The 72089-nt window shown below is 42.2% G+C and overlaps 4 protein-coding genes across 4 annotated transcripts in view; 3 read left to right on the forward strand and 1 right to left on the reverse strand.

Moving 5' to 3' along the window:
- Positions 1-6250: 6250 nt before the first annotated feature.
- On the forward strand, positions 6251-40633 carry dlgap4b (discs, large homolog-associated protein 4b; the record flags this gene model as incomplete). Its single annotated transcript, XM_084063121.1, has 12 exons — positions 6251-6315; positions 7524-8843; positions 9194-9414; positions 13817-13967; positions 15727-16009; positions 16554-16706; positions 26175-26620; positions 29183-29271; positions 31912-32402; positions 34688-34779; positions 37138-37308; positions 40391-40633. Exons 2-12 carry the CDS (start codon positions 7599-7601, stop codon positions 40631-40633), a joined length of 3585 nt encoding a protein of 1194 aa, XP_083919247.1. The 5' UTR covers positions 6251-6315; positions 7524-7598.
- A 7652-nt stretch (positions 40634-48285) lies between these two features.
- tgif2 (TGFB-induced factor homeobox 2) lies at positions 48286-58877 on the forward strand. The gene is made up of 4 exons (XM_084062253.1): positions 48286-48621; positions 51097-51338; positions 53215-53523; positions 54776-58877. The coding sequence occupies exons 1-4, from the start codon at positions 48603-48605 to the stop codon at positions 56003-56005; spliced, it is 1800 nt and encodes a 599-aa protein (XP_083918379.1). The 5' UTR covers positions 48286-48602; the 3' UTR covers positions 56006-58877.
- A 635-nt stretch (positions 58878-59512) lies between these two features.
- myl9b (myosin, light chain 9b, regulatory) lies at positions 59513-65928 on the reverse strand. The gene is made up of 4 exons (XM_084062916.1): positions 65802-65928; positions 61578-61781; positions 61291-61452; positions 59513-60737 (listed from the first exon to the last, which is right to left on the reverse strand). The coding sequence occupies exons 2-4, from the start codon at positions 61759-61761 to the stop codon at positions 60562-60564; spliced, it is 522 nt and encodes a 173-aa protein (XP_083919042.1). The 5' UTR covers positions 61762-61781; positions 65802-65928; the 3' UTR covers positions 59513-60561.
- A 5171-nt stretch (positions 65929-71099) lies between these two features.
- Positions 71100-72089, forward strand: part of LOC311048208 (phosphatidate phosphatase LPIN2) — a 25433-nt gene continuing 24443 nt past the window's right edge. The window contains exon 1 of the mRNA XM_084061323.1: positions 71100-71170. The gene's annotated coding sequence lies outside the window, so the exon portion shown is untranslated. The remainder of the gene's footprint in view (positions 71171-72089) is intronic.

Raw genomic sequence — 72089 nt, forward strand, 5'->3', positions numbered from 1 at the left:
ATTCCATCCTGATTGGCTAAGGTTGGCTTCCAAAGTTTGCAGGATTGGTCCATTTTGAACAAAATGTCTCAAATCATGAATGCAGCGTGTGCTTTCTGTGAAAATGTGCACGCACATTCCCAATAGGCCGAGGAAGAAATGCCACCCTTTTCACCTTACCCTGTTATAGCGCCACCAGCAGGTAAAAACACATTTTTGCAACAAAATGCCTCAAATCATGAATGCACGCACATTCCCAGTAGGCCGAGGAAGAAATGCCACCCTTTTCACATTGGTCTATTATAGCGCCACCAGGAGGCCACAATAACCTACCTGACCTGGCGGAGACCTGTGCTCCGAGGAGCACTTTTTCTAGTTCTAAATGACTTGGGGGGGGGGGGGGTGCAATCTGAAGCTAGGGGGGGACAACTGATTTTTTTTCCCCCATCCTCCCCAGCAAATCCAACTCTGCTCCCACAGACTTGCACGCTGACAAGCACATGAGGGCACTTCCTTTCGAGGCAACACTGTAAGCCTGTGTGGAGCAGATGGTCTGCGATCTGACTGACTGACTGACTGACTGACTGACTGACTGACTGACTGACTGACTGACTGACTGACTGGCTGACTGACTGAGGGTGGCTGAGCTGTGCTCTGACAAACTGCCCTGTCTGCACACCACTGCTCAGAAGACGCCTTACGTTGGGATGATGCCCTGCATGCCTCACTGCCTCTCTCATTTCAACCTGGCAACCAAGAGGCTTTCCTATATCAAATCTGGCAACTCTTGAGGTTTCCGGTCTATAGACTCTGGCAAGTCATCATCGGTTTGTGGTCAGTTTTGGACACGACTTGGACTAAGGCTATGTTCAGACTGGCAGCCCATGATATTTGGCCTATCCAGATTGGAATCAGATTTGTTTTAGCAAGTCTGAACAGCAGAAAACAGCAGAAACTGACCAATCCAACCTGGATAGGATTTCAGATTTGGACTGGATTTGGTTTGCAGCTGCTTCTTTTCTCTTTTCTTTTACTTTATGCCTTCTTGACCACAGGGCAAAAAGAAAAGCAGCAGCTGCTCATAGTCACTAATTAAATTATGATGAATCTTTGTGCTTGGAAACATTATCAAAAATTGATTGAATTCAATTTTAAAATGATGCACCGCAGTGGGGGGAAGAGGTGTGAAGAGAAGTGTGTTCATTTAAAAAATGTCCTGTGCCTTTCCCAGTGCCTTTTTTCATTTCTGGTGTTTTGTTGTTGTTGTTGTTGTTGTTGTTGTTGTTGTTGTTGACAACGACACATCAGTTCTAAGCACAAATTATTCTGCTTTATTGTTCCGCAGTGGCTGCAGAATCAACAACTGTTCATGTAATTCAGAAATTGTAAAAATTGGCCGTGTCCATATCAATTAATGTTCAGTTAATGTTTTATTAAGCATCCACTTATTTCAATACATTTCCTCGTAGTTTTTCATTGATGAAGAGAACTAAAGCTGAAAGTAAATAGAACACAATGACAATGAATAACTCTTACTGGACTACCAGGCCCATATACTGTAACTGTCTGTGTGTAGCTGCTGTTTGTGTCCACATGTGTTTCTGGACAGATGTGCACTGATTGGTATCCGAAATTGAGCCCACATTTCTGCTTCTGCTACTGGATATGATCGCCCTCTTCTGGTGAGAGGAGTGAACTCTCTCACTGTGGAGTAACCTTATGGGTGAAAATGGGGGGACACTGCCAAATGTCCCTTTCCCCACTGGAAGAGCAGATGGCTGCTCCCCAGTACGCAAAGCAGGGATATGCTACCACCAGAAGCTTCTAGCAGGAGATAAGCACAGACACACACACACACACACACACACACACACACACACACACACACACACACACACACACACACACACACACACACACACACACACACACACACACACAGGACACACAGGACACACAGACACGCACACTGTACAGAGAGGCAAACATACCTCTCTGTCTTGCAGGTAGCTAGCTTAATTCTCCAAAAAATAATGTCAGAATGTCTGGTCCTGGTATCTCTTTCTCTTACCAGATGTTTGCCATGCTTATAAGTGATGGCACGTACGTGGTTCTAATCAATACTGGCCTTGATCTTTACATAATACTGTTTGTCCAGGAGGATGTAAAGTGAATTAACATGGCACTTCTTTGCACATGCATGCCACGTGCGCTGAAAATAGCAGATCTACAAGTTCACAACACCACCACCATAACAAATTGTTTCAAAATGTCAGATGTCTCACCTGAAATGTTTTCTGATAACATTTTAGGTGAGAAATGGTCCATGCAGTTGCTCAATATTGATTCATCACATGCACTGGCTAGTTTGAGTCCGTCTGAATGTAAATCTTGCATAGCAGCTTTCTTGTTTATGTCAAGGTAATAAAAATGAAGGTACGGTCATCTACATCATTTTCGCTATCCAGCAATTCCAGCTGGCAGAATCGTCGCAATGGGTGTCAAACTGCAGCCGTGGAATACATTGGAGTCAATGAGAGGCAGGTGGACCAACTTATGAACAAACACTATATTTCTAAACCGACAATGCCCCTTAGCTGTTCTAAAATCACTGTGAACCACGGCCTCTTAAAGCTTACAGCTTCTTTAAACCATCACTCACTGAGGCAAATCCAGGCCTCAATATTTTCATTGACAGAGAAACGTTTGCATCAATTTTGCAGAAGACATGCTGGCCAAAGGGATTTCTGTCTGTTTTGTGTGTTTATCTTTCAAGAGTCTACACACACTCAATAATAAAGTTCTAAACATTGTGTGCGTGCGTGCGTGCGTGCGTGCGTGCGTGCGTGCGTGCGTGCGTGCGTGTATCCATGAGGGAAAGACCGTGTGTATCCAGGAGGGAAGACACATTCCAATAACTGTAATTGTATTTCTGTAATTGACAGTGAAGCCAAGTCTTCTAACCTTGCTTCCATCAGATATAGCTCTCTACTTTGTCTCTATTAATAACAAGTCCTGGTTATCACTAGCAGTTTAAGCCATACTTGCTTGCCGACACAGTGAGGTGGCTGTGATGAGCCGAGTGTCATCATGGCATGGCTGCGAATGAGACAGCGAGCTAATGTGGTGGAAAGGGATTTAGAGGATTTGACCCTATCAGAGGAACGACACTCTGAGAGGCCCTGTTAATGATACTAAATGAGTCTGCACTCGCAGACTGCTAATAGTGGTGACATGAAATGTGAGGCTTGTAATTAAGGGGGAGCAATTTAGCGAAAAACTAATTTCTGCATGTAGGCCTATGTGCTTGTGTGGTGTGTGCTCTAACACTACGCCTCATCTACTCCTGGTTACACCTTCATTTTGGATTTTGGATCATAATCTGCTCACATTAAATCCGATGTGATTTAGTACGCGATTATTGTTCTCTGTTCTGTGATTTGACTCGATGGTTTTTAGCAGTGCATGGGGGCCTGCAATTATCCTATTTTAATTTCTGTATGGGTCGATAGCTCTCACCTCTCTGAAGGTGAGCACAGTGGTGTATTTAGCTCACGTCTTTTTCTCCTCAAGACAATTTACCATTTTAAGAATTGTGCAGCCAGATTCATGATGACACGTGGAAGCTGCGGGGGGAAATAGAGATTGTATAATAGATGGTGAAACTCAAAAAGAGAAAGCGGTTGTGTAGGTGCGCTCTATAGCGGCCCCTCAACATGCTATTTCAATTTGGCTGTATGTTTGGATGTCACGTTCATGATTTATGGCTTCTTTGTCTTTTCTATTTTTTAAAGAAATAAGCCCTGCCCACACATTTTGAAGGCAATAAGAGGCAAACTGTATGGAGTATCAAAATCCTGTTTGACGGTCATTGTCACATGTGATCTGCGTTGTCAATCGTTTTTGGATCTGCGTTGTCAATGTGAGATTCAAATTGGGGTAGCTTGGATTATTTTTTCTTTTCTTTTTTTGTACCACCTATGGTTCAAGAGTAGGCAAAAACAGGCCAAAACATGAAGCCAATACTGGAAGTATTCTTGGTAAAGTTTCACGGTGATCATTCCAGCAGTGTCCGAGATCAACTGTTCACAGACATGCAGACACACATGGACAGGGACTAAAACATAACCTCCCACCTGTTTCGGTCTGGCGGAGATAACTAGGATACCAGGTAAACATCAAACCTATAGCATCTGTCTAAACATCATGCTATCTAAATAACATACTTACATTTGTGGACATGCCAACAGTACTGTACAACATACTGTAGATAGAATATGTGAACAATTAATCAACATGCATCTGCATAGTATAACTAGCATCGATTGAAATAGGAAACAAGAAGTGATGCAAGGAATAAGCACCGGTAGGAGGTGAGGTAGAGTCTGAAGAGTTGAGTTTTCAGACTGCAGTGGAAAATGGGGCGTGAGTCTGCAGCATAGAGTTGAAAATAATAGAGACTAGAGAGGGCACCGGAAATCCCCGCCCATCCACTCGTATGGAGTTGCTAACCCAGCGCATACGCCCTTTTCACCCCTTCTTCAGGGTTGGGAAATGTGACGGGCGGGACTATTTGGGGCCTACAGTATGTGAGGTCACTCTGCGCGTCGTCTCGCATGCGCAGTAGTGTCACCTCCGTGCGCCACCCCGTGCGCAAGCTCGTGAGTCGAGCCCATTGGTCGACACCGTTTTCGCTCCTTTATGTGTCTGGTCCCAACCGTAATAAGCTTTAGTACCTATGAACGACCAACATGTCCAGTGCGCTTCACTGCTCCCTCTCGGTTCTGGGGGCTTGGTCTGCAGTCATGACTGAGGGGGGAAGGTCATTCCACAGCTTGGAAGCCAGGAGAGAGAAGAGTTTATGCTTGGAGCGTTGGCCAGGATGTCATAAGGAAGGGAGGAACAGACTATAATGAATGCATTATCCGTGTTACAACATTGTGGGATTCCTGCTGTTCATTGGCTGTTAAATAGGATCGGAGGACCGACTATAGCTACAAATATCATTGACTGATGCCATTTGGAGTTGCCGAGCTGTGACGATGTACCTAACAACACCGTCGTAGTCTGTTTTCCAATTGCACTTTGAATCAATGCATGCACAGAAGATTGGACAGCTTGATAGCTCTCTGAGCTTGTCGCACCATATGACACACCCCTTGTTTAACTCACATCACAATCACAAGCTTAATAAATCAGATACATAGACATACAGAAGCCATTACATTAGAGCCTTGTTATCCTCGCCGGGAGGCCGGAACGGCTGTGAACAGCTAATCTCCGGAGCCGTTGGACCGATCCGACTTTCCTAGCATTGTATGTACTCATGCATGTACACTATACTGACATTTATTACGCTTGAAAGGACAAGAATTTAATGTCATTTATTTTCATTCACCAGAAGTCACAAGGCATTTAATTAGCCAATAAAATAGAATAATTTACTTAGAAACTCACCTTACTGGCACTACTGTTCAACAGCTACACACACACACGCACACACACACGCACGCAAGCACGTGCGCACGCACGCGTGCGCACGCACACAAACACGTGCACGTGCACGCACACGCACGCACACACGCACGCACACACGCACGCACGCACACACACACACACACACACACACACACACACACACACACACACACACACACACACACACACACACACACACACACACACACACACACACACACACACACACACACACACAATTCCCTGTCTCTATCATAGCTAAATAGCTGTCGACCATGTTACACTTCATCTTGTATCTCCTCTCCCCTCCCAATGCAATAATAACGTACCCTCCTCGCCACCTTGCCAGCCGGGGCACTGACACAGCATGTGTAGGAAAACGGAAGGGGGCGTCCGCCAACACTTTCCTCCCACTGATCCAATCCTCTTTAGTGGTATCACAATGACTGTCTCTGCCTGTCATTCTTGGCCATAGCGATGGCTCCGACAGCATAGGGGCTTGGAGTTCAGTGCCAGGGATACCCACTGGAGGTGAACAGGGTGAGAGAGAGAGAGAGAGAGAGAGAGAGAGAGAGAGAGAGAGAGAGAGAGAGAGAGAGAGAGAGAGAGAGAGAGAGAGAGAGAGAGAGAGAGAGAGAGAGAGAGAGAGAGAGAGAGAGAGAGAGAGAGAGAGAGAGAGAGAGAGGGTGGGAGGAGGAGAGACAGATGGAATGCTGAGGAGAGAGAGAGGGTTGCCAGCTGGAGGTAAGGGCTCTCCCGGAGATTAGGCTGTTCCGTACCACAGCTAACCTGTGGGGTGTAGCGAGAGGCCGTCGTCCACAGCAGCAGGCAGCGCTATCAAAGCTGAGCAGAATCAAGGTGGAAGGTTTGATCTTTATAAGCCTGAGAAAAGAGACCACACGCTGAATTCCATGCATCCCTTTTCACCACTAGGTGATGTAATGATGTAATATTATTGCTCATACTCTACTTGCTCATAGATCTCACCCAGTATTCAATAATTTGATATATTTGTCTTTGTTTCTGCAGCTTCATTTTGAGTTTCAAATTAATTTGTTTTAAAGCTGTGTGTGTGTGCGCGTGCGTGTGTGTGTGTGTGTGTGTGTGTGTGTGTGTGTGTGTGTGTGTGTGTGTGTGTGTGTGTGTGTGTGTGTGTGTAAAGTAATGTGAAAGAGAATAGATTAGAACAGAAGTAGGATACTAAGGGTAGAGTGGCAGAGTCAATAATCACTCAATCTGGGAACCCAATTGTTTTTGCCTCTGGAGGCACCACCTCCTTTTTGGTGTAGAAACAGGAAGTTGGTTTGGCTCCTCCCCTTTCTTAGTCCACTTTCTCCCGGGTGCTTCTGTGTTTATTCCTACTAACAACAGCATTACATGTTTAGCCTAAAGCAGTGGTTCTGACAGATTCTGCTGTTAGCAACAGGAGATTCTGCTGTTTGCTGTTAGCAGAATCTGCCTTGAGTGCTGCCACTTATTTCAGTAATGCACATATGTTCTCTAAATGTTTGTGACATTAATTCATCAAAGCACATCTGTGGGGCATGTGCGTGTATTGCTATGACATGTAAGGATGATTTATTTATGGCTATAGAGTAACATCGCCAAGTGAAACAAGCTCTACAGAGCTGTCTGTTGCTGTGGATGATTGCCAGCCATTGTTCATTTTCCCACAATGCAGTTCCTGACCTGCTAGCTAGCTACAGCGCAACATTGTTCCAGACGTTGTTGTTGTTCCTCGGACCAGCATTTCAACACATGTTCACCGTGGGAGTCAGTGGAAAGCTGGCATTTCCTTCTCAGTCTTGTTCTGTTCATAAGTGGGTTTGTTTGTGTGGATGAACTGACGGGCATTGTTTGTGTGTGTGTGTGTGTGTGTGTGTGTGTGTGTGTGTGTGTGTGTGTGTGTGTGTGTGTGTGTGTGTGTGTGTGTGTGTGTGTGTGTGTGTGTGTGTGTGTGTGTGTGTGTGTGTGTGTGCACATACACACACAGTTTTCACGGTTGTTCACAGTCTAAGCCTCTTGGTTTATTTGTCCTTGCTCTCTCTTGCCCCCTGTCTCTCCAGGAGTCACCCTCAAAGCGGCCATTCATCTCTCCCTGGCCAGGGAATCTTCTAGAGGGCTGGGCCCTCTTGGCCACCATGAAGGGGTTAGGGGCCAACCGCAGCCGGCACCTGTCTGAATCTTGTGATCCAAACTTGGGCCCAGCGGAGGCCCTCTACCCTCACCAGACCAGCACCCTGCCACGCAACTCCTACATGCTGAGCCACGCAGCTCCCCCGATGGACCACTATGGCACCATGGAACAACATCACCACTACCAGTCGGCCAACCCCGGCTCAATGCCACAGGAGTATGCGCTGCCTCTTAACCAGATGTCTAACAGCAGCACCTTCCCCAGGATCAACTACAACTCCTACGACCAGTCTGACTTCTCCCCACCAGATGACAACATCGGGGGGATATCTACGGGGACCATGGGGACGTCTATGTCCATGGGGATGGGCATGGGGATGAGCATGCAAGGTATGAGCGGACGGACACAGATGATCACGAGTGGCTCGGCGACCATATCTCACCACACGTCTAAGAACCAGGTGCCACCCAATCTTTTGGAACAGCTCGACCGGCAGATACCCAGCGGGCGAGACGGCTTCAGCACGTTGCAGTTCCAGAGAACATCCGCGGAGGCCGCCGGCAAACAGCAGCGCACGGACAGCCCGGGACGCATTCGTTACATGCTGCACTCTGTGCAGAAGCTCTTCGCCAAGTCCCAGTCGATGGAGAGCCACAACATGAAGGGAAACGTCAACGGACGCTCCACCGGAAGTGGCGGAGGCTCGTCCGGCACCGACGACGGAGGGAAGCAGAATCGCCGAGCTAAGAGTAAAGATCGGGGTACAAAGTCGGAGGGGGTGGCCAAACGACGGCCACGCTCCAACATGTCGGGCTACTGGAGCTCGGATGACTTGGATAGCGCCGATTTGAGCAACTACCGCAATCCTATGGCCATGATGACTCTAGGGCATCCAGGCAGCCTTGACAATCAGGGCGTACAGAGCAGATACCAGCACATTCAGAGTGGCTACAACACCATCAGTTCCTCCAAAAGCGACATGAAATATCAAACTCTGTCTGGACCTGGTGGTGGCGGAGGAGGAGGGGGTGGAGGTGGAGGTGGAGGTGGAGGTGGAGGTGGTGCAGGAGGCATGAGTATGATGATGAATGACAATGAATCTATGAAGGGAAGCTCCTGGTCCACGATGACCATGGGTCATCCAAGGCAGGTGATCTCGAGGGGCTCGGCGACCCTCGACAGGCCCATGCTCAAGTCCAAGTCCGTCCAGCAGGAACTGACCTGCAACTACCTGCAGGTCGGGCGAAGGGTGAGTACAACTCATGTGGTTGTAGACCTTGAGATACCATACACACCCACTAACTTGCACTCACATAAAGTCCTTTTAGGCTCTCTTATTTATTTAATGACCCAGCAGCAGCGGACTTTTCGAACGGAACCTTCCTCAGGCTCCGTTCGAAACGTCCATGAACCAAACTTACGTGTCCATTTGGTTCCATTTCTACACTCTCTCAGTGTTAAATTAACACTGAGAATTTTACAGTGTAGATTGGGGTCCCAAAGAATTAAAGACCTGTAAGGGTCCATTCGGACTCCTGGTGGGCCCGGGACCAGACGTTGAGAACCAATATTTGACTGGACCCACACGGCTGTTTCTAGGGGGACTGGAGCGGCACGTTGGGCCGCGGCAGCGGGGGACCCAGTGAGATCCCCTGTCGGCGGATGCGCAGTGGCAGCTACGTGAAGGCCATGGCCGACCTGGAGGACAGTGACGACTCGGACGGGAGCCCCAAACCCTCGCCAAAAAGTGCTGCTCGTCGCCAGAGCTACCTCAGGGCTACCCAGCAGTCTCTGCAGAGCGACCAGCAACCCACACGCAAGTAAGAGACCACATGATGCTGAGCTGAGAGACAATGTACACTGTAAATTATTATGCAGTATATGCTGAAGTATTTAAAAGCAAGGACATGAACCAGATATTAACATTTGAGCGTCCTTCTGTGCTGGTTTCACTGACACACACAAAGTTAGGAATTTGTTATTGAGGTGGCTTGGCACAAGCGTTCACCAATCAAGGAAACAAGAATGACTAAGCCAACGGATTCAAGTGACTTCCTTCTTCTTTATGCAAGCGAGCGCGCACTCACGCACACGCACGCACGTGCACACGCACACACAGACACGCACATGCACATGCACAAGCACACGCACACGCACACGCACACGCACACGCACACGCACACGCACACGCACACGCACACGCACACGCACGCACGCACGCACGCACGCACGCACGCACGCACGCACGCACGCACGCACGCACACACACACACACACACACACACACACACACACACACACACACCATGCATGCCCAAGTGCACATTTGGTGGCTCGCACACACACACACACACACACACACACACACACACACACACACACACACACACACACACACACACACACACACACACACAAACACACACACAAACACATGCATGCATGCCCACGTGCACATTTGGTGGCTCACACACACACACACACACACACACACACACACACACACACACACACACACACACACACACACACACACACACACACACACAAATGCCCAAGTGCACATTAAGGTGGCACACACACACACACACACACACACACACACACACACACACACACACACACACACACACACACACACACACACACACACACACACAGTCGGACACACAGTCGGGCACACACATTGACTCAGTCACCCAAGCTGTGCTTACTCACGTGTAGAATGAAGTGGCGTCAGATTCCCCACAGTCAACCACATGCCAGTGTCAATACCGCCATCTCCTCAGCAACATGATGGTCCAACAATATGAGAGTCTGGCCATAAAGATGCCAACTCACCGCAAACCAGTCACATCTTCCTTTCTCTTATTAACTGGACGTGTGCCTCATTGTTAAAATATTTGGTAGCTTTGTGTTTCAATGGACCATTTGCCCCATACACAGTGGACCATCTAGGGTAGTGGTTCTAAAAGTGGTGTCCAGGGTCGGACCCCCAAAAGTATATGTATTTGGCCGCCCACCCACATCTCAAAATATGTTGTTCCAGGGACCCCCCAGAAGCAAATATTTGAGTTAAAAACGCTTGCTTTAAAAATATATATAATCACAGATTTGCACACATTTTCATGATTTAAAAGAAATAGCAGATCTACAAGCTCATAGCACGGCACTCGGTGCCGCACTATGAGCTTGTATATCTGCTATTTTTGAATAGCCAAAGGTTAAAATAATGCTTTTTTAGCTCAAATCAAAAAATGACACAGATTCGTTCCAGGTCTCAATGGGTTAATGTAGCATCAAAACCATCTACAAGATCTAAAAGCTTACAACACGTCGCAATGTGATGCGTTGTGAGCTTGTAGATCTATTTTCAAAACATTTTAACAACACAAATCATGTAGGGTGGTCCCTGCCACTAAGATATTTTCAGATGGGGGTCCGCAGCCAAATACATCTAAATGGATTTAGGGGCCCTTCATATAAAAAGGTTTGAGAAGTCTGCTTTAGGAGCATCACATTGTGGTAGCAGCTAGAGTAGCTATCTGTTGCTCTCTGAGATCAAAAATATATTCCTGTCTTGAAATGAGTTTGATCATGTGTCATGGTACGTTCAGGTAAATTATGTGTCATTCACGTCTTCCATGGATTTCCATGCAATGAAGCCAACTACCGTATAATCACTCATAGAATAAAGCAAAGCGCTGGCATCTATTTTGGATATGTTTCAGTATGAAGGCTTTTTAACCACTGCTTTTTCAAGAATTATACAAGCTCACTAAATGTGTTGCCTTGCAATGTGTTGTGAGCTTGTAGATCTACGTCTTTTATTATCTGACATTTTTGGCTACAATGACATGCCCAAAATAGTGACACCAGAGATAAAGTTGTTTATATGTGGTCATGAACTCAGAATTAACTAGAAAAAGTACTCATCGGAGCAAAATTTCACTGAAATCGCACCCTGTGTTCATGATTTGAGGCATTTTGTTCAAAACGGAGCACTCCTGCAAACTTTGGAAGCCAATCTTAGCCAATCAGGATGGAATATGAACAATCTGAAAGACCTGTTTCGTTTAATGACTATAGAGATACTGTGTACCGCCGCGTGATGTTTGGACAAAATAGTACTGTCAAAAAATGTGTTTTGCAAAAGTCGGCCTCCTGGTGGCACTATAACAGGGAAACAGGCCCATGTGAAGAATTTGGGGCAGATCCAGGGAGTGTGTGTGCACAGTTTCGCTGCGATCAAGCCAACGGTGCCGGAGATTAGCTGTTCACAGACGGAAGGACGGACAGACACACAGACACACAGACACAAGGACGGACGGACGGACGGACAGACGGACAGGGTGCAAAACATAATCTCGGCCATGCCTTTCGGCCTGGCGGAGACAACAAAAGCAATGCAATCACACTAACAGAAATAGGCTTTCCAATAAATCAGTATGCCATGCATGTAATGAAATGCTTCCTTGGTTGAAATCAAAGTTTGCACTTTTCAACTGCACAGTATTTCTGCTTGAAGCTTTTAGTTCATAATCTCAAAATGGAAAATATTTTAACGCAAAACGTAGAATGGTTTTGACTTAATCAGACTGATGAGTATTGGTATGGAAAAAGCCAATTATGGTAAATGAACACAAGAGGGCAACATCATTATCCCCTTAAAAACATGAGATAGTTTTGATTTACCTTTGAGATTTCTGTTCAGAATCACAAAGATTTAAACTCCCGTCAAAGCATGCTTGGATGACTAACCCTGCTCCCACTGCAATCCCTGACCGCCCCACCCCGCTACCCCTTCGTGGTCTGATCACCACCCTGACTGAACATGAGCAGCAGAGCCCTGGATTACACCTTGTTCCAAATGGAGATGGACGGCCTGTGGTCTCCGCTCCACAGTATGTCCACTCTGCACCAGCTGGGCAGGTCAATGAGCAGGTCAGTGATAGGCTTGCCAGTTACTACCTGGAGGTGTGGTGCAAGCAATGGCTTGTTCCTGATTGGACAACATCCAATGCGTCGCCTTGCACCGACCCTCTCAGACGCTTTAAAAAATTCCGCCGTGGCAACTTCAAATGCCGACTCCATGCTCCTGCCAGACGTCAACGTGTCTCAAGCTCGTTTGAGCCCATCCGCCCTGTTGCTTTTAGGTAAACGGTACCCCATGCCCAGTTTGTGAATCCATGCCAGGAAGATGCCCATGTGTGTGTGTGTGAGTGTTCAGGAACATCACATGGCAGTGCACTGTCATGTTTCTATCACTGTGTGCCAACAAAGATAACAGAAGAAAGTAGACGTGTTTCTATTCATTAAAGCTGGTATTCACATGTATATTTCTAATGTTCTTTGGCATTGGCACCATGATGGTTTAGAGACAGTTGTGCATTCACGTGGCCTCATATCATTGGCTTTGCATGCTCAGAGGCTACAATGATGAATGTTCAAACTAGATCACATTGGAGATTTGTGTTTATGGTAACTAAACTGTTAATGAATGTGAATATTAAAGGAATGACTTAAAGGTGTTATAGACAACATTCAGCCGCTGAATGTCTTGATTATGCTACACATCACAACAACTATGTTGCATAAGGTGTCTTTGTCTATAGGGCAGCTCTCATGCAGTTTGCATAATTGTAAGGTTGTGCCTGCCTCTAAGCGTCTCTTTAGGGAAATAAGTACCTTCCCCAATGAAAATGGAAATAACATGGATAAACAAAACAATCATTTTGGATCCCACCAAATGATTTAAATAATTATTTCACAATTTTAAAAGCTATGTAGATTTGTTAACTTATTTTAAAAATATTATTATTATTCATCTACATAAAAGTGTTCAATCAATATCACCTTTTAGACCTGGAAAGCCTATACGTTGTTGTTATAACCTTTCAATGCAGGAAAGCATCTGTGTCATTTTAGTTTTTGCTATAGATATAGCTACATGATTTTATTTCTATGTTTTGACTACAAAGTTTGAGTTTTTCAGAAAACTTCTCCCTTTCTGTTTTTAACATTCCATTCTCTCTCTCTCTCCCTCTCTCTCTCTCTCTCTCTCTCTCTCTCTCTCTCTCTCTCTCTCTCTCTCGTTATGTCTTGAACCTTCCTAACATTCGTGCACTATTATGCTTTAAATGTTTACACCTCTAACACGTTGTTGTTTTTCTTTTTCTTTCTTCCCTCTCATCCTCCTCCTCTGCTTGCTGTTGTTCCCAGCTGTCTTCCATCTCTCAGAGAACTCTCTACCAACCGTAGCTTAGACAACCTGGACTGCATCACCGGGTCAGGGTCGTCCTTCCCACACTGGGACGATGACGACCTCAGTCAGGCCTGCAGCACCTTGGGCAGGAGAAGCTGCATGGAACAGGTCAGAGCCTATGTACTGTGTCAAATGTTGTGACGCTGCAATGTCCTGTGTGGGATTTGAATCCCGCAAGAGAGACCACATATATACCACTTTTTCAAGATGGAATCCCCACTTGGCCAGGGAAAATATTTTGCTTTTGAGATTGAGGCAGTACTATTTGTCAACCAGTACCGTATCCGAACCTGACACCAGAGTCAAAACTTCTCAGTGGAAGAGTAGGGAGACCACTTCTAACCACTGCAGAATGATGTATTAGTTACATACAGATCGGTTAAAATAATGTTTTATTCTTTAAAATAAGTTCCTGAATGCAGCTGTAACCAGAATGGACCACATGAGTCAATGTTGTTACATTTGTAAACTCTCCGATTTGCAAATGGATAAATGAACACTGAGGATTTTACTGTGTATTTATTTGTGGCTTGATTATATCCCAAAATGTAATCTGGCTGAACTCTTGTGCTCGTCTGTCTCTCTCACTTATAATTAACAAGTTAGGATTGTTAGGATTGTGTTTGACATCACTTAGCTCCAAGAAGACTTTCCACTTCTAAATTATTCCAAGTCGTTTCCAAGAACTCTTTCCTCTGCCTTGAGCTGCCAAGCCCTGTTCCTCCTGTAAGAAGTAGCATTTCACAGATACCGCAGCAGCAGCTCAACTGAAATGAATGAAAATTATCTCCCATTGAAAAAGAAAAAAAGTAGAAAATTCCATTTTCCATTTGCCATACCTCGTTAATATCCTGGGCCTGGGAGTGTAATACTAAATGACAGTGCTTCTTTCAGGTCCAATTCATCCACTGACATAAGAGCTTTTACCTCTCCACTGACAAGGTCACTGTCTCAAATGATGAGCAATGTGCTGCACTGACTCCCATCTCTTTAAGCACGCTTGTCAAATGAAGCATCGAAAGCTATTAGCGTAGGATTTGTACTCAATCTCTGGTAGTTTATTACATTCTAAGAATTCTGAGTGGAAGGTCTATTTGAAGAGATATGATTATGTGGTTACCCACTGGCATCCCTACTTTGGCCATGTCATAGAGTACAGAGATCCTGACGTCACTCGTTCATCCCCTGGTTCGTAAAGTAATTTCTCTATGGAGAATAACATTGGGTCATCTTAGAATCGTCTCATATAAGAATTGTGGTCCAAAAATAAACAAACTGTCTCGGCGATATTGTCAGGGAGGAGGCTCTGTATCGTTTTTATGATAGTCAGTCCCTCATATTTGATACAGTCTGTTTCTGGCGAAAGTTTAACTAATTCGGCGGAAGTAACATTAGCGTTTTCTCACCGTCAGTTGATGCTTCATATCCATAAGAGTCAAACCGCTGGGATCATTTCTTTATTTTTGGAACACAGTTCTTTTTTGACGCGATATTAAAGACGTCTATGGGAATTCAGAATGGGGTGGAAAACCGCGAACCAGGTAGGATGTGTAAATTACGTCAGACTTCGGTGCTCTATTGTAGTTAAAAATAGCAGATCTACAAGCTCTGAGGCTTTGTAGATTGGATTTTTTTTTTTTAAACAATTTTAATAGGGTAAGTGTTGAATACAGGACATTACCAACAACAGAGGCTATATCAAGTACTATACTTCTGTTATACCTTTGTGACATGACTTGTGTAATACTCGACTTGATTATTAATCAATTGATAATTCAATCAAAGTCATTCTTGCTTTGATGTGTTCATTTTTAAACTGTGTTAAGCCTTTGTGTTTACTAACTACCTGTCCCCCCCCCCCCCCCAGCTGAGGGACCTAGAGATGAGCCATCACCAGCTGAGAGAAATGGAGATGAGCCATCAATTTGAGGACCGCAGCTCAGAGTCCACGTTCAGAGACTCCCGCTCGCAGTCCCAGGACAACCCGGAGCCTCCGGACCTGCCCATGCCGACGTGCTTCCGCTCCCGCAGCCACAGCTACCTGCGGGCCATTCAAGCCGGCTGCTCACAGGACGACGACACGGCGTCCATGGACTCCGAGTCGCCTCCGCCGACTGCCACTACCGTCCGCACCTACAGCGCCAGCACCGGTGAGTGACTGGAAAATACATGTACAGTCAGTCAGAGCATGTTGTTGTGGGACAAATCCCAGCTTTCACATGCTCAGCAACTACTGCACAGTCAGCCATGTGTCCTGAAGACAGGAAATCGATTAAATAGGTAGGAAAATAAAGGTGGCTAATTCTTGAATGTGAAACGAGACGCAACCGTGATGGTGCACAAATTACCTTAATATTAAAGCCATTCTCTAAACATGATCTGTGTACAAAATTCTAAATATGAATAAAAAACAAAAGTTCAACTACAGTAGCAAAAGCTTTTTTCCACAGTGGGAGTACAAGCTAGATCTAATGTGGATAAAAGTGATTACTATTACTATTTCATTATTCATTAAACATCCATAACTTGTAATTCTTATACCCGTCACGTGGGTCAAGTTGTTTTTATTTCATTTTACTATCATATTTTGATAGAAACCCACGCTCACTTAGACTTAAGTCCGACTCCTCCTGGGTGGGACACAAGTCCTCTAGAATGCACACACCAGCATTTTGGCTCTTTTGCCCACACTAGACAACCTTTCTGCCCCATGGAAGACTTGGAAAGAACAGTTCAGCTCTTACCTGATAACCACTGGCTTGGACAAAGCCCCGAAGGAGCAACAACTTGCAATTTGTCTTCAGCGTTTGGTGACAGACAAACTACTCATCTTCCCCCCGCTCCCAGGTAACAACATTGTTCTGGGCTAACATGCTTTTAGGGGAAGAAATAACTTCAGGGACTGAACCATAGCAAAAACTACTGTTGTGCAAACCCTTTAAAACTTTGCTCTGCTCAAGTGCACTTAAGTTATTAAAACATTTTTCCAGTTTTTTTTTTTTTGTAAACTACTCAGTTTCTTAAAAACAAAAAATAGGCCTAATATCAGTGGGTCTAAAGATCCTTTCACAAAATAATATCGTATGATTTGATATGCAAGATGTGTATTTCTCCTTGGGAATTTGACACAGTAAAATGTTATGAATTGAGCCTTTAAAGTTACAGAACAAAGGCCGTATTTACCCTGTTTACCTGTCTGTAGGTCCTTCTCTACACCCTAAAATTCATTAAATAGATTATTGAAATTAACAACAAAAAATATAGGCAAGATATAGCCAACATCATTGTATAAAGGCACCTAAGGAACGACCTATCCCATGCCATCCACCACGGCTTATAAACTCAGATGGAGCGCTTGCTGTGCCTGACTTGTTTTCCATTAGTGTGTGTGTGTGTGTGTGTGTGTGTGTGTGTGTGTGTGTGTGTGTGTGTGTGTGTGTGTGTGTGTGTGTGTGTGTGTGTGTGTGTGTGTGTGTGTGTGTGTGTGTGTGTGTGTGTGTGTGTGTGTGTGTGTGTGTGTGTGTGCGTGCGTGCGTGCGTGCGCGTGTGCGTGTGTGTGTGTGTGCGCGCGCGTGCGTGCATGCGTGCGTGTGTGTGTACTGCTCTATCTACAACTAATGAGTAATGAGTTATTTGTAATTAGCCTCATTCTCTTATTAGGAAATGTTATATTCACAATTGTACATTTTGTAACCAAAAACATATTTGAACGGGAAGTGAAGCAATATATTAAAACCATTTCAATCTCTAAACACACCAAAGCTATTCACGGGTCTGGTGTAATAAATAGAAATTTTAAAAAAATAGAACAAATGGGCGTTTCCATAGAAGGGGTAACATGTTCCTACCTCCATGTGGCCACACAGCGGCGCTGTTGACCAAAGAGCTTTAAAACAAAGGGCACCAGCGTTGCCATGTCCGTTTATTATAAGCGACTTTGGGCTTGTTTTTCTGTAATGTCGCTTGTAGTTGCAGGTATTGCGTTTTTTTGGGCTTGTTTCTAAAGTGTAGGTAGTTGCTTACGTTGGGCTGTTGTCTAATGTTGTTTAAACCAGTGTTTCTCAAACATTGTCATGGCAATTTGTTAAAATGTTCAATAAAACATTAAAAATGTTTCACTTTTTTTCAATCTTTTTTTTTCTGAAAATAGCAGATTTGCAACCCTAACCCTAACCCTTGGAGATCGTATATTTTTAAATATCCTACGCTCATGTGGCTTAGCCCCTAGTCGCTTCTTTTGGGCTTGTTTTCATAGACCTAGTTGCTTATTTCTCTCGCAAAACCTGGCAACGCCGAAAGGGCACCCAGACGCAGCTTTTCATGCCCCCTACAGACCACACAGACGCGGCCGTGGTTCAGATCATCATCCATCAATCTGATCCAACTGTGCAGTTTTTGAGATTTTCTTTCTTGTTATCTGTCTCATCTCATCCCGCTGGGTAAGTGTTTTATGTCAGTTAAAACAGGTTTGCAATAGAAATGAGTAAATGTTTCTTTTTGATGCCCTTATAATCGCAATTCAACCTAATAACAACCAAATAACCGAGTTAACTGAGTTTTAGTCTACTTGTCTTTGAGTCACTGACTCAAAGACAAGTGATACCTGTCGATCTAAAAAAAAAAAAAGATGTGTCCTACTTTTTCCACATAGTCCAACGTCAGTCCAGAATAAAAACTTTTTAGTAAAAGTACAAAAGTATTGGAATCAAAATGTACTTAAAGTACCAAAATTAGTTCATGCATCTTTTGAAAATAGCAGGGCATTTTGAGCTTGTAGATCTGCTATTTTCAAATGGCCAAAATGTATATTTAGGGCTGAAGTAGTTACTGTATGTTTTGTAATAATAATCAAAATCTACAAAGTAACTATATAGTTACTAAAGTTTTCAAATAATTGTAGTGAAGTAAAAGTACAATATTTGCCTCTGAGATGTGGTGGAGTAGAAGTAAAAGTATAGAAAATTGGAAATACTCCAATAAAGTAAAAAAGACCTCAAAATTGTACTTATGTACAGTACTTGAGTAAATGTACTTAGTTACTTTACACCACTGGGCATATAGCAAAGTGATGAGAAGACAAGTGATGGTGCGTTTTTGCTGCATTTCTGATTCTTGCTTATAATAAAATGCATGAGGATACATTTTAAAGCATGTTTTTGTTGTTGCTGATCGTTACTTATGGTTCACTAGGGATCATTCTGTTTATTGCTGTGTCTGACTTTCTGTCCCTGGCCACACATTCAGAGGCATCTGCATTTAGTAGGATTAAAGGGATAGTTCACCCCCAAAATGACATTTTTTTTCCTAGCATTGCTCACCCCATGGAGACTTGAATTCATGGAAATGATTTTGTTTTTGTCACATTCCTAAGCTAATAATTTGATGACCAATTATTGGCTTAGGAATGTGACAAAAACAAAAAAATCTCCATGAATTCAAGGCTTCACGGGGTGTGTAATTGATAGAAAATAAGTAATTCTTTGGGTGAACTATCCCTTTAATATTTGTCTCCGCCAGGCCAAAAACGTGGCCGAGACTATGTTTTCACCCAATAATAGAATAGCAGAGCACAGAATTATATTAACCGTGAGAACCCTATCTTGTGGGTTCTAGTGGAGTAGGTCCAATATTTCATCTTTAATGGATTTTCTGTTCATATCAAAGAAATTCAGACCATTGTCAATCCTACCCACGCGACTGTCAGCAAGGGTAAAATACGACACCAGCAGTCCAAATGAAGTAAGGGAGTCATTTCCACCAATGAGCTCATAGTGTGACACTGTTGTTTGGGTGTTAATCTAATAGGCCTAGTGCTTAACTGCAATATCAGCTGTGGTCCATGTGACAGCCTCATATCCCACAAATACTTGGTATGATGATGTCTATATTCCATTAGAACAGCATTTTAAAACTCAACAACAACACATATATCCCAGTGCACAGTATCTGACCAAACTCCTACCCCATGCACTTGAACTTTTCTTTCACTAACCTCACTCAAGTTGTACTTCCTGTTTGAAGCAAGTCTTGTTACCTCGATTTAAAATACCAACAAACTTTAAAGGTTGTGTTGGAAACTGGCTAGTCAGCAATGGCATGGTCGTCCTTGAAACAATGACACGGCCATTGGATTTGTTTTCTTTGTTACTTTCTTGGACAAATACAGACAGGGTTAGGGGGTTCACTGGGACAGATTTGGACAGCCAGTGGGGCTATGGTGGGCAAAGCAAACACATCCAGGCCAAATCCCTTATAATTAAGTTCTGTGTGGAGATTACCAGTTGAATGACATGAGTAGATGGTAGGTCCAAACTGGTGTATAATGGTGTGTCCATTTCTTCTCTCTTTTGTCCACAACTTAATTTATTTATTATAGCATTTGTTAAAGTGAATTTGTTCATATAGTTTATGTACTAGTGTCACATTATCTGTTCCGCTGTAAATGAATATGATTATTGCTGAGAATGAGCTGTTTTCTGAACGATTTCAAAATGAAATCTCAGACATAAACACACATTTCAACTAACAGCTTAAAGCAGCTTTTCCATCCAACTAGAATATTGGTTGCTTTCTGTTTCTAGGCTACGTTATTCTCCAGAGTCCCGACAACTTTATAGTCTTGTTGTTAACTTAATTTATTTATCATAACAGCCAGCAGATTTAATGAAAAATCTATATACTGCATAATTGCAAATATCCATTTCATTTATTTGAATTGAAGCATGTTGCAGCGCACAGCCATGTAACCCTACCTCATTGAAGATCATTTTCCCCCCATACGCCGCGTGTGCGTGCGTGCGTGCGTGCGTGTGTGCCAGACCGGTTTATTTGTTAATGACATCCGTATCTGCAATTATGCAGCCGATGTGTCCTGAATGATGTTGTTGTTTTTTACCACTTTCAGCCGGTGTCCCTGTTTTGGCCATGCCATTATATTATTTATTGATTTATTTGCAGAAAAAGTTAAGAAACATGATTTCCCCCTGCCACCAAATTAGGTACACATGGTCTCAGGAGTCACGCCGCTTTTTGATATTCCACAGCTTCACTGAGTCCTGACAGCTGCCTGCAGCACACAACTTATACAGCCCTAGGTAGGCTAACCCAGCCTGGCGGGTTAGCCTATGTGCTAGTTCTGTCTTTTTCTATGCTCTGATGCACAGCACAACTTGTACTGTGAAATGAACAGGTTGAGCAGTCAGTGGTTGCCAGTAATTCTTTGCGACCATTATCGCATCCGAACCAGTAATAGTTTGTCCTGCCCTGAAAACACATTGTGCAATAGGTTGTGCATTGGACAACGGTGCCACTGTCCAGATGGCACCATGACAAGCAGTGCCCACTCAAGATTCTGCTCAGCAGAACAGTTCTGCACAAAGCGCCCGGTTGTTGCCGTTGTAAAATTCCCCGAAGGATAAGCGAGAGCAGCTAGTCATTCCTGTTTTAATAGGATTTAAGGGGTTTGTCGGCACATGCCAACAGCTCACAGTCTGAGTGGCATTGAGAGGTAGCAGTATTTAGTGGCTGCGTGTCCGTTCGTAAAGCCCTTAAATGTGGTGCAGATGGGTCTTCAGGCTTAGGAAAAGCTTTGACAGTATGGAAATCTTTGTCGGTTCATTCACATATTCAAGTGCATAATTATTGCGTGCTTGGCACAGCTGTGTGTGTCATGATGGGTTTGTAAAAGCAGACAAATATAGGAAACAGTTTGAATTGTGCTGATGCTTACTCTTCTCCCGGCCGTCTTTAGAAAACATCACATGTAATGGGCCAAGTTCATTGCATGTTCTGGCTTTTTTTTTATCACAGAACAGCCAGACTCTGTTGGCTATAACCTTGTCTGACCCCAATAATGTAACCAGCCGTAACACTTTATCTGCTGTGTAATATCAGAGACAGATGTCACGTGTGAATTTATAGCCTGTTTTTTTATGAGTAAAGCAGATTTGTGGTATTTCCACCCAAGGGTAAATTGTGCTCAGAATGAAGAAACCCACGATGACAGCACAAGAACCACAAGGCAAGGCAGATAGATATAAAAGCTTTTGTAGCCTGTGTCTGTATATAGGCTATGTCATTACTAGACCACTATGCAACTTGAGCTGCATTTCTTCAATATGTTTATGAATTCCTTCAAATGATCTATTATTGTGCACTGTTAAAGGCCTGACTGTAGTGTTCTGTTGGTCAGACAAAACCTAAATGGGTAACACTTTACTTGTAACACTTTACGTAATTAATGCTTAATTAATGATGAACTCATACATTAACTTTTCATTAATTCATCATTAATTGCTGGTCCTCACCATTAACTGATGGTGAACTTGGTCTCTGAATGACCACCAGACCCTCTCCTCGCTACTCCTACCCGCCTATGAGCATTCATCCTGGGCATAAAAGGGGAGCTATGGAATAACGTCCTTAACTAATGATATATTACACTTGGTTAAGTCGTAGTGACTTCACTATTAGTTAATGGTGAGGACCAGGAATTAATGATGAGTTCATCATTAATTCATCATTAATTGATGTATCAGTTCATCCTTAGTTAAGTGTTAATTACATGTATGAATTTGCCACCTCAAGTAAAGTGTTACCGGATTGCAGCAAAGTTTTCACACTGAGAGAATTGGCGGTAGCTTGAACTAACATTGAACTATATAGATTGTTATTATAATGGTTTATATCAGCAAAGCTAACAAAGCCACAGACGATATAAACTTCCAGGCCTATAATTCAGTACGTGACATCGCTACTTGATGGTGCGACAGTGGAATTTAAGGTTAATAGATCAACAGCAAGCCCTGCACTCACATGAGTTTTACATGAGGTGACCGTGAGATCATTTAAACATTGGTTGTATAGTGTGGCTTGAACTGAACAACAAGCCTTTTGTTTGAGTGTTTTCTCAACAAGCTCGTATGTTTGCTGCTAGGCTTTTCCAAAGCCACCAGCGACATCAGCGACCAGATTTGTCACAACAAACAGATTCAATTAAACAAAATCAGTAATAGACCTTCACTAAATTCATACAGGACCTCACAGGGTCAGGACAAGTCAGGGCTGTACAACAGCTTAAAATGCCATTATGCAAAATGCCATTATGTAAATATTCTCTTCACTAAAGGTGAAACATTTAGGAAGCTGCCTCAGGAAAGCTACTGGCTCTGTTCTGTGGTCTTATAATGGATTCTGATGAGCTTTCCAACTATTATGTGTCTGTGGTGTCAAGTTGGAGCTCAGGGATAACAACCACCGGGTTTGCAATGAGTTGAACTGTTTTGTTTACATTGGAAGTGTTCATTAACCAGCATCACACATAAAATATCCATGGTGGATTTATAGCAGACACCAGAGTCTGTTGACATTCAGTTACAGACGAATCCTTGGGTGACACTTTCAATTGCTTTCGTGTAAACTACCTGCATGGTGATCTGTGTGCATTGGCCCTGATGCCATAGGTTTGTGTAATCGTTTAGGAAAAGGAAGCCAAGTAATAAGATGGTGGTATAGGTGCACCCGTTGAACTACCCTTCGCACACTTCTAACCTCACCACTCCATTGCTGTACATTGTTTGATAATAATGTAATGGCTGAGCTGGTACTCACAAACCACTTCTACAAATGACTTCACAAAGGCTCTTTCTCAGCACATTCTGTGATGCAGTCCAGACTGTGTAAGAGGGCACCGTTGTCATCAACACAGACAGCCGAGATTGTTCATAGATAAGAGGGAGAGAGTATAGAGTAAACGAGTGGACTGAACATTTCAGGCACTGTGCTCTGTTACTGTACTGTGGTACAGCTAAGTGGTTTAATGTACTGCAACACGCACGGGCCAGTGCCATAAGTGACTGTTCAATTGACTCTGGCATTTTATGAGCTGTAAATGTCTGCTTTTATGTTATATGCAAATCTTAAAACTCGATATATGGTGCATGAAAACCTTCCATTGTGCTGGGCTTGGCTTTACATTTTTAACCCCTTACATAATAATATGCCAACATGTGAGCATAATGCCAAGCAGTGTTGAAATTGTGCCACACAATCAAGGCAGTTCCTGCTATTACCGACTAACTGGATCTTCTTTCTAATTCGTTCAAAGGGTGCTATAATATGAAATGAGTATCATTTCACTTTCCCACAACTAAAGTAACAGAACCTGTTATATATACAGTATACAGTTGAGTATTAAATCTGCTTTGTTCACATTTCTTTGTGCTTAACTCTTTCAATCCGGGAACACATCTCTGTAATTTTAGGTTTCTTTTGGCTATTTTTAAAAATTGTTTACATTTGTGCAAATCTTTAAAGCGAACATTTGTACAATATTTTGTTCCAGGGACCACCAGGAGCAAAGATTAGAGTTACAAATGTTTGTTTAAAAATATATATATATTCAAAGATTTGCACACATTTTCATGATTTTTCAAAAATAGCAGATGTAGATTGAATGGGTTAAAGTGTGATTTTGCGACCTCTTTTGCCTGAAGCAACAGATAAAGATGATTGCCAATATTTCAGACTGAGGCCTAAATCACTACAGTAATACCACCCCCATGGTTCTAACTTAGTTCAACATTGCTTCAAAGGTGCTGAAATTGCAGAAGTGTCATACAGAGCACCTCTTATTCCACCATAGTGAGATGTCTGTCTGTCTTCCCACGCTGTGCAGTGAAGGAGCACATTATTGCTCTTTCTCCCTCTCTTCATGGTTCCTCTCCTCCATCCCCTCCTGTCTGGGGATCTGGCTTGTCTAGTAGTGTAGACAGCATTGGTTCTCAAACTTTTTCCATGTGAAGGACCCCCAGAAGGATACATAATTGGCTGCGGACCCCCATCTCATATTCTGTTCCAGGAACCCCCAGAAGAAAAGATTTGAGTTAAACATGTTCGATTTAAAATATAGATATTCAAAGATTTGCACACATTTTCACGATTTTTCAAAAATAGCAGATCTACAAGCTTGTAGCGTGGCACTCGGTGCCACGCTATGAGCTTGTAGATCTGCTATTTTTGAATAGCCCAAAGTATAACATATGGCTAAAGTGGTTAAAATGATTGTGACGCTAATTTGTAACTAATTGTAAACAATTTAGCTGGACCAAAAAATATCACTTACCCTACCTTTAAAAGTTATCAATACAAATCTTAGTGTTTTGCCAATTATTTGGGGGCCCACTTGCAATATCCTCACGGCCCGTGGCCCACAGAGTTTACAGTGGTGTGAATTTATTAAAGGGCCTCTTCAGCTTCTCAGCCACAGTATGTCCTGTGATGGGAACCATGCTCCATGACCCCAGTGATCAGATGGGCATCTGAACTTGTTCACATCAAATTGCATCACATCAAATTGCATTACAGAGTTCATCACCTGACTCTCTCTCTCTGTGTGTGTGTGTGTGTGTGTGTGTGTGTGTGTGTGTGTGTGTGTGTGTGTGTGTGTGTGTGTGTGTGTGTGTGTGTGTGTGTGTGTGTGTGTGTGCGGGTGTGTGCGGGTGTGTGTGTGTGTGTGTGTGTGTGTGCGCGCGCGTGTGTGCGTGCGTGCGTGCGTGCGTGCGTGTGCGTGTGTGTGTGTGTGTGTGTGCGCGTGTATACCACATGTGTGCAACAGTATTCTCACTGTTCTTGCCTAATTACATTTTCCACTTCACAGGATGCGTTCCTGCTTGTGTTGAAGCTTTCATGCAGGAATATCTCTAGAGTATTGGGGTGTGAATGATACAGCATGTTTGCTTGGGAATCGCTGAGACAACATACCAGTAAAGTGTGAGAACAGTGAACGATAACCGCTAAGCAGCGAGCGAAGCTCGAAGCCCCCCCCCCCCTTTGTACCACTTTTTGCACGTACCTGGAACAAACTTCAAAGCTTAAAAAGCTTCTAGAATGGACTCATCGCTGAGGCAATTGCAGAACTCGATTATAATCAGATTGTATAAATCTTTTTGGTACATTTGCCTTTGTTGGAAGTGAGGAGGGCTCTCCCTCATTGCTATTTAAAATAAAGTTTTAAATACAAGTTGAATTAATCAATTAATGATGTATTTCACTGATTCAATCTTCTGTGTCTAGGTAATTGGTTTGTTGAAACTTTGAAAGTACTACACATATAAATCCTCAGTTATTCTGAAGAGCGCACAAATGGAACCAAATGGACCCTTACGGGTCCTTTTGGTTCCATTTGTACACTCTTCAGAGCTAAATCAACAATGGCAATTTTACTGTGTATCTCTTAACTTATACTCTGCCACTATCTTTCTCTTTTTCTTATTCCTTGCCCCCGCTCCGCCCCTCCCCTCCCCACTTCATCTTCAGTCTCCACATGCATAACCACGTGTAAAAAGGCCGCCCCTCCTCCCGTGCCGCCCCGCACCACGTCCAAGCCCTACATCTCGGTGACGGTGCAGAGCAGCACCGAGTCGAGCCAGGACAACTACCTGGACCAGCAGGACCGCCGCTCGGAGGTCAACAGCCAGTCCAGCCACGCCCGCAGCAACTCCTCCGACAGCCTCGACAGCACCCGTGCCAACAGCCTGGCCCGCCCCCCGCACATCAAAGCCGCTCCCATCGCCTCGCCCCGAGAGCACCACATCTCCACCAGCGCCGCCGCCACCAACACCTCCAACGCTTCCACCGACACGGGCGATTCTGTAGTCCAGCATGAGCCCGTGAAGACAGGAGGGAACAGAGGGAATCACGTGCCAGAGGCACCCTTAGTGGTCCCGGTACCCAGGAGGAAGCTTTCTTCTATTGGAATACAGGTTCGTAACAGGTGCTCCGGCCGGCCACAGGTGTGGTTTTATTGGGATACATTCACACTATAGGTGCCTTTAAAAAACGAAACAAAATAACAAAAGGCACAGCCTTTTTACATTAAACCCTATAAGAAATGACCAAAAGGCGACTGCGTAGTGGCCACTTTTACAAGGCGCTGGTCAGAGTGCATTTTCCTATACCAGGGGTTCCCAAATCTTTCAGCTTGGGACCCAAAATATACATTTGGTATCTACCTGTACCTACTTAAGCATTATTTAATAGTGAAAATAGCTGCTCTACAAGCTCACAACGTGACGTGAGCTTGTAGATCTCCTATTTTCACTATTTCTTAAACTTATTTTATTTTTATTTATTATATATTTTTTTATTCTTTGGAAAAATCCTTTACATTTTTATTTTTATTTTTTTAATTTTTTAAAACAATAATTTTATCGCAACCCATAAAAACGGGTCCGTGACCGAAAAATGGGTCCTGACCCAGTGTTTGGGAAACACTACTCTATAATATTCCCCGCTGTCAGCCACGGAGGCATCCACAACAGACTACCACCAGCGTCCCTCCTCCTAACAAACGGTATATTAAACATTTTATCACCTAATATAATTACTCCATATTCACTGTATTCATTGTGGAGTGGTAGTTTCTTAAAGACAGACCAAGAGTACAAAAATACCAAAAGTTTATTTATATGTACAGTAAAACCAGTGCAAATTCTTACTTTGCTTTCCACTATGCACACCTACAAATAAGTAGATACCACTAACATCGCCGATGGACCAGCTGCTCTGCACTGCTCCATACCGAGAAAGGCAGCATTCATGCCCGCCAGGGGAGCAGTGACAGCCAGCGAGCAAACACAGACAAGTCGTGTTCGTCTGACAGATTGTCTATAAAAGATCGATACATTTTAGCCAAGAAATATGCTATGCAGTTGCTCAGTCACATCAACTTCATTTCACATCAACTAGGTTTAAACTTAAGTATTCAGTACTTTCCATACAGTTATATTGGAGTTTATTCATGTTGATCACATGATATCTCCACCCCTTCTTTTTTCATATTCAGCAGAAAAGACACTGTAAGCACTGGTGGACAGTAACGAAGTACATTTACTTGAGTACTGTACTTTGTACTTTTGTCTTTCTAGGAAAGGAAAAAGTACATTATGAAATAAGCGCTTAAGCCTTATTTATTTATAATATATTGAAAATAGCAGATCAACAAGACTCAAGTTCTCTCGAATATTTTCTCATTTCTGAGTTTGGGGTGTGTACATACTGTATTTCACAATTACATCGATGCTTAAGTCACATTACATCAACGCAGAAGAATCCAATGCTTAATGTGATATAAGCGTTAATCACCTTCCTTCTTTAGTGACCTAGAATCCCCAAAAGTGGGATAATATATTTTAATAATCTGTGTTTTGTTGGTTATGTTTCACTGGTTCACATAAAGTCCCTTAATGTGCTCATAAACTATTGAGCATTAGGGCAAACGTACTCCTATCATTAGATCTGGATGAGAGAAACACGCTGTAGTCTAGAGGGCATAGAATGCATATTCATCATTTTCCTCAACCATAACCTTCCCCTGTGAATGTGTTGAAATAACAGCCCTTTTTATGCTTTTTCCAAATCTTGCACATTGACAGATCTTTTGCTCAAGGCTGATATTAGCATTGGGCTGGGTAACCATTAATCATGATATTTTAAGGACAAGCCATGCACAGAATTGAGAAACAATGTACGTTTCGATCCTTCTTACTTGAGATTTTTCCACATCCAGATTAACCATCTGGAAAATTAAAAACCCCAAATAATATTCCTTATGCTTGCCTGATGCTTGCGCGCATACTGCCTAAGGTCAGCAGTATGCGTGTGAGTTTTCACATAAAAAAGGTTTTGTGAGGTAAAAGGTAGGTTAAGTGATTTCTTTTTTATATTTTTGTTAAAATAAGTGTTAAATAGCTCTGTATTCTGATAGAAATAATTGCTATAGAGTGTTTGTTCAGTAGCAGGGGTCTCCTTGTCTCTCCAGATCTTTAGTAAACAGAAAATAAGGTTGTGATATCAATGTTATCCAATCAGGAGAAAAAACTCATTCAGGATAGAGGATAAGCAACTGAAATGGGAAGTAATGACACAAAGTAAGGAGCAGACCAAATTGAATCTGGAACACTATAAAACTGCAGCTGATAAATGTGTACTCTCTCCCGATTGACTGAAATTGGCAACCCACCTGAAAATGAATTTTCTGTTTATTAAAGAGCTGTAGAGACAGGGAGACCCCTGTTACTGAATAAACACTCTATAGCAATGATTACTATCAGAATATAGAGCTATTTAACATGTAACAAAAAAAACGTTTTGTTTTAACCAAAGAAAAATCACATACCTTAACTTTAACAGGTTGTATAATGACATGATAATACAATGAAATAAGGTTCATCAATCAAATAACCAGACTTTTGTATTTTCTTCTGAGACCTGCTGATAACCATGTTGCCATGATGCCAAACCATTGCTTTGTGATTTGCTGTTAGGTTGACTGTATTCAAGAGGTTCCACGAGAGGAGACTCCGCCATTGGCCAGATTTCAGTCAATTGGAGTACAAGTGGAGGACGGCTGGCAGTAAGTCCTCTTCCTGACCCGGTCACCGCATGTCATCGTTTCCTGCGAGGAAGCCATATTTTAGTCTCACTGACTGCTTAGACTTTTTTTTTTTCTCGCCTCACAAGGCCATTTATAAACGTGACAACATACCCCCAAACCCCCAAATTACGACAGTCTTAATATCTGTGCACATTCAGCTCAGTCTGAGCTGTTTTAACTCAGTCTTTAGCCCCTCTTAAGGGCCGTTCATACTGAGCACTATAACTATAACTATAAAAATATAGTTTTAAAAATGTGTGTTTTAAGTCAATTGAAGTCGAGTTCAGAAACCCGCCTACCAGTGACATCATTGATGGGGAATCCAAGCTATAATAGAAATGGCAGGCTTTCTATTCTTGGAAAGTTAGCATACTATAATGGAAACTATTGTTCTCGCGTTAATAAAAAATTAAATTAAAAAAATGTAATGAAAAAAATCTGCAAAACGATGATGTCACTGGTAGGCGGGTTTCTGAAGTGTCCACCTCCTATGAGACACAGAACGAGTAGGAGTCTTTTTTTACCATTTTATCATGAGCATTAGTGAGGACCAATTATATGAAGATAGGTTGAAAATGGGTGAAGTCGTCCTTTAAGAGCTGTTTATTACTGCAATCCGGACATTACAATACATTTCAATGAACATTATATTGTTTGGTTTGTCTGTCTGTTTGTCTGTTTTCTTTTTATTTACTATTCTTTGTACTATTTGTTCATATACTCTGTTTTCGTTTCATTTACTATTCTTTCTACTATATGTTCATATACTTATTTCTGCTATGTCTTGTTTTGTCTTTGTCTTTTTGTTTTGTTATGTCCTTGGTGGGGGAATAATATGCCGAATACAGTACAATGCACGTATGTATGTTTATTGTCTGTTACACATGGGAAATATAAATAAAGTGTTTAATATATAAAAAAATAAATGTAGCGTCCCTATTCTAGGCATATCATAATGCGCGAATATTCCTCGAAAATAGGCAAACGTCAGGCAAAAATAGCTGATCTACAAGCTCACAATGTGTTGTGATGCCTTGTGAGCTTGTAGATTAGCTATTTTTATTGCATAGCCTACATTGCTTATATTATTAGGGTATGCCCCCTGGTGGAAATTTGTAGTACCTTTCTACTTAGTCATTGCAATCTACATTGAATTTCCATGATGTTTTGAATGGCAGGAAGTTGTGGCGTGCTGCAGTCAACCACCCGTCCACATTTTCTTACATTTGCCTGCAGGGATTTTATCAGCTGCTTTGAATCTGAAATTGCAATTTAATATTCAACATGATTTTGTCTGTCCTCGGTTTGTATTTTACACAGTTTTATGCTCTGTGGGCCTTCTCCCTTTACTTTGTCTGTGATAGCTTGGCTATGCAGTCCCAAAACTTCTCTTATCTTCTGCCATTACATCTACAAGCTCGCTTCTTGTGTATTAGCAATTTTTTGGCAAAGAGACTTGGTGTAGACAGAAAAAGTGGTCGAAATACTACTTTTTCTGTGGACCCGAAATACTCGGGTCCATTTTACTATTAGAGGGTTAAGTGGGGAAACTCTCTTAGTAAGGATTCCTCCCTGCCAAGCGTTGATTTTTCTGTCCAGGTGCAACCTGATACTAGTCAAATGATGAACAGTGAGTATAATGGCCTTTATTTAAAACAGTAGTGTACATCATTATTGTGATTACTGAGAACAGGAAAGAAAATGTGTGTGTGTGTGTGTGTGTGTGTGTGTGTGTGTGTGTGTGTGTGTGTGTGTGTGTGTGTGTGTGTGTGTGTGTGTGTGTGTGTGTGTGTGTGTGTGTGTGTGTGTGTGTGGTCACATGAATGTTACGGGGGGACAACAGAGTGTGAAGGAGCGTTGCCCTGGTGTAATACCAATTTCTCAAGTGGTTTCTCCTGCCTAAGCCCTCAATCAGATCAAAAGCTCATTATAAAATGATTATAATTACTGTTTGACCATCAACTACAAATTCCTCAGCACCACCTGTAATAAACAAAGTCTTCAAGACTTTGTTTATTACACGTTCTCATTCATCCTCGACAATGGAATGTCAACAACACGATCGCAAAGGGCAGACAGCGGTCACAGTTCTGGCATGTTGCAGTCAGCTGGCCCTTCCCTGGCTTTCAATTCTCCAGCCATGGCCTTTTTTGCAGTCATTTTATGAAGATAAGAAGGCATACTACAAGAGATAGGATATCTGCTGCTTCTGGTTTGAGTGCACCATCCTACACAAAGCAATTTTGGCCGTGTCTGATCAATAACCATCTTCTGTTTAGTTATACACGTATTGATCAACAGAAGATAAAGTGGTTCAGTGAGTGTTTTGCTCATCGGAGTAGAAAAAGGCTGCTTTTGTTGTATACATGCAATCATGATTTTCCATACATATATAGTGTGGATCTAATGTCTTTTTGGTTGAATTTGTTTGGAATTAGAACGTATTAGGTGCTCTTACAACTCGTGTTTCTTGTTATATGTTATGACATCAATAACATACACAACATCAAGTCACTAGAGTCTACTGTTATTGGATTCAAGTTTCTCCTCTGAAGGTTTACGACATTCTACTGATGTAATCTTTAAAATTGAGTCTGACCCCAACTGTTTCTTTATCAGACTCAACCGTTCCAGTAGCATGGCCTCGAAGCAGGAAACAGAGTCCGTGTCGGACACGTCGATCGTCTCCCTCTCCGGTTCCAGCCACGGCAAGCCCGCCGAGAAGAAGGTCATGGTCAACAGTGCCAGCCAGTCCATGAGCTCTCCCCCGCGACAGGACTCCTTGGACAACGGAGAAGGCAACGGCGACGCCTCGTCACCTCCTGCACTCAGACAGATCCTCAACCGCTCCACCACGCGGAGCAGCTCCTCGTCTTTCTCCGAGAGCCTGGACCCGGCGCTGGACCCCTCGTCCCTGCCGCCCCCGGACCCCTGGCTGGATACCGCCAACGGGAGCAACGGCAATGCCCCCCTGAGCGGAGGAGGCGGGACTCTTTGTCGGAGAGACGGCCATTGGTTCCTGAAGCTGCTGCAGGCGGAGACGGGCCGCATGGAGGGCTGGTGCCAACAGATGGAGCAGGAGACCACCGACAATCAGCTCTCTGAAGAGGGTAAGACGCATCTCATTGTCTCCCTTAGCAATATACCGGCTCTTTGAGATGTATGGTATAGTGATTATCCCCCAGTGTGCCAGGGCCCACTGGGGGATCGTGAGGATACTGCAAGTTGGACAACTAATTAGCAAAACATTACGGTTTCAATGATAATAAAACATTAGTATTAAGAAACGTTACGTAAACAAACAAAAAAACTTTAAAACCTTAAAAAATGTGTTTTCATTGTTATATCGATAAAAAGGAAGTTACGGTGTACTATGTTAGTTCCATTGATCCAAGCCGGAACACAATCAATTGATAGATCATTAAAATAAACATGCTCTAGCCCAGACCGCTGGCGTAGTGGTCCGGGGGCTCCTAGGCTACAAGGTAGCCTGACAGCGCGTCGCGGGTTCGAGTCCCGATCCCGACGGCCATTGCTGCGTGTCACTCCCCATCTCTCTCGCCCCATTTCCTGTCAGTTTACTGTCCTATCAATAATAAAGGCATAAAAGACACATAAATCTTAAAAATAATTATAATAAACATGCTCTGAAAATGCGTCCAGCCCACCCATCCAGCCACTTAACACGGAAAGCCATTCGACTGCCGTGTTAAGTGGTGAGATGTCCAATCTTTGCTCAAAATGTGATACATGATATTCCTTGGCTCGGAAACGCCTGCATTTGAGCCAAATCTACTATCATTTCATTAATGAAACTAGAAAGGCTGCTCAGTGGAGCACATATCCCTGCCAAGCCGGGGGGCCTATCCAGACTGAAGATGTCAGTTTTGCCCAAATATGGAGTTCCACATGGCTTCAGACTGGCCTCTAAATTCAACCCATTATAACCTGGAGCAGTGTTTCTCAAAGTGGGGTCCAGGGACCCTCAGGGTTCCTTGACGGGGTTCCAAATGGACCCTTACTGGACTGTAGCTATGAGAGTGTAGAGACGGAACCAAATGGACCCTTATGGGTCGAGTTCGTTCCCTCGAGTTTGTTCGAGGGAACGAACTCGAGGAAGTGACGAGTTCGTTCCCGTTCACCAAAAAAGAACGACTCACCTGCGAATGACCCAACACTATTCTTTGGCCTGCTGGCATTGTAAACTACATGTGTTTACATATATAATATATAATATTTGGTGCAATGATTTGCAAGATTAGCCACAAACACACAAAACATAGCCTCCACCACCCCTGGTGATGTCCTTTCTAAAGAACCCCAGCATCCTTAGCCTCCACCTCTGCCAAGAATTGTCAGTGCCTGGCCTGGCTGCATGGTTCAGAGTCTAGATATATAGATTTCATGCCTTTAATGCTCTTTCCAACATCATACAGAATTGACTGATGAGACAGTAATACCTGGGGTTACTGCACAACCAAGCCTGTAATTCCCAGAATTACACTAATCTATTTTGGAACTGATTCAACCTCCAGATTAGATTAGCGCTTCAACATCAGCCTGACAGAATACAGCAACACACACACACACACACACACACACACACACACACACACACACACACACACACACACACACACACACACACACACACACACACACACACACACACACACACACACACACACACACACACACACACACACACACACACACACACACACACACACACACACACACACACACACACACACACACACACACACACACACACACACACTACATGCGTACGTACAGATGCCTGACTGTGTACAGATGCGTATACATCTGTCAGTATATTTGTGTGTGCATGTGTCTGAATATTCAGAATGTATGCATGCTTTGTGTATTAATGGGTGTTGTTGTGGCAAAAGAAGGTCAACGTCAAATCTGTCCAAAACCATAGTAACATTTGGTTTGACTGCTTCGTAATCACATACAGCCATACTGTAACTTTATAATTGAGTGATCAGAATTGGCTACCAATTTCGTCAAGACTGACTGAGCAGGATGTTTGTCCTAGTTGTATTACTGTACAGCAAATGATGACATAGCATTCATACTGTACAGCAGATGACATACTGTAAACACAGACTAACTGAGGGCTGGATGATCTATATAGGCTTAGAGATGCCTTTAAAGAGATTAAACCTGTCCGAAAACACACTAATCCTCTTCCAGCCCATGAAGTCGAGAAAAAAAAGGCTTTGCAAGGCAAACATATCTGTGTCTGGACAACCAGGCGTTTCCGCTAGATTAAGATTGAAATGTTCATTTATGTAGTATTAATATGAGCTAATCTTGTGTTGATCTGTGTGTTTTATGTGTATGAACATGTTTGTGTTCCTCTCTGCAGTGCTGGGGAAGGTCCGCAGTGCGGTGGGATGTGCCCAGCTCCTTATGTCCCAGAAGTTCCAGCAGTTCCGAGGACTGTGTGAACAAAACTTGGTTGGTATCACTTCTGTGCAATTTCCGCCACACCCAAGCATGCATCATCCAGCACAACACAGAGCCACCACAACAAAACATACCTTTCATCTTTAGTTACTGGACACATCGCTGTCAGTATGTTTGATGTTCGTATAGATGGCTGCAGGCTGTAAACTAAAACCTTAGTGAACCAGTAATTCAATTAAAACAAGTATTCCTTGTAATATTTCAATAACTAATTTCAATATCATCGCTATGTATTTTTCATGAACAATCATGACAACTAAATAGCCTATTAAAAGTAAGTTATTTGCATTCATTATTATTTTTAATTAGCAAATTATTCAGATACATACATGTGAAAAAAACGTATGCTCGGAAGCTCCACTACAATAAAAACATGATCAACCTAACACCTAAAACACTCAATACAAATGTGTAGACAGGAAAGGGCTTCACACACCTCCTTGTAAGGCAAAACACTTCTTTAAATGTAATTTAAAGCTAAATGTATCTTATTTTAAATTACAATGTTATCCATCAACCCTGCAAATATGCCCAAATGGTTTGTGTGCACTACACACCAGAATTGTTTTAGTTTAGTTTAGTTTTAATGTTTAATATTGGACATTTTGAAAAAACATCATCTATTCTAGAGAATTATGTTGACCAGTTTGTGTTAGAAATGTTACTTTCTGACAACTGGAAGAAAAACCAAAGAAACTGTCTGGTTTCACTGCCAAGTGTATTTAACACTATTGTTAGTGACTGACTGATCGGGAACACTCATCAAGGATATTAGAAGTCCAACCAAAACTATGTATGACAATGTTCTTCTGAAACGTTAAAATTGTATAGTGTATCTTTAATGAGTTATTTTTTTTGTTTACCTACTGGTACAATTTTCTATGCGGAATGGCCATATTTACTGGATGCTAAATACCCCCCAAGAGTATAGTGCAGTATGTTAATACAATATTTAACATCTTTCAAGACAAGAAATATCCTAAGGCCGTTCAGCAGAACTATAAGATGTAGACGGCAGCCAGCTGTAATCGTAATTTTACTCAAAGCTTTGCATATCCCAAACACAAAAACAATGCTGGGCTGTGTCTGGGTCTTGACAGGTGAATTAGCATGATAAAGCATGTTGGGCATGTTGGTTGAGCCAAAGGAGGCTGGACTACGATCTGGACTGAGATCAAAACTCAGTCTCTGCAGCTGCTAAAGTGAAATGCTGAGTCTGCTAGAGAAAGCAGAGCACAGCCAGACAAAGACAGTGATCTGTTGTGAAACACAGTGACCATGTCAAAGGAAAAGGATATGCTTTGATGATATCTATCTGTCACATCTGTGTGAACTTTGCATGGATAAAGAACTGTGAGCAACATGACACACAATGTCATGGTTGATATTAACGTACGCTGACCAGACTTCCTGGCCGGGATTGTGCTGCTTTCAAGCTGGGTGTGCCGAGTCCCAACAAATATCTGTAAAAAAAAACTAAAATGTCCCGGTTTTCAGGTTTCATCACAATTATAAGAATACTTACTTCGAGTTCTTTCATAGATGTTTATCATGTAGGTTCTGTTGAAATGTGCAGTCACTGTTTGATTAGCACACCCCCCATCCTGATGAAAACCCCAGGTGAAAATTTCATATGAAAATTCAAAGAATGTCAAAAAGAAGAAAAAGTGAAAATAGCACATTTACAACCTCACAAGCTATTTTTGCTATTTCTAAAATTGGACTCAAGTGGTTAAGGTTCCCAATTTGGTTATTTGAAAATATGGTCACATGATTAACTAGACATCACTAAATTGTACTTTTCTTGTGATGCTGTGCAGTGGTTACATTTCTGTTCAGTGGTGTTCAGACACAAAAGACTCAAAGGTTTTGAATCCAGGCTCATATTCAAACAGATGGCAATGTTTATACAGCCTTAATGTGGTAACACAGCTCCCTCTAGTGTCGAGTGATGACATAACATATAACACTCCATTTCATTTGTTGGTTTCATATTTGTTCGGTACTAAGCAAAGGAAAAAAAACTTTTAGATATTGGCATTTGATGTTTTGCAGCCTAAAACGTCTTTTGTGAATTAAATAGTTTTGGGCATTATTGTTATATGTCAATGTCACAACTGCCATTTCTTCTAATACATCCTTCAGGGTCCATTTTTAATGTCTCATGGTAAAATTGTATTTTAGATTTTTAGATTTCAGATGTACTGTGTTCTATGACCTTCATCTTATTTGATCCATTATGTGTTCCTCCTGTCATCGTTCCCTTGACCGTATCCTCACTTCCCTTCATTTGTTTTCATTTTCCTTCCTTCCGTGGTGGTCTCCTCCCTCTCTCTCTCTCTGTGTCAGAATGTCAACGCCAACCCCCGTGCCACGGCCCAGGACCTGGCCGGCTTCTGGGATCTGCTCCAGCTCTCCATTGAGGACATCAGCCTCAAGTTCGACGAACTTTACCATCTCAAGTCCAACGACTGGCAGCCGGCACCCACCGCAGCTGCCCACTCACCCCCTGAGCGGAAGGTACTACCCACCCCTGCTGCCCAGTGCCCTGGCTGGGGTAGGAAAGCCGCCGAAACCGGCCTCTCTCCGACCCGCCATCCCCCTCCCCTCCTTTCTCTTTTAACCTCCCCTTCAACTCACTCGCTCCTTGTTTGGCAGTGAGAACTGACTTCCCTGGTCCAATGTAAAGGGGCCCGAGAGATCCCTTTTACACTTGCATGAAAAACATATAGCCCTCAAACAGACCTGTTATGTGAATTTTGTTTTAGCTAAAGGTCCTGCCTTTAGCATGCATGTCTCGGTGGTTTGCAGTGGCTAAGATGCATTTGCTCGTGCAGTGAAATGCTTTTTCTCTGTATAGACGGTTTCATTCTAATGACAATACTGAGCGTTTCAGGGCTCTATAGCTTTCCACCTCAGCTTCCTGTGTATCAAGACTCTCCTATCTAAATTAAAACAAAAACTGATTCAATAAGAAAAACAATTAGTTTCTTTGCTAGTCAGCTATTAGCTAATAATGTCCAGAAAAACAATTCAGGCAGAATAAAGCACCTTGTAGCATTCCTTCTCCCTTCATGCCCCCTTATCAGCTAACGTTGCGTTAAACTTGTTGATATTCTAATGTAGTTCGCCCAGAGAGTGTCATGTGTCATTCAAATGTGTCAAAACACAGCAATATGCAATCATTCTATACCTGTATCTTGATGGTATATTCAACCACTTCAACAAACTTGAGGCCATGTCAAAAGTGAGCCCCCCCCAAATTGCACACAATCAAATTGATGGCACCATAGGTTTTGACAAATCTGTATCAGTTGTTTCTCTATTCCTTTATACTACACAATAATATTAGGGTTTTGGCTTGTCTCCTAGCAACATGAGAGCATTTGGAATAAACAATATAAATAAATGTATAGAAGGGACTATTTCATTCATAACAACACTGTGCTTCCATGTCAAACATAAGCAGAAGAAGAAATCAGTACATGGGGGCCTCTATGATGAATTTGTTCTCAATGTAGATGTTATTTGCTTGGTGCCCCAGCAAAGTAGACGTGTGATCCAGGATTCTTAGATAAACAAGGTTTGGTCAGTGACGCAGAAGTAAACAACTCTGATTGGGACCTGCAAGGCATCCTCTCTGATGTTACCATGGATCCCTCCTGTCACTGTCTCTGCAGTCTGCATGGGTCCACTTGGTCTAAATAGAACCCCTGGTCCCCCGGTCACTGGAAGTATGTGTTGTTGTCAAAGAAACGTTTCCATGTCACTGACTTGACCTTGTTTTCAAAAGACCTTGCTGTGAACACCGAAGTGGGGTGCTATCTATATTATCCATAATTTTATACATGGATGAAACCGTCTTTAAATGTTTCTATGTGTGAGTCCGTCTGACCTAGTTAGCATGTGCGTTCACACTTAAATGTTTCTGCCTTTGTCGGTTTCTGTGTTTCTATCTATCTATGGCGTTTGTCACCCCATTCACTCCTTCTGGATATGTTATCTGGATTATGAACGATCCAGTCTTACCCATACATACTGTATATACACGGTTAGTCTTCTAGTTTATTGCAGTGGGTATATTGTGACATACGACTGAAACCTCTTTAACACTCAGCCGTGCTGCATTGTCTGCATGTGTCGAACGAGTTGTTATAGGTTTTCAGGCTAACTGTGTGGGTCTTTAAGGAAATATCTCATACCTGCTATATATTAACTGCTTGCTCTTCACAGAGATTGAACCGCCTGCACAGTTGTTTGACTTGTGACTCACCATGCTGTATGCCAGGTGTTTGTGTCCAGAATGTTGAGATGGTGAAGCATTTGATTGAAAGGCACTTCTCCAGGTTGTTGATCAGACTTTGTATAGTATTAGGGACTGATTTGCATTGATTGGTGTGAGCTCGGCATTTGACTATGAATGGAAGTGTGAATGCTTGAAGGAGAGGAGATTCCTTCCCCTGCTGAACATAATTGCAGTTAAACCCTACCATGAAGAAGAAAACAATTACTGAAAGTGAAAGTTGCTCTCACATAACTATATTGTTTTGTTACATTATTGTACATTTATACAGAAATCCTGGAGCTTTCTCAGTTGTATGTGGCGTATATACCTGTGTTATCATGTAGTGTAGAAGACTACCACACTGCAATCACACCTGGCAGATGTGATCCTATTCTGTGAACACATTCTGACTGTGTTATGAATGCGTGAACGTGCATTTTCCCATATCCAGATAAAATATCCAGAAACAGGTCTGCATGTCTGTTCGTGTCTACTACTGTCTACATGTGTGTTTACCTTGTAAGATGTCTGTTGACATCATGGTGCTTCTGTAATGTAACGGCAATCGTGGGTACTGTTACTCAACTTATTCAAGTATGAGCTAGGGCTGCAACTTTCGATTATTTACTTGGCGATTATTCTATCGATTATTTAATAAAATAATCTTTCAGTTTTTTTTATCATGCTATTTTTATATTAAGTATCAAAATAAATAATTTTATAATTGACTAAATCAATTAGTCTGATTAATCACTTAAGCCATGTTTTATTACTTCGTCGTATAACTGCGTTACACCAAATAGGGAAAGTACCCAATCTAAGAGCTTAGTTGCGAGGTTGTAGATTGGCTATAGAAAATATAAATCCATTTGAAAAAGACCTTCTAGAGGCCATTTATGAGAACTGCAGTCCTAAGAAGCACTTCCTTAATGGCTTCATATCCAGCGGAGCTTCGTTACCGCCTGGTTGCAACCCTAGTAGCGAGTTCCGTTATTTACAACTTGTTTAATACAATACACAATACCATCAGACATCTTTCAAAGGTGTGTTTTGTCACAATAATGACCGTTCTATGTCGCTTATGTCTTTCTATGTCAGAACTTTGCTTATGTCTTTTTGTGTTAGTCTATCATCTTACACGTAAAATGTCTGGTTCATAGCTTTTTACTGTGAACCATCGTCACTGAAAATGTCTCTCGTCCTAGTCCTGTGTGTGTGCCTAAACTGCTTGATCAGACAGAAGAACATCCCAAGGACTGATATGTCCTATCACAGTCTCATATCTGTCCTTCCCCCCTCCACCTCTACCTCCAACAGGACGAGGAGAAGTCAGTGCCTCCAGTGCCAAAGAAGCCCGGTAAGGGGCGCCCGGCGCTGGCCCGCGAGAGGAGCGCCGATTCCTCCTCTACCTCCTCGTCCGCCTCAGCAGAGAAGCAGAGACAGGAGGCTCGCAAGCGCCTGCTGGCCGCCAAGAAGGCCGCCTCGTTTCGCCAGAACTCGGAAACCGAGAGCGCCGAAAACGTCGAGATCTACGTGCCGGAGGCCCAGACTCGCCTCTGAGAAAAGAGGGTGGGGAGGGGAGGGGAGGGGGGGGAGGGGGTGATGAAAGAGAGGAGGATGAAGAAAGTGTGGTAAAAAGCAAAAAAAAAAAAAGCAGGAGTGCAGAAGGACATGGTGACTGTTGGATGCAATTAACGTATTCCTTGAGCTTCTCTTGTCAAAGTAAACAAATAGACGGATGGAGGATGAGAAGAAAATAAATGGCTGGCTGTCAGACCGGGAGTTTGGATGGTAGGGATACAACAGGAACCTGCACATACTCCTACAGGTATAGACTGGTCCTGGTGGTTGGTTTAATACACAAGCAAGAAAATGACAAAAAATATAATTAAAAAAGAAATACAACTGTTGAGGATTGATAGACTACAAAGGAATGACCTCGGTCAAGGCTGCCATTGAAAACCTCAGATGATGAACTTTGTTACTTATTGTTACCACTCTTGATTATTGTTATTTTAAACAAAAGTTAATAATGATGGTATTATTATGATAACTATCTGCTAAAGAAACTCAACTCTGTTCCTCTTGGCTGTAAAGAGATCTACTTTAGTGGACAGAGTTTTGGCGTTTTGGCTTCTCTGTCTCCCCTCCTGTCTCCCCAGAGCGTCTGCCATCCTGTAGGTTTGCACAACACCACCTTGTGGCCATCACACACGCACCCACACACACGTACTTATATACCTAACCACTCAGTACTAACCAGGGCATGCACACATAGGGTAACCGGAACAGTGGGCCCCTGAGAACACTGGGCACCATTTTTTTTAAAATATTTATTTATTTAATATTTTATTTATTTATTTTCTAATTACGTTTAAGGCCCAATATTTCTACACATTCTACAAATTGTCTCCGCCAGGCCGAAGGTTAGCGCCACCATGAGACGGAATTTTTGTGAAACACATTTTTTGTTACTACTCCTACAGATTTTGTCCAATCCTCACGCAAATCGGTATACATTATCTCTGTAGTCATGTGATCAAGGCGTATCTGTCACATTTCTCATGTTTCATTCTGATTGGCTATGTTTGGCTTCCAAAGTTTGTGGGGGTGGCTGTTTTGCACAAAGTGCCACACATCATGAATGCAGTGCCCGATTGCTGGGAAACTTTGCACACACATTCCCACTAAGCCAAGGAAGAACCTCCATCCCAATTTTTCCAAACCTCTTCACGGTGGTGCTACAACAGCCCACTTCACGTTTTGGCCTATAACTCTTGAACCGTAGGTCGTACTTATTTTTTTCCCCATCTAAATGTATGCTTTGGAAAATGGTCGGAAATAATGTAAAGTATGCATTACTTTACCCCTTTACCCCATTTATAAAAACAAATGTAAATATAAAATACAAAATAAAAATGAATGGTGCTCAGAGTTCACAGTTGCCCACTATTTTGGTTACCAAATTAAGAGTCCAAAGTGGCTATTTATCACAGGTATTATTGGAGCGCTAAAGCTCACTTGTGCATCCATCCTTCAAATCATTTTGTGTCCAAGAATTTTTAAAACAAAGTTGAGAAATATGTAAGCTTAGGTCATTTTAAGCAATTTTGAATTAAAGCACATCCTGATGTAAATGTGATCATGGACAAACCAGGCATGAAGATTTTGTTGAGTATTTCAGCCAGTAAGACCACTGTGTGCAAGCAAATGTTCTTTGCTAAGAAATATTATCGCAATGAAAAGTTTTTTTTATTTGCTTCTTAAAGGGGTAGTTCACCCCCCAAATGACTTATTTATTTTCAATTACTCACCCCATGAAGCCTTGAATTCCTTGCATTCCTGATCCAATATGCCAATATTGGATCAGGCCAAGCTTAACAAGATAAATACTATATTTAAAACATCCGCTTAAAACCTGGTCAGTAGTAGTCCTCCGTGATTACACTTTGAGAGTCCTTTTGGAGTTAATATTTGAATATTGGATCACAACAAAAAATGTTACCCTTCATGAATTCAAGGTTTCATGGTGTGAGTAATTGATAGGAAAAGGTCATTTTGGGGGTGAACCCTTGTACACCCTTAACTTGAACCCTAGCATCCCTGTTCTTTGGGGAACAGAACGGATTCAAGGGATTGAAAAGCTGCAAGAATTACAAGCTCTCATAACGCATCACAACGCATTGCGATGCAACATGTTGTGAGCTTGTAGATCTGCAATTTTCGGTGAGAGATATTTTGTGGAGCCCATGGGAATACGGTCAATTAAGTATAGGGTGTAAGTGGCTAAAGCTTTGGCATTTATGTGCTTCATCTACATTGCCATTTGTGTTGCAATAATTATGAGTTAAGTGTTTTCTGTTCCATTTATATTTCACTATAGATTATTTAAGACAAGTGCTTTGATTGGCCTGGCTTTAGCCCATGTGTGAACCCACTGCTTGGGCATATTAGGATTTTGAGAGCATAATGGTTTGCTATCAGTTGTGAGGATATTGGGATTGTCATGTTAAAACATTTTTTGGTGCATTTTTGCTACATTTGCAGACATTTTTTAAAGCTGCCCAAAAACATTCCTTTATTATTGACTCCCCACCCATTAAGTTTCATCCCAAAGATTCATTAAAGCCCTACCTATCATGATCATTGTGTTTTCCAGTGATTTTCTTTGTGTTGCCACATTTTTGTTTTACATATTACATAAGCCAAAGATAAATGCACTGCTTCAAACTTCATCTCTTCCTGTTTATATGTCACCAGCAGGCTGCTTAATAGTTGTGTTTCAGGTGATGAGATGTTCACTTTTATCAAAACAAGTGAACTTTTTACTGAAACACAGCCCACTTTCCGCAGCAATGTTTCTCATTATACATTAACATACAATGTTACATACATACATACAGTACTATGATGTATTAACTGTGGTTAATGTGGGAAACCAGGAGGTTCTGACAACCAACCAGACAAATTTGAGGAGAGACGGTGATGTTGTCCACAGAGCGTGAACTAGGGCTTTCAAAAGTTGCATAGTCATGGACAAGACCTGTGTTATGCCTCACAGTGCAGCACAGTTCTCTGCTCAAGTTGAACACCTACCACTTGACAGTTGCTGTGACTGACCCCTAGAGGTCATCTGTCACCATTTTGCCAATGGGTTAGGTAGATTAAATGCATTTACATGATCAAAGTATCAAGTTAACTCTGTCAAATACATTTTGAGTGGATGGGGCACAACTGGATTACATGGATAAGTAAATCAGTCTTCCGTCTCATCTTGTTCTAAGCCACCCTCCACATGAAAAATAGGCTCACCTATTTAGACTAAATGTATTTTAGTTGTAGTTAGTCATTACAATTCCACACAAAATGACTTGACTGGCCATGATAGAGCCCATGACTAATGACACAAGATTAAACTCAATGTGTTATGTACCGCCCCTCGACTCACATTGGTTGTTTCTTAATGGTCAGCAAATAAACACTGGAATTCCTTCTTGCTATAGGTAATTAATCTGCAGCGTTATCTGAGATGTGCTTGCTCACCCACTGTGATCCACAACTATAGCCTGTGGTTTTGCATTGGAAAGATCCACCAACCACTACTCTCTGTTTCTCTTTATGGCAGGCCATTGTTTGCTGTTGATTGCCTGCTGGGGATAGTTCTGTTAGGTAAATGGCCAGTGGGTGTCAATAGCCTGACTGCTCTCAATGGCTCCACCACTGCCGGGATGGGGGTGGGGGGCTTTGTTGACGCCGTGTGACATTTTGGGTGTCCCCTGTTGCAGTCTTGATTTGATTTCTGAAAGATGGGGAGAACACTGTCTGCCTGACAAGTTGTCCTGAAATTTACTTTGTGGCTTAACTGTTTTATGGTGAGCCCCTGTTCTGTATAAAATCCAGAAAATTGTGGATTAAACTGTTGTATTATTATCTATATTATGTAATATATTTATTGCAGGAAACCCGTAAAGACAGTTCTGGGAATAATGCATTCTCTTAACATGTGGCTTCAGGTTAGGCTTTTGTTCAGAACATCATTTTATAGCCTTTTACAAGCAACACAGGGTATGCCTACTGCATTAAGTAACTATTGTCACACTTGTGTTGTAACACAATCTAGGTCAACACAATGTGTGGCATCTTGGAGAGAGTTCATTTACACTTTCAGAGTTAAATTAAACTTGGAATTTTAGCAATGGGGACAGATGTTCTAAGACCTAAGATAACAGGGAAAGATATCCATCCTGGTAAAACTTGGGTAATAAAGGGAATGAGTAAAATGCCACGTTGATACACATGGAGTGGGAAAGAGAAACCATCTCATGCATTTAAACATGGCTCCATTCCAATACACACTTCAGACCCATAGCAATCACTGGTGCACACCTGGGCCTATTTCCTGAACAGGTTATTCCATGACCCACAACAGTTCCACTGAGGGCTTTTTGTTGTTGTTAGCTATTGATTCAGAGGTGATAATGGCCCCAAGATGGTTTCTGTCTTGACATACTGTCATCGCCTGTGCTCTACCCTGCATCTCATTCTTTGGATGTGTAAAGACAAGCAGGAACAATAAAGCTAAAGGAAAATGTTGTTATCCATGTGACACATGAAACACATAGCATATCATTCATTTGTTATAAAGGGTGAGAATATTTCCCTTCTACTGTTGTTAAAGTGTGGATTCATATAACTGTCATAATCTCAGCTGTCCCTGTTTTGCTTTATTTAGATGGGATAGTTAGATAGCAGAGAGACAGGAAACAGAAGGCAGAGGAGTAGGACATGCAACTCAGAACTCAGGTCTCCTATCTCACCTCTCATTATCTCTCTTATATTATGTTTACTCTTGAAGCTTGATGTATCAATCTACCCCATCTGTATCTGTCCTGTGTTTCCTACTGCAGTGCTGCTATGACAATTGAATTTCCCTCATGGGATCAATAAAGGTTTATCTATCCCACATTCGAACCAGGGACGTTGCGATTATAGTCGATCAGCCATTAGTCATACATGTTTTTTTAGTTGTTGTTTTTTTACATGACACTGACTTTCCATGAGACTGACATCCCTGTTTTCCATACTATCTGAAAACTGAGACTGATTTCACTTTTGATCAATTACACAGGCTAAATCTTCCAATCCTATCATCCTTCCCCTGGTGTGTTCCTAATTTAGGATACCAGTGGCAGTGGATTGATTCCCCATGTCCAAAGGCCTATACTAGCAAAAACTAACTACTGTCAGTATTTGTCTTCTGTGTTCCACTAGACTAGATGGTTATAGAACTATAGGAGGGGAGCAAAGGACAGAGGGACCTGCAATGCTCTTAGCATATACGAGATATGATGTAGCAAAAAATGTCTATAACAAACTAGAACAAATATTTTATGAAGCACATATTTTAATGACTAGGATTTGTTCTATATATCATTATTGCTCTATAGGCTTTGTGTATGTCAGGGTTTAGTATAAAAGGGTTATATGAGGTAAATGTGTGGCAGGGCTGGATGGGTGTTTTGTTCATAAAATGAGAAAACCTACTAAGATTTTTGTCACTATATCTACTCTGGTAACATTAAAAGTATATGTGCAATATTGAAGCTGTGTAAATGGCTTCCTGGATTAAATTCCAATAATCTTGAAATTCCCCCAATGCTTGTTAAAATCACCCTGTGTAAATAAGAGAATGGGACTGAAAAATCGATCATATTTTACAATGCTGTAGCTGTATTTATACTATTTCAAAGGTTGTTCACATGTATAATGGAGACAGGTAACATTCAATAAAATGCACACAATACTTTCTCAAAAAACGTGGTCCCTGCTATATCGTTCTTTGTTTTGTTCAAAGTGATTGAATTTCTGCAACCGTGGGAGTTTCTAGCAAAAGCTGTTAATTCAAGCTGTAATAAATCTGGTTGATAAAGTACAATAATTATATGTTTCAAAAATACTTTCTAAAATCCAAAATGTGTTTACAGTTCTGGGATATTTTGTGAGATATGGCTCCTTTACATAGGCCTATAACTGAAAATTAGGTCTGCATAGGCAGTAACTTTATTTATTAGGCTGGCCTGGAACAGTGATGGATATCCTCCTTTAATGTATCATTGAATATCATTCACAAATACATAGCCTAACTCCAAATTATCATTATTTTATGTTGGGAGGGGGATACAGGATAGGTGGACATCTGGGCACCTCGATGTAAATTTGCCAATTTTGTCCAATATGTTAAATAAAATATTTGAAAAACTGTCTTAAGTAATGTAAAGTATACATGATGTGAACATGCACGGTACATCATTATCAGACTTAAATGTATCCTTCAACTTCTTGTTGATGCACCAAAATGACTGGATATACAGGTCTTGTAGAAATGGTAGAAATATTAATCCTTAATTGTCGAATGTTTAAGCATGTTCTAATCAAGTATACTTTTTTCACTTTAGACCATTTTTCAAATATTCTATGTTTTAGCATTTTGGACAAAATAGCCAATTTTACATCGAGGTGCCCAGATGTCCCTAGTGCCCACATATCCTGTTACAGATGAATGGGAGGGAGGGTGAATAAGCGCTCGGACGGACACACACACAACTCGTACAACTACTGTTTCGGTGAAGGACGAGCTGTCAGCGCCGCAAATTCCTTTAAATATATAGTGTAAAACAAACAACAATGGCACCACGGCCAAACCTGGGCAGAACTAAGTGACATGTGTCAACAACAAAGCATTGTGTGTCTCAATGCGGCTACACACTATCCATCTCTCCCATGGCTTTTCCGACCTTTATATAACAACATGGTTTTGACTAACGTTACGTAAAAGCTTCCATGCGATGTAGGCATGTAGCCCAGACAGAATAGCCTTTAACAATGTGTCTATAAACATGCCTACAACACACTTGGCGGCTCCTCGTGTATGTGTATTGTGTATGTGGAAGATGTAGCCTATAGCCTAATAATGTCGGGGAAAATAATGTAATCTTCAATCACTGTAGCGATACTGAATTTTGAATGAGACCAGTCTTGCCAGGTTTTGCGAGAGAAACAAGCAAACAGGTCTATGAAAGCCAGCCCAAAAGAAAGAAGCGAGCCCGCCTTCGCCCTTTAAACATAATACATTGGCTATTTTTTTTTTTTTATCTTGAAGAAAATTTGAAAACATGTGGAATGTTTTTGAAACATTTTAACAACACAAATCTGGCATCAAATATTTTCAGATGGGGGTCCGCAGACAAATACATATTAATTTGAGGGTCCTTGACTTGAAAATGTTTGAGAAACACTGGTTTAAACAACACCAGAAACAAGTCCCCCCCAAAAAAACGCAACTGCCAATAATTTACAAGCAACTTTACAGAAAAAAAAACAATGCCCAAAGTCGCTTATAACAAGCGGGCATGGCAACACAGCGCGATGCCTTCATTGCCTTGTGAGCTTGTAGATCGGCTATCTGCGGGGCTGTCAGTCAACGCGATGACAGGGGCTGTCCTATGGGCCTGTCTGGCAGAACGGAGGGCCGTGATTGGCCGCGGACGGCGCCGCGGGGGCGGGGCCGCTCCAGCGCACAGACTGTCAAGAAGATTGGCGTCTCTGGAGCTGCTGGCGCTGCAGCTGCAGGTAAAAAAAAGAACAACAAGAAAGAAGACAACAATCAATCACTACCAAACAGTTGTTGCAGAGAGGGAAGGAGAGAAAGAAAGAAAGAAGGGGAGACGTTACACAGAGGATGGAAACACGCTGTTCCCTCTGAAACACATCAATGCCACTGAGGAGTCCATCATCATACACTGAAGTTTCTTTTTCTCTCTCTTTTTTTTTTATCCACTGCAAACGCGCAACACCTTGAGCGACGTCCCGACGGGAAGAAGAAAAGATCCCGTTGTGTGATCGCCTGGCCCCGGTTAGGTTAGGTCGGCACGGCACGGCCACGCATTGATTGTAAAAAGCCACCAGGACCCAGGAGGAACTTCCCAATCCACACAGCTGCGTGTTTTCAAGCAAAGCCACCAACAAAAGAATGAAACCGTTCAAACGAGGTGAGTGAGCCTGGCGTCCCCCCCCCCTCTCTCTCCTAACCGTCTTTTTCCTTCATTTAAACGTGCGATCAAATCAATCCTCTGTGAGTGTGTGCGTGTTTGTTCCACGTGCGTGGCCGTTTAGTGTGTCTGGATGGATGGAATGTGTCTTTGTGCAACCAGCGTGTGTTTGTGTTTGAATTTGGAGGGACACTAGACTAGACAGCTAAGCAGCTACAAGCATGGTGTCCATCTGGCGTCAGTGGCGTGCATGAGGCTGTGCGTGCGTGTGTGTGTGTGTGGTCCACGCACGGTTCTTTCTTTGTGCGCTTCAAACACACACACACACACACACACACACACACACACACACACACACACACACACACACACATGGAGATGGCTAATTATTTTGTTGGTGACGGTTGATGCTGTTGAACAGTGTTATTAAAAAACGACGACGTTCCAGACTCGCGTTGTGAAGTTGGGGTTATAGGAGGATGATGTCTGGACTCACATTCCAAACAATCACATTCAAACTCACTTCACAGCAGAAATCCCCCCCGTGTGTTGGTTTGGTTGTAAGCACGTCATGTCCTCCTCCAGCAGAATGTAATGTAACCTTACTGACAGTGGTGGGAAAAAGTACTCACATTTTGTACTTTAAGTAAAAGTATCAATACTGCAGTGTAGAAATACTGTTACAAGTAAAAGTAAAAATGTACTTGAGTAAAAGTTCAAAAGTATTGTTATTTTTTTTACTTAAAATACCAAAAGTAGAAAGTACTCATTATACAGAATGTCCCATTTCACAAATGTTCAAATGTATACAAATCCTTTGAAAATGGCAGATCTACAAGCTCTTGTCAAATGGCCGAAATGTTAGGGCTGAAGTGGTTAATGTATGTTTTGTAATAATAATAATCAAAATCTACGAAGTAAATAGTAACTAAAGTTTTCAAATAATAGTGGAGTAAAAGCACAACATCTGTCTTGAAGATGTAGTGGAGTAGAAGTAAAAGAACTGAAATACTCATGTAAAGATACCTCAAAATTGTACTTAATTAGGCTACAGTACTTGAGTAAATGTACTTAGTTACTTTACACCTCTGGTTACTGAAGGCTGCTGCTTTTAATAATATCTGGTAATATTTAAAGCACTCCACACACAGTCACAGGCCTCCCAATTTACTTGCTGACATTTTGACAGATGTTATATATATTGAGACTGTCTTATTTACGTTTTTATGATAACAAGTTGAGGTGTTTTGTACGAACACAACTAAATTGCATGCTATTAAGATATACTGGGTTCTAGGCTGGATATTCTTTTCTTTTCTCCATTAATAAACCTAAAGACCGTTGTTGTGGTAGGCTACTTGGTATATTCTTTTTTTTTTAAAGAGAAAGTGGTGGTTATTTTATTACCTCGCAAAGCTAGAGGCAACACGGACGAGAATAATCTGAGAGGTGCCATTAATGTGGCATGTTGTTGATGAATGGGAGACCTGATGCATACAGAATACTTTTACACCGACATGGGCCTTTGTAGTGTAAATGTTAGATATGGAGACTAGCTACATCCCCTGCTTCACCCTTTCCTGTTAATTCCCCATGAATGTTTACATTGTGACATCATAATTTGAAGCAAAGAGATTCTTGGATGATTTTGGGGCACAGGAACTGGTATTTAAATACTTGGCGTCGGGATTATTATCCTTTTAAAGGGATTTAACTATTGTTGAGGGTACAGATAGATACAGCATGGTCTGTGGATCAGCCTAATTAAAATAATTGATTTGCTAAAAAACAATAGAATGTATTTCCTCTTCCAGACAAACTAAACCAAACTAAACCTTGTCTAATTCTAGTCTAATAATACATCTAAATGAGAAGAATTCAAAAGATTGTCAACTCCTCCCATGACTTCTTGTGCACTGACATGAGGTGAAAACAGCCCTCTATGCATGGTCAATAGATTCCTTGGCTACTGGCCACTGTGATGTTGATATGCACACAATCTCCTTTGTGAAGACAGGCGCTGCCCCAGGGGTCAGGTTTCAGCCAGGCCTGGAGAAAGACATTTACTGCATTCTATAGCCCACCCCTAGGACAAGGCATGCTCCATTTTGAGGAGAGATTCCCTCCAGTGGCCAACCAGAGATATCTGAGTACCTCAATAAAGTCCCAGACTCTAACCTATTGTTGGGCGTACATTAGCTAGCTAGTCTGCCTAACCCTCTTTGGAGAAAAATGTGAAATGGCCTGTACTCTGTCTAAATCTAACTAACTAGAATTACTGTTTCCTTGATCAGTCACCAATCGCCTGACTCTTGTCACCACTGCATAACAATTTTCAAATGCTCATGATTGGTGGTTATAGCAAATCACACAATTTTGTGATTGTGATCTTCATACTTGGCTGTTTTGACTATTATAATATAATTATTATGAATTGACAGTGACCGACGCTCTCTCTCTCCCCCCTTTCTTTAGCTCTGGAAGAAGAGCATCTCCGGGAACAGGAGCTCTCCTCGGCCATGTCAGACAGCGATGACGGCTCAGCCCTCGACCTGTCAGGAGGGGGGCTCTCGGGGAAGCGCCGTCGCCGTGGTAACCTGCCTAAGGAGGCGGTGCAGGTTTTGCGAAGCTGGCTGTATGAGCACCGCTTCAATGCTTACCCCTCAGAGCAGGAGAAACTCAGCCTGTCTGGTCAGACCAACCTCTCTGTGCTGCAGGTGAGAGAAATGTTACAATTTATAATTAGCATACGCTCTTATCCAGGGCGACTTTGCACGTTGCAAGGTCAGAGTAAGCAGCGTGATCCCATGTCAAACAACAGGGGGAGCATCCATCTAAAAATAGTAGATTTCCTCTTTGGAATTGTATTTTCATTTTTTTCTCTGTGTTGTGCTCAGTGCTTTCTGGAGCAGTGTTAGTTGTGAGAGCTTACTGTAGCTGCTTGACTGTCAAAAATGTCATTTATGATGGGCAATTCTGTTCCAGTGTCTAATTATCCAGTGCAACAAGCTAGTGTGTTTAAAACTACTAACTACACTAAGGGTAGTGCTTAGTGGGTGGATGTGGAGAGTTGGGAGGAATTGAATGAAATGTGTGTAGAATCTGTTCACATGGTGTTTCTGCATTGTGTTGCAGAGACTCCTTGGTCAAATAAGTGGTGCTGCGCTAGTGTGGCTACATAATACACATTCTTGTGCTAGCTTTCTTTCTCATAACACTAGCCAGTTCTCATGATGTTCTGCTAGTGAACTCAAAACAACAGCATTCTTAATGTCATGTACTGTAAAGACGCACTCTTGTTTTTAGTTTTCTGCTGAGTCTGACACTTACTCACTCAGCCTTCCCTTTTCACTTCATCACGCTATCAGTAGACATTTCCTCTTTACTTGTAATGCACATACACATGCACACAAAAGTTTTGTTGACACAAGTTAGGCCTACATAAAAGCATCACAGATCACTCAGAGTGAGGCAGCAGCAGCAGGCTTCACTATTATGTAGTCAGTTGAATGGAATGCCTTTGGCTGGCTTCTATGTGGCTCAGCATATTTCAGTTCAGAACTTAATTAATGCCAGCTGTCTGAAGGCCCTCATCTCTCTCACTCTCTGCCTCCTTTAACCCCCCCCCTCCTCTCTCTCTCTCTCTCTCTCTCTCTCTCTCTCTCTCTCTCTCTCTCTCTCTCTCTCTCTCTCTCTCTCTCTCTCTCTCTCTCTCTCTCTCTCTCTCTCTCTCTCTCTCTCTCTCTCTCTCTCTCTCTCTCTCTCTCTCTCTCTCTCTCTCTCTCTCTCTCTCTCTCTCTCTCTCTCTCTCTCTCTCTCTCTCTCTCTCTCTCTCTCTCTCTCTCTCTCTCTCTCTCTCTCTCTCTCTCTCTCTCTCTCTCTCTGTCTCTCTGTGTGGGAGGTTGTACCACTAGAGGGCCTATAGTGCAGTGGGCGATAGAGAATGTGTGGGTGGAAGTTACTTACAGTAAAATCACAGGCTCAGAGAGTTGTTGATGAAGTATGTAGGGTTTATTAGATGTAAAGTGTTCTGACATGTCATATTGGGAGAAAAGCAATATTGTAGAAATACAAATATTGATAGAAATGCTAAATGTGTCTTATCTTCCTAACACCACTAAGCATGTGTTGTATTATATCAGTGGTTCTCTACCTTTTCAGGCCGTGACCCCCCCAAAATAATCATATTTGAACTGGGGACCCCCCATTTTGTTGCACTCCGTTCCACAGATACATATTGTGAAAATACCAGATCTACAAGCTCACAACGCCTCGCAACGTGAGCTTGTAGATCTGCTATTTTTAAAATGTTTGCCTCTTATATTATTTGACAATTTGGCCAATGTTTTATAGTATAGTTTGTTGATTACGTTTGGTGCAGTAATGGTCTTTTTCTTTTATTTCTTTTGTTTGTTTTTGAGGTATACAAAATGTCTTAAAAGTCCTTAGATGTCACTTCACTGTCATGTGGGGACCCCCTCAAAATAGTCTCCCGACCCACAGGTTGAGAGCCCCTGTATTATATAATACATCTTATATTCAGACTTTATCATTTGTAGTGGTCCTTCTAACACCTGTGCCTTTTCAACACAGATCTGTAACTGGTTCATCAACGCACGCCGGCGCCTCCTCCCCGACCTGCTCCGCAAAGACGGGAAAGACCCCACCAAGTTCACCATCTCTCGCAAGGCCGGCGGCAAGGTGGAAGGACGCCCCTCCCCCGGGGGAGGGAGGGCCAGCTCCCCGGAAAGCCCTTCGTCCCAGCCACGCCCTTCCGTCATCCGCTCCACTCCTACACTGGACCTCAGTCTCCTAGGAAATACAGCCACCGCCATTCTGACGGGAGCGGGCTACCCAGGCAGGGAAGGCTCAGTCCAGGCCCTAATGAAGCTTGACACGCAGGTAGGCCGGCAACAAATGTTTAAATGCAGATTTACAGGAATATACAGTGAATTAAGGATCAACTAGAAAAAGTGCTCCTCGGAGCACAAGTCTCCGCCAGCAGACTTGTGTTGGGAATGTTCTAATTCTTATGTTCTAATTCTTACAAAAAATAGAACATGTTACTGTGTCAAAGTAACATGACACAAGTGTCCCATCCGTCTGTATAAGTGTCCTATCCGTCCTGTCTGTATAAGTGTCCTATCCGTCCTGTCTGTGTAAGTGTCCTATCCGTCCTGTCTGTGTAAGTGTCCTATCCGTCCTGTCTGTGTAAGTGTCAAAGTGACACATGTATTTATAGGCCGTTATACGTCACTAGCCAATCAGATCACACTATTTCACCGTATTGTCACGTGTCACGTGAGGCTTGACCAATGTTAGCTTGGCTGACGGAAAGTGAAAACAATGTCTCCTGGCGGAGACAATATATTATATATTAACCGCAAAACTGTATCAAAATCTTGTTTATAAACTCCCCAAACTACTCTTTGCAATCCAAATGTCTTGTATTCAGCCGTATGCTCCGTACCAAAACAGCGTTTTTTTGCTGAGAAGTTTACTTTTTAAATCACTTCCTTTGTAAACTTTCTCATGCTTGCACAAGCGAGGAAGGCATGTGGGTGGGGTTCAACACAAGCTGAATTAACACTAGCTCAGTTCACCCGAACACGCTCGCCCAGGTGTGTGCGTCATTTGTGCATTATTTTAAACAAAGTTTGAGCAAAAAATTGCAAGTAATGAGGACACAGACTGGATACAGGACACTCGGATTACACTTTGAGAGTTGTTTTGGAGTTTCTAAACATATATGTTTTTAAAATTGGACCCCCATGTTTTTGTTTTTTTTCCCAATTCTATTCTTTTTCAATTCTATTCTTTTCATTTTTGGATTCTTCATTCTCCATAAACAAATGTATTTAGGCCAGCACAGGGTGAGTAATTGATAGAAAAATTTGGGGGGTAAAGTATTCATTCTACTCTTTCAACTCGAAAGAATGTTCAATAACCGTATGGTAAACGCATCTTGAAATTGTTTACCCTGCAACCCTTAATTTATAATATGCAACGAAGACAAACCGTAATGTTGTAAATACTGTTGCACATTATTCAGTATTTGTACATGATGCATCACTAAACCAATTATTAGAATAAAAATAAAAAAAATAAAAAATCTGCTGATGGTTTAATTGAATGGTTTTGCCCCTACGCACAGGGTCTCCTGAGGGAAGCAGAGGAACAATGGGTCAACACGACGCTCATCAGCAGTGCGGGGAGCGGGGCCAGCCCCACCGTTGGGCTCTTCAACACGCCTCCACCCACGCCACCGGAGCTGTTCCCCACTCAGGACTTCAGTGACCTGAGGCTGCTGGTGGACGCAGCCCTGCAGAGGGCAGCGGAGCAGGAGAACCTGAAGAGGCTTCAGGAGAGCCAGAACAGATCCTCAAACGCTGTAGTAGTAAAGGAGGAGGTGTTACTGGAGCCACAGGTCAGTGACATGGGTCCCACGCCGCCCCCAGACGACAGCCAGCAGGTGATGGATCCTTCCAGAGTGCAGAGTCTGATGGAGAAGGCTATGGTGGTGGTGCCGTCGTCCGCCCCGGCTACCGACCACGTAAAGGCCCCGGTCGCAATGTTGTCGGCATCTTCGGTAGCGTCGGTTTCGGCTCCAGGCATGTCGTCTCAGAGACCTTCTCCGTTTCCCATGGCTAAAGCCCTGTGGAACGCGGTGGAGAAGACGAGTCTTCCCAATCTGAACCAACCTCAACGCGTGCCAGACCTCGTGCCGACTTTAATGCCAGTTTCTGCTGCTGTCACGGGACAAAAACAACCTACAAAGTCACCCACTGCAACAGTCCCCGCTTTCAGCTCCACCCCAGCGTTCTCTATGTGCCCTTTGTTGTCGTCTTCGCCCGCTACGCCCGTCTTCGTTCCAGTTTCAACTTCCAGCTCAGCCCCTGTTCCAGGGACCCAGTGGACATCCGCCGATCGGAGCCAGACCTCTTCTCCGACCCTAGCCCCCCGTCCAGCTGCCCCTTCCCCACCCATCGCCTCTTACCAAGGCACTAGAAGAATTCCGGTTTACTTGCCGACCCCGTTCCACAAATCCCACTTGTTAAAGCCACTGTCGGTTCAAAGCCCGTTTCGTGCTGCAACCACAGCCCTGGTCAACACCTCAGCCTCGTCCTCCGCTCCTCTCCCCACGTTAGCCCCCACCTCTCCCTCCGATGCAACCATCACTCCGTTTCTGGGCCTGACCTCCCAACTCCATCCCGTCCCTTCAGGCGGCACCGCCCCGAAAAATCCGGTCTCAGTCCCCAGTGTGTGGAGCATGGTCGGTGAGGCCAGACAGCCCAGTAGCCCCCATCTTGTGGTCAAATCCCCAAATGCAGCTGTTTGGGGGCCCCAACACAGCCTGTGTGTTGTGGGCGAAACGGTCAACTAGAAACTATAAAGGCTTTTTCGCTGTGATCATATGGAAGTGATAAGAGGCCCCAACACTACCCAAAGACTGGCCTACTTTGTATATAGTATAAGGGACTGTGCATCCTCATCAATAGCCCTTCTGACATGGAAGTCTGTGCCTGAGGAAGGTTCACAAGGGGTCATAAGTCGGGACGGGACTTAAAAAGTGTTTTAAAGACATGTTTCTTGGTCAAACAACCTTTTTGTTAAAAAGATAAAACCTTGATAGATGCAGTTTCTGGTCCAGACGTTTCAACACTACTTGCTAAAACTCAACATTCCAGAATGCAGGATAAAATATTTTTATCACATTTATGATGTCGTTTTAAAGTCACTCGCCACTATTTAAACTTTTTTTTTGAGAGTGAGAGGCGAGGAGGCGTATATATCCCTCAATTGTAGCACGTTTTTAATTGTTTTCAAATTTCCAGCACCAGCAGATCCAGCCTCATCAGTAGCGATACCAGACTTTCTTGAATGTAAAAAAAAAAGAAAAAAGACAGTTGATGATGTCATTGACCAGGCGTCTGTCAATCATCCCCCATCTTGGCTAAATAAGCTGAACATTTTTACACCAGCTGCATGCTCCAATGTAGTTGTGCACTTTAGACATCTTGTTTTTGTTTAGATTGGCCTTCATTTCTGAGTGCCCTCCCGCCCTTTCCAGTCTGTATGGCAGGAGGCAGGCAGAATGAGCGTGACTTACTACTACTCATGCGCCTGTCCCTATATCTCATCCCCATGTCCCTCATCTTACAGCTACTGGCCTTCAGTGGCATGCATGGATTCTTTCTATCGTTTCAACCTACAATATCCCACTACCCCACCCACCTAAATTAACATGTCCTGTCAGGTACGCTTCCAATGTATTAGTTCTGTTTGCAATATATAATCTTAACGTTGCAAGCAAGCCAGTATTTTCAATGTGTACATATGAGAAAGGTTGTTTTTTTTTGTGCAGACTTGATCGTTTTTGTATACAACTTCCGTGTGTGTGTGTGTGTGTGTGTGTGTGTGTGTGTGTGTGTGCGCGCCTGTGTCTGGAGAGTGGGGGTTGCACATGTCAGTGTAAGATGAAGTGGACAAGGTCACATTGGTTCTGTGGCAGAAATCAATTTCAGTGGTGGCGCTGCAGCTGAATTGACACCGCCAGGCTCTTATCGTTCCTGTGGGGGTGGATTATGGTACAGTATACTTGAGATGGCATGTGCTGCTTGTATCCTTTCCTCAATGGATGAAGCATTGCGCAAAACATTTTAAGCTTTGTGTCCTCAGATTTCCCAGTCATTGGGGCCTTAGAATTTGGTCATCGTGTTTCAAACCAGAATGTCTTAATAACAAAGGGGCCAGTTGGTTGCTCAATGCATCCATCTCTACGGCAGATCAAATTTATATCCAGTTGGATGTACTATTGGAGCCGTTCATTTACTTTCGAAGCAAAATCAGCCGTGCTTTCCATCTGCGTACTGTAGTGAAATGGATTCAGTAGAATTTCTAGTCGTACATAAAGGTTGTAGTTTCCATGAAACTGTCTTATCCGCTTACCACGTTATATGGCCGAATGCTGACTATAGGATGTATTCAAAGTTGCAAGGTAAAGAGTTTAAAGTTGCGTTCCTTGGTGTGAATATATGGTAGCAACATTATGAGGTGAATAGCCTTTTTAGGAATCGGTTGACATGGGTCCAGACTAGAGAACCTCTCATAATACAGTAATGTTTACGCGTGGCATCGTACTATGGTCTGTTACAGGGGTTCTATTTTTGCTGGATGTCGAGTAGGAGAAGACTGGAGGTGTAATTCTGTGTTGCTATTATTATTATTATTATTATTAGACTAGCATACTGACAAGCACTGACACACCGCCAATATCGTGTTCTTCTTGTCTTTGGTTTGTGCCAGCTATGAAACCCTCAACTCAACCTCTCTCATCTGAGTTGTGCACGCACGTGGATGTTATGTTACAGGTACTTGCTAGAGCAGCAGTTCCCAACCGTTTCAAGATCAGGGCCCATCTGAAAATCTAATAAGCCGTTCACGGGCCAATGACAAGCCGTCTACATTTTCATAGCATAGCATTATTTTAATGATCAGTCGATTGTGTTCCGGCTTGGATAAATGGAACTAATGTAGCGTACTATAAGTTCCTATTTATTGGCATCACAGCAGAATTTCTTTTGTTTGGTTTAAATACTAAGAGATTTTTTTTCGAAACATTTTTTAAAGATTCTATCAATCAAATGTTATTGTTTTGCCAATTATTTGGGGGCCCACTTGCAATATCCTCATGGCCCACCAGTGGGCCCTGAACCCACAGCTTGGGAATCTCTGCACTAGAGCAATGTGCATTTATACCTCAATTTACACAGGTCATCATGACCAGGCATGGGTCATATAAATATTATAATGTTTTTGATAATCATGCCACTGTGACAACACATTACTGGTGGCGATACTGGAAAAAGGCTGGATACTGGATATGGGTTTAGGCAGACAGGTTTTAAATATCAGGTTTAAGATTGAGAGTGACACTTTGGTCATAGCAGACAATGTGAAAAATGCATGTAAATTCTGCTCGTTCAGGTTTGTTTTCTTGTACATTTTGTTTTGGCATGATTCTATCTAAAACTGTGTAGCTTCTGTATGACCAAATGCATTCTAAAGCATCTGTTTTTCGAGTTCATTTCACCATGGGCAGTATAACTGGCTACTGTGCCTTAAACCTAGGATCAAGGGAGCCTACCCCGTTCTACTTTAGAAACTTTGGATAGTCTGTGCAATATATGCCTTAAATTTTAAATGTGTTTTTGTATAAGCATTTCAGAGAAATAAAAGTTCAGTTTTTCATAATGGTCCAGATTCCGCTTTTGCTTATTGACTTATTCCCCAATGCAAGCTTAACATCTTTGTTAGCATCCCATCAAAGCAAAGCCAAAGGGATTATTTGAGAGTGCTGTTTGATATTCAAATCATAAAAGCATATTCATCTTTAGCCATATTAAATCAAGGAGAAAATAAACATTGCATTAATTAAAGGGATAGTTCGCCCCCAAAATGACTTTTTCTAATGATTACTCACCCCATGGAGATTTTTTTGTTTGTCGCATTCCTAAGCCAATAATTTGATGAACGGCTGAGACTCAGTCTCCATTGAGTCTCCTACTGGAGACACCGCCGATCATAAAAGTATTGGCTTAGGAATCCGACAAAAACAAATAAATCTCCATGAATTCAAGGCTTCACGGGGTGTGTAAAATAAATAAATTAAGTGATTTTTGGGTGGGGGGGGGTGAACTATCCCTTTTTAAATAAGGCTCTTAAAAGTGATGTGGCATCATGGATTGGCTATGGAAATGCAATGCCCAGTCTCCACCCATTGTTACCATACTGTACCTGGTTAGATTATAGACCGTAGCACTTTCAGGATACTGAAACCGGTCAAATTAAGTGTCGTATTGGGTTCACAAAACAAATGACACATTTTGAGAACAGGGAACATTTTTAATTGTCTCCATATAAAAGTAAAGTTGCACTGAAGTGACAACATCTGGAATTGGGAAGACTGGGACAACAGTAGTCTCACTCAGACATGGTACATTGATTTCCGAACGCTATAAAATTATAACCGATGCAAACATCCAAAGATTCCTTGTGGTCAGCTGCATCCCTAACCACTGGCCGTTCGACATCCTTGACTGGACAATTTTCAAGGCTGAATTCCTTCAGAAGTGCTGACATATCTTTCAATAACAAATACAATGTACATGGGGGGGGGGGGGGGGGTGACTTTACTATTCTGCCAACAATTTCTAGATGAACTTGGAATGATACACAAAGCTGTAACACACAACGTAAGCCACATTTGATTGTCAAAACTTAACAATATTAGAACATCAAGGTCAATGAGAAATCTTCATCTTCCCGTACATATTGCTTCATATTAGAAAGGAAGGTACATTTATATTAGAAAACAAGGGCTATTTGTCGCAGTGCTTGTGCAGGTGTGGTAGCTAATTGGCAAGAAGAGACCAACAAGGTTGGTGTGTGTACAGTATAGTGCTGACTTGGGCAGCTCATGCACACACTGGCGGTCAATATAACCTCAAAAGTCAAACTGGCCTCCCCCTGCATTGTCCTGCAACAGCTATAGCATATGAAAGCAGAGTGGCTGAAGCTTGCTTTGACACACTTCTTCACCCATCCTGGTTCTGCATACATGAGCGGGAGGAATCAGTATGAAGCTGCAAATACTATATTACACCTCTGTTCATGGATAAACTTCACTGACAAAAGCTGAAAAAGGAGTGTATTGCAGAACGGTATTGCCCTGGATCCCAAATGAATCCCAAGTCCCTACATTTCATAAACCTGATATGAATGATCAGACTTGGTCTGAGTTTCGTTCATTTTGTTTCAATATTCCTAGACAATTTCTCTTGGAATCTGTAGTGTCTATGAGGTAGGAAGAAAGGATTTATTTGGGTTGCAGTATGTGTGGACTGTGGACGCAAGGCAGATATCCCCCACAGCCACCTCCTACTCGTCGTCCTTGTCCTTGGCGCCGTGTTTAAGGATGCGGGTGAACGCAGCGTAGTCGAAATTGCCCTTCTTGTCAATGGGAGCCTCGCGGAACAGCTCGTCGACCTCCTCGTCTGTGAAGCGATCCCCCATGGTGGTCAGCAGTTCACGCAGGTGGTCTTCATGGATCACACCTGGAATACGTACATGAACACATTTAAACCCCATGCTAAAGCAGTGGTTTTCCAACTTTTTGTGCTGAAGGCAAGTTAAACTCTCATGACACATGTGGTGAGCTTGTATATTGGCTATTTCTGGGACAAAGGTACCAAAAAAAAATGTGATGCCAGGTTTTAAAATAGTTCGTTTTTAGTGTATATAATTTGCCTCTGTATGGGGAAAAAAGTACTACTACTGATGTGCAGTACTGATAAAAATAAAAATATAATTCGTAACTTTTTGTATAGTTATATATATTGCACTACTAATGTTTGGTTGTCACAAAATCCCATGGCACACCATTTGGGAATCCATTTTATTCATATTCTTGTCTGTTTAATTAATGACTTTGTTGCTGTTGTGTTTTACTTGTTTTTAATTTGCCCTCCATTTCTTGTGTAAAGTTGACATGTACTTTTAATGAAAAGTGCAATATAGATAAAAGGCCTTAACATTTTACACAGGAACTGTATCAATCTGATCTATCTATCTGTCTGTCTCTATTACATCCAGTTTTTTGTGTCTCACCAGACCCTTCCTCATCAAAGCAGGCAAATGCATTGCGGATGACGTCCTCGGGATCGGTGCCATTGAGCCTCTCTCCAAACATGGTAAGGAACATGGTGAAGTTGATGGGCCCTGGCGCTTCGGCCATCATGCCCTCCAGGTAGTCATCTGAGGGATTCTTTCCTGGGGGGGGGGCACAAACTGTCGTTAGATGCTTCGTGTCTTTTCAGATTTTAAAAAGCACTTTCTATTGTTACAAGACAATTCAACCGTATACAGCTGAATCAGAGTGTTAAAGGTCCCCTCACCTAGAGAGGCCAACATGTCATGAAGATCCTCCTTGTCAATGAAGCCGTCTCTGTTCTGGTCGATCATGTTGAAGGCCTCCTTGAACTCCTGGATCTGTGACTGGTCGAACATGGCAAAGACGTTCGAAGTGGCCCTCTGGGGCCGCTTCTTGGTGGTCTTTCCCTTGGCACGCTTGCTTGACATGGTGGCAGCTGGATGTGGGCCTGCAGGTGGTCAAAAGGTACAGGTCACAGGTTAGATCAGAGCGACCGACAGTGATCGGGCATGCTTTTTCAGTTTTTGCTTTATGTAGATGAGTAGAGGAGACAGGATGCCAGGGATGTTGTGAATATGCAGTCAACCAATTGGCACAGCCCTGTGTTGCATATTCTTGACAGGAAGGACTGTTAATTTGTTGCGTAAGAATATCTCTCATTACTCATTTTATAACATTCATTGGATTCCATTTACCCAACTGCAGCTTTCCCCCCCCCCCCCAGCTTCTGCAATAGCACACTGAAAATGAGAACATTATGTTCCAGCTATTTTACCCCCAGTTCATTGGTATGGATACAAAGGGTGTTCAGTTAGTAAGTATGGATTCAAAGAGTGTCCCAAACAATCAACAAGTTCTCTCTGTAAGTCCCCTGTTACAAAGTAAAATGAAATCATTCATTGCACAAATTGTTTCCGCTAAGTGTCGGTCTCTCAGCCTAACTCTTGTTCTTTATGTCTGTCTGCCTCTCCCTCTCTCTCCCTCTCTCTTTTATCTAGCTCTCTCTCCATTCCTCAACCTTTCTTTTATGAAGAAGGGAGGTAATAAACTCTCCCCGAATACGCACCAGAGTTACTGCAGACCACTTCACAGTTGATTGTGAAAATGACACTGCTGCACTCCAGGGTTACCTTGAGAGGCAGCCAGATTTAGACCATCACTATAAAGCTGTTTACACTCGGAACACAGGTTCTGCAAGCATTACGTTGTGCATTCTGCGTATGTGTGTGCGCACTGCGCACCATATATAGGCTACATATACTGCATTTAGTGTTCTCTGGTGTATTCTGGGAAGGTGTTTTGCCCAGCGGGCACGGCTATAACAGACAGTATGTCTGGCTGTTTGGCTCTACAGGAAGGAACAGGTGATTGTGATAGATTAGTCACACATATGAACACAAAGAACAGTAATGAGGTATGACATCACACATTCAGGGGCACTGAGTTGATGTTAACATGTGGTACCATGGTATGTTGTTCAATAATTGAATAGTTCACCCATATGTACATATGTTTGTTTTCTATAGATTATATGGCAAATTAATTATTAAATCATAAGCACATATGCCTAGCACTTAATCTTATCAAGCAGCAGAAGTTAATAAGTCAATCTTGGTCCGAGTTCATTTTGTGGAAGACAAATTGTACACATTTTATTTTATTGTATTAACAGATGTGAAAAAAAGTGTGCGTCATGTCAGACATGTATGACTCACACAGGCTTCACAGGAAGCTTTGGATAATTACAACTGGTTTGCCTGCTATCTACTGTATATGGTCCTTTATCTCTTCTCCCTCAGTGAATCCATATTCAAAGGAATGCTCTCACCAATTGTGTACATTATAAGCTCAGTTGTATTGCCGATTAGCTGTGGTGTAAAGTAACTAAGTACAATGTTGAGGTATTTTTACTTTCTTCAGTATTTACAATTCTCAATACTTTTACTTCTACTTCACTACATCTCAGAGGAAAATATTGTACTTTTGCTCCACAACAATTATATGAAAACTTTAGTTACTAGTTACTTTGTAGATTTTGATTATTATTACAAAACATACACTAACCACTTATATATTTAGTTAATTTGAAAATAGCCACTTATTATTTGTATTTCAGCCATTTGGAATTAGTAGATCTACAATGCGTCGCATCGCGACTCATTGTGAGGTTGTAGATCGGCTATTTTCAAAAGATCTTTTATACATTTTGAACTTGTGAAATGGGACATTCTGCACAATTAGTACTTTTACTTTTGGTACTTTACTGTAAGTATATTTTGATGCCGATACTTTTGTACTTTTACTCAAGTACATTTTGAATGCGGGACTTCTACTTGTAACAGAGTACTACATCTACAATGGAGTATTGATACTTTTACTTGAGTAAAACATGTGAGTACATCACTGCACAGTAGAGCAATCACCTACTCCGCTGTCCAGTATAGTATGGCTTGTGCATAATTATGTGGACTGGAACATCACTATAAAGTATAACCTCAAAAGTGACAAGAATAGCCTTTATATTCCCCCAATATACCCACAAATGGATATTAGCCTACATTAACTACAAGTAGTGTATATACAACAGACTCTAGAGTCCCTGCATTGTCTTAATCATTTGAATGCCAAATGAAGCTTATACTTGATGATAAAATGATGTCACAACTCCTCCTGAACTGGCTGTTACCAGTGCTGACATTAACTACATTGTCTCACTTTAGCTATTTAACTTGCTGCCAATATCTTCCTCTCCACTCAGTAGTTCTTGTGACCTGATAGGTAGGCCTGTCACAATTATTACATCATCGCTTAATTGCAATTATTTGATATAATATATAATAAAACATTTTTAAAGCTTGTAGATCAGCTATTTAAGTATAAAATGTCAGTCATTTCTTTATATAATAATTCACTTATATAAATATAATTCCAATGTTCCATGGCAAGAACACAGTTAAATCGTTAATGCAATTATTTGTCTTACAATTAATCGTCAACTTAAATGTTGTAATCATGACCCTAGTGATAGGTTGCCTACTTTATGTTACTGGACATCTGCCCAGCTGCTACAGTATGTGACGCAGTCAACAAGGAAGCTGCAGGCTAAACAAATCCAACTCCCTTTCAGGGTTTCATGAACAGAGGAATTCTCCAATCTGATTAGGACCTTTCACTCTCCCTCCCTCTAGTTAGAGACACCCCCCACCCCACCCCCTTATACTTTTCCAGACTGTTTTAACTGTGCTGCAGTGATGTAACTTATTATGAGTACCACCTCATTAAGATGTTTCTTGAGGGGCTTTTCATGAAGCGGTTCAAATTATAAATAATCCAAGTGGAGACATTGGAATGTGGTAATCCCACTATCTCTCTCTTGTGTATTCTTCCAGGATCTCCCTAATTAGCCTAATTGTATTATTGATCTAATCCATCTCAAGTCATCAAAAAGCAAACAGTTCTATCACTAGAGTGATAATCTCATCACTCCACAGTTTTTTTTTTCACAGCCTTTTTTGGATACATACGAAACAAAAATATTCCAATTCCTAGAAAACCTTTGAGCATTCTCGACCATGTGGGTCAACAGTGTTTCACTGAGTGCCGGAGGTGCACCATTCAATTCAATTCAATTCAAAGGGCTTTATTGGCATGAGAAAACATACGTTTACATTGCCAAAGCAGAAAGCATTCCTTGTTGTCAGTGACTCAAGCGTTCGGTTGGGTTTGAGGCTGGGATTGTACTGAGATATATGTCTGTTACAGTCAGTCTGTGTGACCCTCCCCATCCCTTTAGGATGACAGAGCCCATGTGTCAGCACAAGCACACACACAACCTGATGTCATCATCAAGCAGTCAGCTAGTGACCTTGCACCCTAAAAGCTCTGACCACAGGTCACCATCGTTCACGGTCAGAGAAGACTAGAGAGGGGCCAAGAGCAGGGTACTCCTGACCCAGACACACTCAAGCAGAACGCCAAGCTCTCATTGGCTATAAAAAGACAAAAATGACAGCTGCTAAATCACAAGTGTGTGCGTGTGTGTGTGTGTGTGTGTGTGTGTGTGTGTGTGTGTGTGTGTGTGTGTGTGTGTGTGTGTGTGCGTGTGCGTGTGCGTGTGCGTGTGTGTGTGTGTTGTGAGGGAAACAGAGAGAGACAGAGAGAAAGTAAAAGAGAGCAATCAAAATAGATGAAAGTCATACATAAATTCCTCTGTCTAATTTGCCGTGTCGGTCCAAGGTGAGATGCTACTCATTTCAACAGATGAGGAGGACAACCCCTGCAGCAGCTGACCTGGTGCTTTGAACCAGCTCTCACACACAAACCCATCACCCAGCTGTCAGTTTAGAACTGAACAGTGAACACTCAGTAATCACACTTCAAGTGCTCTGAAATGACAACAAAACCCAGAGCTGACACAGAACTAACACATGCAACGGAGTAAATAGTAGAAAACTCAAATCCATCTCACCTTGGTTTCAGGTATAGTGAATTGTCGGAATCCTTCAAACCCCCTGTTTGTCTTTGTCTCAGACAGAGTATAGTGGGAAGGGAAACAGGCAGTCCTACTGAAAAGTTTGTTTAAAGCATCAGAGTCCCCGCATGCCCCTCCCTTCACTGGCCCCAGCCAATGGCGAGTCCAGGCTGTCCCAAACAGAGGCGCGCAGGTCCAGGGCATTTCTCCATACAAGGAGAAAGAATGTGCAGGCTGTACTTTGCTGCTGCCACAGAGGCTGCTTGGGATGTTTGGGAAAAGGCTGAAATGACAGGAACCACGATAAGGCAGCCTTATTTAGAGAAAAGCGTCCAAACTCCTTGGAGGGGGGCTCGCTATGGCATGCCGGTGGGGTGGATGTGAAAGGATGGAGAGAGAGATAGGGAGCAGATGCTAGGAGTTGTAAACAGTGATGTAAAGTAACTAAGTACATGTACTCAGCTACTGTGCTTAGGTACAATTTTGAGGTGTTTTTACTTTACTGGAGTATTTCCAATTTCCAATACTTTTACTTCTACTCCAATACATCTCAGAGGCAAATATTGTACTTTTTCCTCCACTACATTTATTTGAAAACTTTAGTTACTTTGTAGATGTTTATTATTATTACAAAACATACATTAACCACTCAGCCCTATTTAAACTTCAGCTATTTTAAAATAGCCGACCTACAAGCTCAAAAGGCGTTGCATCGTTGTGAGTTTGTATATCTGCTATTTTCAAAAGATTTTTATACATTTGAAAACTTGTGAAATGGGACATTCTGCATAATGAGTACTTTCTACTTTTGGTACTTTAAGTACATTTTGATACCAATACTTTTGTACTTTTACTCAAGTCAATTTTGAATTCCGGACTTTTACTTGTAACAGAGTGTTTCTACGTTGTTGTACTGATACTTTTACTTAAGTAAAAAAAGTTGAGTACTTTTTCCACCACTGGTTGTAAAAGCAAGAGCCTGCTTATTGTTTGTTTAGACTTTAGAATATGGCTCTCCTTAAATAGACAGTTTGGCTGTCTGGCCCTATGGTTCCTAAGTCTGCAGGGAATGCCATGCCATGCCTACAGTGTCTGTTTACTTCACACTTTCTCTCCCATCATGTAGTGTTCAATGAACATATGTTATTATTGTGTAATAGATTTTTTCATCATTTCTATCAGTTTTAGGTCCCTGTATGCAATAACAGTTTTCAATATCCACTGTATCAACAACAAGAAGAAAAACAACATCAAATTGAATATCATGAACAGTAGGCTTCTATGATGAACGTTATGTAAGTTTAATCTCTTCAAATGCAAATTGTGCCATCTCTCAGTATAGCCATAATAAAGGCTTATCTGTAGGCTACTTTGCCAATATGTGATCCAAGAAGTCAGAAGCTTCCTGTGGCAATTTGATAATTAAACTTGAAAATGTGCCCCTCGGAGCACAGGTCTCCGCCAGGTCAGGTAGGTTATTGTGGGCTAGCCATGTTCGAAATGTGACAATCAGGATGGAATATGAAAAATCAGATGGATCTGTCTTGATCACTTGACTATAGAGATAATGTGTACCGATTTGCGTGATGTTTGGACAAATATCTACTACTGTAGATTGTACTGTACTGTAGGAGTACTGCCAAAAAAAAATGTTTAGCAAACATCAGCCTCCTGGTGGCGCTATATAACAGGCCCATGTGAAACATTTGGGGCAGAGGTTCTGCTCTGGCAGATCCAGGGAGTGTATGTGCACAGTTTCGCTGCGATCAAGCCAACGGTGCTTTGAGATTATCTGTTCACAGACGGAACCACAGACAGGGTGCAAAACATAATCCCGGGCTCGGACATGCCTTTCGGCCTGGCGGAGACAAAAACTCTGTGTTTGTGTGTGTGTGTGTGTGTGTGTGTGTGTGTGTGTGTGTGTGTGTGTGTGTGTGTGTGTGTGTGTGTGTGTGTGTGTGTATGTGTGTGTGTGTGTGTGAGAGTGAGTGTGTTTATTCTGTTTAAATAAATATTTGTTGATTGTACTTGTAGTATCATTCACAGCCTCAGGTAGATAAGATAAATGTTAGATGACATAGGATATTGTTTGTTGTCAGTGTTCTGCAATGTTGTCCCACAATTCTGACATGTTTGTTTGTGTGTAAATCATTTTTTCTGATGTCCTTACTTTCTATATTTGTATCAAGTACCAACCTGAATTTACATTTTGTGGTTATATATATATAAATATAAAAGACAACACCAATGTTTTGCTGTTATGCAAATATAAACTGCCCTCTATTTTCCTGATTTGAAAAAGAGAAGAAAAAGTAACTGGCACTGCTGTTGTCCCATAGCTCTCACCTTCCTTTCCTGATTTGAAACTGTGTTTTGGACATTTGGGAAAATGTTGATAGAAAATGTTTTATTGATCCAATGCATTCAGTGAATCTGCAGAACCAGGGAAAGAGAGAAGTAGGGCTGCCCCCTGCTGGACATCCCTAGTCCTATTTGTTTAATTTTGTGCAGAAATACACTCCCAGTGACAGCAACTGAATGGTTACTAAGAGAGGCGAGGCCACCTGGAAATCAGAAGGTCCCTGAGCAAGTCACTTAACCACTAACTGCTCCCCGGGCGCTGCATTAATAGTGCCTTCTTCTCCTAATAGTTACAATTGGCAGAGGACAAAATTCAGTGACAAATACAAACATCAACAACTTTTGTAAGATGGTGAATCTTCTGTGGACGCATTCCCCATTTCCTCCCCTTTGCCCCCCAGCTACAATAATTCCAGTACTGAGAAAAAGAAAAAGTGACTGGTAATGCAGTCGTCCCATAGCTCTCACCTCACAACTTCTCTACCGGCAGAACAGATCAACAGGTGAAGACATAGACACAGCAATACCAACTACCCTTTCCCACCCGGTGACGAGGAACTCCTCCTATGTGAGAAATGAATGCTGTTTTAAATTACTGCTGCAGAAACCTATAGGAATCAACCCCAGCCTGTACAGCTGGATCCTGGACTTTCTGTCAGAGCGACACCAGGAGGTGAGGATGGGATCCAACACCTCTGGCCCCTGACCCTCAACGCATGAGCCCTCTAGGGTGGGTTCTGAGGGCCATTCTCTACTGCTACTCTAATGCACCATGCTCCAACTCTGTGATCAAGTTTAGTGGCGACACAACAGTGATAGACAGTCCTGATCACTGACGACAATGAGATAACCTGACACAGCGGTGCTGTCCCTCAACGTTAACGAGACCAAAATAACTGATCATGGACTACTACAGGAAGTAGAGAGCTCATCCCCATGTACAGTACATAGATGGCACCGCAGTGGAAAGGGTCCACTGCGGTGCAGTAAAATTATTGAAAATTGGAAATACTCTAGTAGAGTAACAAGACCCGGAGACCTGGTTCTGCCAGACCCAGAATGAAGTCCTAGTATGTAACACACCTACAAACCACTTTATAACTGAAATGCATAAAAAGGGGGACAGACTTTTATAAGCCGGACTTCACATGACGTGTCAGCCTGTGTATGCCCATGTATGGACGAAAGGGGGACAGACTTTTATGGCTGGGGCCTAAGGGCAAAGGGGGCATGCCCATGTATGGAGAAACAGAACATGCCCATGTATGGACGAAAGGGGGACAGACTTTTATGGCTGGGGCCTAAGGACAAAGGGGGCATGCCCATGTATGGAGAAAACAGGTACAAAGCCTCATGTTTGCCAGACCCCTTGGGTCTGGCAAAAAATACATACAAATTGTACTTGTACCATAGAGTAAATGTACTTAGTTACTTTCCACCACTGGTACACACTGACTAGTAATGAAGTAACGAGTAATGAGGGCACAGCAACACCTCCATTATCTCATTATCTATAGGTGAATGGAGAGGTTTGGTTTGGTATGTGCCTCAAGGGCCTACTGGCCTTCTACAGAGGTATACCACAGAGAGCATCATGATGATGACTAGTTGCATCACTGCCTGGTATGCTATGGGAACTGTACTCACTCACCTCAACCGGTTGGTGAAGTTTTCACAGCTTCACCCAGCTGATGGCTGCTCAGATGGTTCTGATGAGCACTCAGGGGGGAAGCACTTGGAAGCACTTTCCCATGGAAACCTCGACACATAGCTGAAGCCAGGAATTGAGCCTGGGATCGACTGTTTCCCATGGGGCGGCCTCTCTACCCATTCAGCTATGGCTGCCCCTGCTATCTGGAGGATAGTTAGTTATTAGTCCACACTGTATCAAATTAGGTGATACCAAATACCAAAGATTCTCATGGAGGATGTGGAATTTAGCAGTAGCTTACTTTGATGAGGCACAACTTTATGGAGATGTGATGTGAAGCCAAATAACAGTTTTACTAACTAGCTAATTGTGAGTAAATTGCATTTCTACAGTGGTGTAAAGTAACATTTACTTAAGTACTGTACTTAAGTACAATTTTGAGGTATTTTTTTTTACTTTACTGGAGAATTTCCGAATTTCAGTATTTTTTACTTCTACTGCAATACATTAGCCTGGTTCTAGACCATAGACCCCGCCCACTCTCTGAGTGAGCTCCAGCTTCAGTCTGATAATCAGGCTACCTACATCAGAGGTGACTGAGTACTTCTTCCACCACTGCATTTCTATAATAAAATGGTGTTGTTTTATGTAATGGCAGCTACAAAGTAATGGTCTTCGTCTCATGTTGTTGTTGTTGTTGTGCATGACTGCACGCTGTGTTGACAAAACAAACGTGAAGAGGCGGGTTCTTGTCTCTTTTCCAGGTCGCTCATTGGACAATATCATGATTCGGTCCTTCACTGGCAGCGTTGCCAGATTTTATGAGAGAAATAAGCAGCCCTGCGGTCTGGGAAAACAAGCCAAAAAAAATAAGCGACTATTAGGCACTTTAAAGTGTTTACATCAGCTATTTGATCAGCTATTTGAAAATAGCAGATCTACAAGCGTCGCGATGTGACGCGTTGTGAGCACTGTTGTTAGAATGTTTCAAACAATCTGGTACGGTATGGGACTCCCTGCCTGGCACAAAACATGTTTCAGATGGGGATTACGGGACAAATACATACACAAATATTTGAGAACCACTCGTTTGAATAATATTTTGTTTTTAATTGGAAGCAAGCCCAAAAAGTAACTACACTTTAGAAACAAGCCCCCCCAAAAAACGCAACCCACAACAATATCAACATTTACAAGCGACTTTACAGAAAAACAAACCCAAAGTCGCTTATAATAAGCGAAAATGGCAACACTGTTCACTGGGTTCCTTCCGCAGTGCGCATGCGCGGTACTGACCGATAACATTATCAGGAAGCGTCTGGCTTTATTATCTGTGAAAAGCAGCTCTTAAAAGGTAAGCTCTTATTCTCACAATGTTCACATTAATACCAAATAAACACTATTATTGTGATTTTTATAACTAGCAGACAGTTGGTTCAGAGATAGTGGACTTATGTTAGCAAACTATTTGCTACATTAACAATAACATCCTGAGGCATCGCATCGTTTTGAGACACGTCTCCACAAAGTGGAATGATGACATCTTCCTCTGACAACACTCTGTCAGTGGGACAAGGCACTATTTCACTGTTTAGGCGGTGGTGGAAAGTAACTAAGTACATGTAGTCAAGTACTGTACAGTAAAATTTTGAGGTGCTTTTACCAATTATTTGAACACTTTTGTTACCAGTTACTTTGAAGATTTTGATTATTATTACAAAACATACAGCAACCACTTCAGCCCTATATACATTTTGGCCATTTGAAAATAGCCGATCTACAAGCTCACAATGACTTTCAAAAGATTTTTACATTTGTGGCAAAACTTGTGAAATGGGACCTTCTGCATAATGAGTACTTTCTACTTTTGGTAGTTTAAGTACATTTTGATACAAATACTTTTGTACTTTTACTCTAGTACATTTTTAATTATTAATTATTTATACTAATTGCAGTATTGATACTTTTACTTAAGTAAAAATGTGAATACTTACGGACGGACCGATATTGTATCGTGTTATTGCTTATTGCCATACCAAACCATACGCATATAATGTACATATCCCTATCTATCTAGTATTGTGAACGTTGGAATTGTTGGTGTTTTTCAGATTGATATCCACATTATCCAGCTTGTAATGTGTCCATGTAATGTACTAGAATAAGATTTAGCTGTCACTGTCATACAGACAGCATATTTTCTCTCATATGCATTTATTTGGTGAGCAAATTCTCACGTTTAATACATCTTGAAATGAATGCATTGGTTAGTT

This window comes from Gymnoscopelus microlampas (genome assembly GCF_963454915.1).
Source record: "Gymnoscopelus microlampas genome assembly, chromosome: 7".
Taxonomy (NCBI): Eukaryota; Metazoa; Chordata; class Actinopteri; order Myctophiformes; family Myctophidae; genus Gymnoscopelus; species Gymnoscopelus microlampas.

Bases quoted from the DNA above. Each gene is read 5' to 3' on its own strand.
- tgif2 (XM_084062253.1), top strand. The intron at 51,339-53,214 runs GTGAGAGAAATG...TTTTCAACACAG, and splicing joins CCAACCTCTCTGTGCTGCAG to ATCTGTAACTGGTTCATCAA. The intron at 53,524-54,775 runs GTAGGCCGGCAA...CCCTACGCACAG, and splicing joins TAATGAAGCTTGACACGCAG to GGTCTCCTGAGGGAAGCAGA.
- myl9b (XM_084062916.1), bottom strand. From the start codon at position 61,761: ATGTCAAGCAAGCGTGCCAAGGGAAAGACCACCAAGAAGCGGCCCCAG. The intron at 61,453-61,577 runs GTGAGGGGACCT...CCCCCCCCCCAG, and splicing joins TGACATGTTGGCCTCTCTAG to GAAAGAATCCCTCAGATGAC. The intron at 60,738-61,290 runs GTGAGACACAAA...TACGTATTCCAG, and splicing joins CTTTGATGAGGAAGGGTCTG to GTGTGATCCATGAAGACCAC.